General features: G+C 45.2%; 2 protein-coding genes across 5 annotated transcripts; one reads left to right on the top strand and one right to left on the bottom strand.

Moving 5' to 3' along the window:
- The first annotated feature begins 9,746 nt into the window (after positions 1–9,746).
- CTSH (cathepsin H) lies at positions 9,747–30,518 on the top strand. The gene is made up of 12 exons (XM_027522018.1): positions 9,747–9,928; positions 14,237–14,268; positions 14,910–15,015; positions 16,282–16,352; positions 16,989–17,093; positions 19,465–19,551; positions 20,337–20,392; positions 22,269–22,350; positions 23,779–23,847; positions 27,547–27,653; positions 29,254–29,379; positions 30,094–30,518. Exons 1-12 carry the CDS (start codon positions 9,838–9,840, stop codon positions 30,167–30,169), a joined length of 1,008 nt encoding a protein of 335 aa, XP_027377819.1. The 5' UTR covers positions 9,747–9,837; the 3' UTR covers positions 30,170–30,518.
- Positions 30,519–37,425: 6,907 nt separating this feature from the next.
- MORF4L1 (mortality factor 4 like 1) lies at positions 37,426–55,402 on the bottom strand. 4 transcript variants are annotated; one of them, XM_027522014.1, is made up of 13 exons: positions 55,156–55,398; positions 51,106–51,152; positions 49,213–49,280; positions 46,314–46,430; positions 44,940–45,026; positions 44,503–44,583; positions 42,940–42,965; positions 42,416–42,504; positions 41,384–41,485; positions 40,308–40,396; positions 39,658–39,830; positions 39,295–39,379; positions 37,426–38,172 (listed from the first exon to the last, which is right to left on the bottom strand). In XM_027522014.1, the coding sequence occupies exons 1-13, from the start codon at positions 55,193–55,195 to the stop codon at positions 38,088–38,090; spliced, it is 1,089 nt and encodes a 362-aa protein (XP_027377815.1). In that variant the 5' UTR covers positions 55,196–55,398; the 3' UTR covers positions 37,426–38,087. The 4 variants fall into 4 exon arrangements, with proteins under 4 accessions (XP_027377815.1, XP_027377817.1, XP_027377816.1 ...); XM_027522016.1 differs by lacking the exon at positions 46,314–46,430 and having other exon boundaries at positions 55,156–55,402; XM_027522015.1 differs by lacking the exon at positions 44,503–44,583.
- Between the last annotated feature and the right edge of the window lie 16,152 nt (positions 55,403–71,554).

Here is a 71,554-nt window from a genome sequence, read left to right as displayed (position 1 = left end):
CATTCCATACGTTGGATGAACCTTGAAAACATTATGCTACATTATAGAATCCAGACACAAATGATCACAAAGTGCATGATTTGTTTCATATAAAATGTTCAGAACAGGCAAATTCATAAAGACAGGAAGTGATTAATGGTTGCCAAGGGGTTGGGGATGGAGGGAAGGAGTGTGGTTGCTTAAAGGACATGGGCTGTTCTTTCACAGAGGGTTTTTTTAAAGTTTTGAAACTAGAGAGAGGTAGTACTTGCACAATGCTGTGACGGCACTAAATGCCATTGGATTCTATACTTTAAAATGGTTAACTCATGGGACTTTCCTGGCCATCTCGTGATTAAAACTCCATGCTTCCACTGCATGGAGCATGGGTTTGATCCCTGTTCATAGAACTAAGATCCCACATGCTGTGCAGTGCAACCAAAAAATAAAAATAAATAAAACAGTCAATTCATGTTATGTGAAATTTACCTCAAAAAGAGAGAGAGGAAGAACTGACTGTAGTTGTTCAGTTTCCCTGTTGTGTCCGACTCTGTGACTCCGTGGACTCCAGCACACCAGGCCTCCCTGCCCTTCACCATCTCCCAGAATTTGCCCAAGTTCAGTGCTCGCTAGAAAGTACTCCTGATGTGAAATCATATCAGTTATTGTATCAGAAATTATATCAGGTAATGGGAGAACTCTGAATTGTATGCTTTAAAATGGTGAATTATAGATACTACATAGATTTCACTTCATTTGAAAAAAAAAAAAAACAGTAAGAAATAAAACAGGGAACAGGGCTGGTCAGAGAGAGCTTCTCACTTCTCCCAAGTGTCCCAAACTGGGCCTTGAAGAACTAGAAACCTCAAGTTTTCTGGCTGAGAGAAGAGGGGGGCCTGAGTGTCTCTGATGAGGGACAGCCTGAGTGATGGCTGAACAGGTCTGGTGAGATGCCCAGGGAGAGGGCAGGGGGCAGGTGGGGTGCCTGCCAGGGTCCCTGAGCAACTGGCCGGGGAGTCATGCAGGGCCTGATGGTGAAGTGGCCCAGCCTGATTCTATTTTCAGTCCATCAGCCCCTTATCAGCACTTATCACACATATGCCGTAACGTATGTTTACTGTGCAATTATCGCCCACACTCAGATCAAGTGACTCCCAGCCTAGGAACAGCCAGGGTCCACTTCTCATTGCTGGGAGGGGAAGTAAATCCTGCTTGCACAGGTCAGGGTCCAGGCAAACCGGCTGCTCCTCTTCCACATCTAGAATCTCCCAGCAGCCCCTCCAAGCTTCGAGCCCACTGGTAAACTCCCTACACCCATTCTTGTTACTCCCCAGGGGTCTTACGAAACAATCCTAAAGGAAATCAACCCTGAATATTCATTGGAAGGACTGATATTGAAGCTGAAGCTCCAGTACTTTGGCCTCCTGATGCAAAGAGCCGATTCACTGGAAAAGACCCAATGCTGAGAAAGATTAAAGGCAGGAAGAGAAGGGGGCGACAGAGGATGAAATGGTTGGATGGCATTACCAACTCAATGGACATGAGTTTGAGCAAACTCCGGGAGATAGTGAAGGACTGGGAAGCCTGGCGTGCTGCAGTCCATGGGGTCACAGGGAGTCGGACACGACTGAGAGACTGAAAAACAAACAACGTGTCTCATGGCCGCTGGAAGCCTCATCAGGAGAGGAGCATAGAACCTCCAAGTCTCTCTCAGCCAGGACCCGAAGCCCCTCAAACACCACCGTTAATGCCACCAGCATTTTATCATCTGACTCAGAATAAATAACAATGACTACTGCCGCTACCACCTCTGTCCAGCCTGCAGCGTGTCCAGCTCTGTTTCTGAGCAAGAACTCCCGGGTGTTTTTAACCTCCATTTCACAGAGGAGGATAAGACACAGGAAACCTGATTTTCAAAATATTTAACTGCCATGAGTTATGGCATGAGTACTGACCACCAAGACTAACGGCCAAGAGGATGCAAACTGGCTGAAAATCAACCAGTTCTGCAGGGCACCCTCCAAAGTCGTACAGGCTAAATCATCACATTGTGGATACAGATGATGAATTCAGGAGTCGGGGAAGAGAAAGTTCATGCGGAGGAGGGAGGAAGGGGTTGGAGGTTGGGCTGAGCCAGGACAAGGAGCTCAGCTACGAACTGGTGTGAGGAGTGCAGTGGAGCTGGACACTACAAGCAGAATAGGGATATATCAAAGAAGGTCTTAAGGGAAAACAAAGGAGCGCAGACCGTGACAATGTGACATGCTCTGGGCTCCAGCCCCCAAGTGCCAGGGGCAGGAGTGAAGCCAACTGAACAAGGATGAGCATCCACCACATAGGAGTGGCTTACAGAAAAGTCCAGAAACTGGTACTCCCTCACAGGGCCAGGACAAGGGTGAAAGAAGTGAGACATACACCCCAGATGCAAAATTTAGGATGTGCATGCTCAGTCATTAAGTCTTGTCCAATTCTTACAATCCCATGGGCTGTGGCCTACCAGGCTCCTCTGTCCACGGGATTCTCCAGGCAAGAATACTGGAGTGGGTAGCCATTTCCTCCTCCAGGGGATCTTCCCGACCCAAGGATTGAACCTGCATCTCCTGCATTGGCAGGCAGATTCTTTTCCACTGAACAAGCAGGAAAACCCACAAATTTTAAGGGAATGTCAGAAAACTCAGTCATCAAGATACATAATATTTTAATACAATATTATAAAATAACAGAAATTAATGCAAAAATCTTAGATGAGTAACATCACATGTTAATAAAGAAAACAATGACAGGATCAAACCTTGTGCTTGTTCAGCATAGCCTTACTGTATTCTCCCAAATCCTGGCCATAATGACATACAGCTTCGGGACTTCTCTACCAGCCCTCACTCTTTCTTGGATGTGAATGCAGCATCTTTAGGACTTCACCAAGCCAGTGGTGGTTCCCATGTTCCCTGACTTCTTAGGGGACAAACAACGCCTTCTCAAGCAGCTGGAGGACATTTTCAGGCCCACTTCTCTGACTCAGGGCAAGGGAAATAACCAAGATGGTTAAACAGGGTGTCTCCTTGTCAACAATGGAACTTGGGATATATGTTTGTGTGAAAGTGAAAGTGCTCAGTCTTGTTCAGTCATGTCTGACTCTTTGTGACCCCATGGATGGTAGCTGGCCAGGCTCCTCTGTCCATGGGCTTCTCCAGAAAAGAATATTGGAATGGGTTGCCATGCCCTTCTCCAGAGATTGAACCCAGGTCTCCACCATTGCAGGCAGATTCTTTACCATCTGAGCTACCAGGGAAGCCCAGGGATATATAAATATAAATATATATATATATATATATGTATATACATACACACACACACATATATATGTGTGTATGTGTGTGTGTGTATAGCTAATTCTCTTTGCTATACAGTAGAAACTAACAACATTGTAAAACAACTATACTCCAATAAAGATTAATTTAAAAAATAAATAAAAATATAGAGGCAAACTATTATATGTAGGATGGATAAACAAGGTCCTACTCTAGAGGACAGGGAATCATATTCAATACCCTGTGATAAGCCATAATGGAAAAAAACATGAAAAAGGATGCATATGTGTGTAAGTGTGTGTAAGTGAATCACTCAGCCTTCCCTGATAGCTCAGTTGGTAAAGAATCTGCCTGCTAGTGCAGGAGACCCTAGTTCGATTCCCCAATAGGGAAGATCCACTTGAGAAGGGATAGGCTACCCACTCCAGTATTCTTGGGCTTCCCTTGTGGCTCAGCTGGTAAAGAATCTGCCTGCAATGCAGGAGACCTGGGTTTGATCCCTGGGTTCGTAAGACCCCCTAGAGAAGGGAAAGGCTACCCACTCTAGTATTCTGGCCTGGAGAATTCCATGGACTGTATAGTCCATGGGGTTGCAAAGAGTCAGACACGACTGAATGACTTTCACTTTCATTAAGTGAATCACTTTGCTGTACTGCAGAAATTAACACCATATTGTAAATCAACTATCTACATTCAATAAAAATTAAACTAAAAAAAACCAATGGAACTAGCAAGAGGTGCAAGTTCATATTACAATCCAATTGAAGTTGCTCTTTGATGCAGAGTTATACACTTCCTGCATTCATCACCTTTCTCACTCTACAAATTCTCTGGTCACTCATCTCTATGTCCACTGATCCATCCTTCCACTCCTCCATCCATCTACCCACCCATCTATCCATCCATTCATCCACCCATCCATCCATTCATCCTTGTTTCTAACCAAGCATCCATTTAGTCATTCAACCATAAAGCCATTTCCCTATATATCCAGCCATCTATCCTTTCATCCATTTATGCATCCCTACAGACTGAGCTACTTCACTTTCACGCATTGGAGAAGGAAATGGCAACCCACTCCAGTGTTCTTGCCTGGAGAATCCCAGGGACAGGGGAGCCTGGTGGGCTGCCGTCTATGGGGTCGCACAGAGTCGGACACGACTGAAGCGACTTAGCAGCAGCAGCAGCAACATAGACCATCATCCACCCAAACCACTTAATCAACCCTCTGCTTACCTACTATGCAAAATCAGCATGTGGGTGTGAAAAGAGCCTCATCACTTACCAGCACACCTACTTAACTCTTCAAATCTAATTTCTTCATCTAGAAAGTGGGTGTGTGTCTTCTCAAAGAACCTTCATAGTATTGTTATGAGCATGAAAGAACAAGATCCATGTACATGGTAGTTATTATATTATTATGGAAATTATTATTATTGTAAGATGCTAGAAACAGAAAGAAAGAAATCTGGTGAGGGGCCCAGTTTTCCAGCCAAGATGTTCACTCTGACAAGTGATCTGGAAAACCAGTTAAAGCCATAAGCAACAATTGCAGAAGGGATAAAATTCTGAGGGGATGAGAGGAGTGATCAGCAGATTTGGTTTAAAGAAAAAGGACAAATGAAGATGGGCTGAGCAGTGATCCCTAGAACAGTAAGCAGGAGGAAATCTTTTTTTTTTTTTTGGCTCCACCATGCAACATGTGGGATCTTAGTCCCCTGATTAGGGATTGAACCCATGTCCCCTGCCATGGCAGGCAGATTCTTTACCATTGAGCCACCTGGGAAGCCCCAGATGCCCACTTTGTGGAGAACTCTGGACTCAGCTGGCCAGGAGTTCAAACCCCAGGACTCTTAGGTATTAGCTGTGGGGCCATAGCTACTTAAGTGCCTCTGTCACCTCATCTCTATCTTGGGAGGGGAAACAGAGAGAATTAAGAAAGTTTATTCATGTAGAGTACACACACTGAGTCTAACACATCCCTACAGGAGGTTGTTGAAAAAAATTTACGTGACACGAGAGTTGGAAGTTAAGCTTTATTTGGGTAAAAATGAGGACTGCAGCCTGAGAGAGCCTCAGAACTCCGAGAAACTTCTCCAAGGAGGCAGGGAGGGAGCCAGGTTATACAGAAGTTTCGCAACAAAGGGCAGATAATCAGAAGTCAAAAGGAAAGAAAAACCAGATATCCCAAGTTAAGGAATTAAGCAGTTTTCCATGTATGGGGAGATGCAAGAGTCTGGGCTCACTGAAATCATCCTTTGATGTGCACTTCAGCTGTCTCGGGCCCGTACCCTGTGTTTGAACATCCTAAGTTTCCCAGGGCTGCAGTCTGTGGGCTTCAAGATGGCGCATGTTCTTTCCTTCCTGAGTTCCCTAAGGCTCACCAGCTTACACCAGACTATGATATCCTTTGTTTACTGCTAAGGCAGGAAACAGTTCATTTCCCAAGGTAATGACTCCTGGGTGTGGAGGATGAGACCTGCTGTCCCCTCTCAGCCTGCCCAGACTCCAGAAATGCAGCAAGTTGGCACCGGAGCCTGAGACCACACACGCCCAGCCCTCTGTCCCTAGAGACACCAGTCAGCCTGGGCATGTCACCTGCTCTACTAGTTTCCGGTTGCTGCGCACGAGATCACCACAAATGTAGGCACTTAACGCAAATTTATGACCTCACATGTAGAGAAGTCCACGTTGTCAACTACAAATTGGCACTTGCCATCCACCTCTACAAGGATTAAATCATGTGTTTCTGCAGCTGCTGACCTTCCACACCCCTGGAAAGGCACTCAGGGTGGAGAGCAGAAATGAGGTACACTGTACTTGGGGATGGAGGGTGGAAACTGGCAGGACAGGTCTTTAGATAGTTAAATACTTTCAGGAGCCATTTTGATAAGCTCAATTCACGTGTCTCCTCATATCTAGAAAAGCAGTAAATTCCTTCATGGTGATATCTGCTCCCCATGACTAGCAGAAACCTTCTGCAAAAAAATATATGCTTGATTGCACATACTCCCCCTTCCCCAAAATCATGTCTATACTGACCTTCCCCCCTCTGCCTCATTGGAGCAGTTTCTCAGAGCTATCTGAGGTGCTGACTCCCAGACCCCAATTAAACTTAACTCACAATTCTCATATTGTGCTTTTTTTTTTAAGTCAACCACGTGACTTTGGCCAGTTCCTCTCCAGGTCTCACACAGCCGAAAGCAACAGGTCAGTGAGGCTGCCTTCTTTTCCAGTGGAGGTGGTGGAGATGAATCTGCTTCCAAGTTTATTCAGGTCATTGGCAGAATTCAGGTCCTTGTGATTGCTGGACCAAGGTCTCCATTTCCTTACTGGTTGTGCATTGGGGTCATTCTCAGCTCCTAGAGGCCAATCACCTTCATTGGCTCATGGCCCCCATCAAAGTCAGCAATGGCAGGGACAGTCTTTCTTTCTTTCTTTTTTTTACAATTTAATTTAAATTTATTTATTTTTAATGCGAGGATAATTGCTTTACAATATTGTGTTGGCTTCTGCCATACATCGACATGAATTAGTCATAGGTATGCGTATGTCCCCTCCATCTTGAACCTCTCTCCCACCTCCCACCCCTTCCCACTCCTCTAGCTTGTCACAGTAGAGTCTTTTTCGTCGTTCGAAGTTCTCTGACCTCCCCCTGCCTCCTTCCTCTGACCCTTCTGCTTTCTTCTGCTGCTTGGAAGGGTCCCAGTGATTACATCAGGGCTGTTCAGCTAATCCAGGATAATCTTTCAAAGTTAGCTGATTGGAAGCCTTCATTCCACCTGCAAAGTCCCTTCCCAGCTCTGTGTAGATCATGTTTGATCAAATAACCAAAGCATGGAAACTAGAATTTTGCCTGCACCCCTGGTTCAGGGCTCTGTTGCCAGCACCAGTCCTCAGCCACCCTCTGAGGAGCACAGAGGACCAGGACTGCAGAGAAGCCCTCGCAGAAGTGATGCCCAGCTGGAGCCAGAGGAGCCGATGAACTCACCAGGCAAGCGGGTGCAGTCAGAGAAGGACAGAGACAGAACCCAAAACTGAGCCCACATCTGGGTGAATCACTATTACAGTGCCACACTTGGGGCCAGTGTTTCACCTATAACTAAAGTGTATGGATGTGACAGTTGGTCCATAAAAAGGCTGAGCGCTGAAGAATTGATGCTTTCGAACTGTGGTGCTAGAGAAGACCCTTGAGAATCCCTTGGACAGCAAGGCGATCAAACCAGTCAATCCTAAAGGAAATCAACCCTGATATTCACTGGAAGGACTGATGCTGAAGCTGAAACTCCAATACTTTGGCTACCTGATGCAAAGAGCCAACTCATTGGAAAAGACCCTGAAGTTGGGAAAGACTGAGGGCAGGAGGAGAAGGGGGCGACAGAGGATGAGATGGTTAGATGGCATCACCCACTCAATGGACAGGAGTTTCAGCAAACTCCAGGAGGAGTGAAGGACAGGGAAGCCTGGTATGCTGCAGTCCATGGGGTGCAAAGAATTAGACATGACTTAGTGACTTAACACACACACAAAGTGTAAACCTGTATTTAACCACTGTGGAAGGCAGTGCACCTACCCCCGTTTCACAGATGAGGAATCTGAAACCCCATGTGAGAGAACTACCAGCTTATGTCATACAGTGAATGTGTGACAGGACTAGAACCAAACATTACTCTAAAACTGATCAGGCCAGTGCCATTCGTGTTTTCGGGCCTTCCTGAATGATCCACCAAGAAGGGTCACTGGGGACCCAGCACAGAGAACAAGTTTGGGGTCTGAGGTCTAATGTTAAGGTTCTCAGTCCTGCCACTCTCTGGGTGGCTTGGATGGGCAGAAAGAGGAGCAGTTCCTGCACACCTGAAGGATAGAACATTGCAGAGCCTGGCCAGGTTTATCCCAAGGCCAGGGGCTTAAATTTCCAAGTAGCAGCAACCATATAGGGTCATTCCCCAGACATTTGCCTCAAAGCGAACCCAAGGGGCATCCAGACAAGGGCTGATTTATAAATTGATAAAGATCTGCTTTATCTGAAAAGACAGTGTCCTGCTGCTGCTGCTGCTGCTGCTAAGTCGCTTCAGTCGTGTCCTACTCTGTGCGACCCCATAGACGGCGACCCACCAGGCTCGCCCGTCCCTGGGATTCTCCAGGCAAGAACACTGGAGTGGGTTGCCATTTCCTTCTCCAATGCATGAAAGTGAAAAGTGAAAGTGAAGTCGCTCAGTCGTGTCCGACTCTTAGCGACCCCATGGACTGCAGCCTACCCGGCTCCTCCATCCATGGGATTTTTCAGGCAAGAGTACTGGAGTGGGGTGCCATTGCCTTCTCCAAGACAGTGTCCTATGGCACTGCTAATCTTCATGCAGGTTTACTGTCCACCCAGCAGCACTGAGCAACCACCGTTGCTCTTGAGTTGCCTGTAAGTGCAAATTCACAAGCTGTACCCATACAGGTCAAATCCAGGAATCTGCTCCCCCGGGGGCTCTGCACAGGCAGAGTCAGGCAGAAATGGAGGTTTCCTCCTGTCTGAGGGAGGGAGAGGGCTCAGGTCTGACGGGCCAGTGCCAACAGGCTCTGACACACCAAATGCCTAGGACTCCAGAAGAGCAGAGTGAGCAATCGTTGTACTGGGAAGCACACTTACTGGGAACGTTAGCATCAATGCTTGGAGCCTCAGTTTCCCCATCTGTAAAATGCAAAGGCAACAACCTGCCCCTTGGCAAGGTGATGATATAAGTGAACAACCCGGCCCCACTGGGTGCTTGACAGGTTGTTGCAGGCAGGTCTAACTGCCCTCTCCTCTCCCTTGAAGCAATCCCTGAGCACACTGCCCTAGTTGGAAATGTTCCCTGTTCTATTTATCTCACACCCGGACTCTTACACATCCTATTCTTTTTTTTCGGATTTGCAAAATAGAGAAAATGGCCCTACAGCTGCTAATATGACTTTCTCGACAGAAAGACTAAAACTCCTTGGGGGAGGGGCTTGCAGGGATGGAACATAGTCATAAAAACAGCGATCTAACTGCTCTAGTTTGAGTTCATCCCAAGTCGGAAGGGCCCATCAGGGTAAGGTGAATAATGAGGGTGGGAGATGGGAGCCCCGGGGTGAGGAGAGGTCGGGATATGGGGAATCTGGGCTGAGGACAGGCACCACCCTGGCCCATCCGGCCAGTTCTGGCAGATAAGCAGATGGGCAGGACCCCTGCAGACTGAGTGGTCCAACTTGCCTTTCCTCTTTGAGGAGAAGAGTGATGTCCCCGGAGGAGAGGTGAAAGATGAGAAGAGGGTAAGAAGGAGGCGACTGAGACCGAGGGAAGTCGAAGGCCACCATCTCTCAGGAGCAAGGGCTTCCCGGATTGTTTTGCACCCTCCACCTCTTCCCCCTCCTCCTCCCCCGCTTCCTCCCCTCCTCCCATCCCCCTCCCTCCTCCTCCTCCCGCCCCGCCCGCCGCCCGGCCCCGCCCCTCCCACTGTCCCGAGCACATTTTGGCCGCCTGCCCCGCAGCCCTCCAAGCCAGCCCTCGACCGCCGGCCGAGCAGTCACAGCCGCCGCGATGTGGGCCGTCCTGCCGCTGCTCTGCGCGGGAGCCTGGCTCCTGGGCGCCCCGGCTTGCGGCGCCGCCGAGCTGGCCGCGAACTCTTTAGGTACGGGGACTCCGGGGACGGGGACGAGGCGCCCCCGGAGAGGAGCCGGCAGGTCGGAGACTCTGGAGAACTTGGGCGGGTCCGGACTCTGCGCTTGGGAGGAGCCGGGCAGCGCACGTCGCAGGCCCGAGGCCCTGGGGCTCTGCGGGTCGGGACCGGAGTCATGGAAGGGTGGCCTGTGTGATGCGTGGGGAGTGTGGGCTAGAGAAGGGGGAGGTTTGGAGGGTGAGCGTCTTGCGGGACCCGAGGAGCGGATGGATAGGTGCCCGGGGCGCTCAGGGGCGCTGACAGGAAACGCCCCAGCCAGAGGCTAGCAGGGACTTCCCAGCCTTTTCTGGCAGCTCCCAGAGACTGGGCACAGGGGACGTCCCCAGGGGTGCCTTGAGAGCCTGTGAATGGGTTGGACCTGACCTTTCAAGGAGTGACTGTGCAGAGCCATAGCAGATTTAGCCCCTGAAAACTGAGGCTGTTTGTTCCAAGGACCCAGGGTGTAAGGTCAAGCCCCAGGGCTCCCCTGTAAGGCCCCAGGGCTTCCACTCAGGAAGCTGAGTGGTCCAGCTTCCGGCTGCTCTTACCCTAGTTCTGTTGCTGCAGATCCAACCACCTTCCCAAGCTAAAGGCTCTCCCGAAGGCCCTCCTGCCTTGCCCCCTGTCCACCACCCTCAGCCTCAACCCACCGCCCACAGGCTCTGACCTCCCAAGACCACCTGCCTCCTCACCCTGAGGACAAAGAATTGTAGCCAAAGAGCAGCCTGCTGCTGCTGCTAAGTCGCTTCAGTCGTGTCCAACTCTGTGCGACCCCAGAGACAGCAGCCCACCAGGCTCCCCCGTCCCTGGGATTCTCCAGGCAAAAACACTGGAGTGGGTTGCCATTTCCTTCTCCAACGTGTGAAAGTGAAAAGTGAAAGTGAAGTCGCTCAGTTATGTCCGACCCTCAGCGACCCTATGGACTGCAGCCCACCAGGCTCCTCTGTCCATGGGATTTTCCAGGCAAGAATACTGGAGTGAGATGCCATTGCCTTCTCCAAAGAGCAGCCTGGAAATAGGACAAAGATCCCTGAGGCTGAATCTTTTCCACTAGAATCTTGCCTCATTCCTCCCGTCCCAAAGATACAAGGAAGCCCCCCAGTCTTGCAGACCTAGGAGGACACCCAGCTCAGCTCAGTCCCAACCTAAAGAAACCCAGCTGCCCGCAAGCCAGAGCCGTGTGGCCTGCGTGGAGGAGGGGGGCTGGTGCTGGAAGCCGTTCTTCCAGAGTAGGGTTTGGCATGCTTCTCCTGTGAATAGCCAGATAGTAAATATTTAAGGCTTTTTGTGGACCACACAGTCTCTGTATCAGCTACTTAATTCTGTGCTGAAAGTAGCCAAAGGCGGTATGTAAATGAATGAGCCAGTTGTGCTCCGAGAAACTTTTATTTAGACACACTGAAGTTTGAATTCAGATGATTTTTAAGTGTTACACAATGTGGTTTTCAAAAAAAACGTTTTTAAACGTGAACATTCTTAGCTTGTGGGCCATACAAAAACAAGTGGCAGGTCAGAGTTTGCTAACCCCTGTTCTAGATAGTACCATGTGCTCCTCGAAACAGCACACAAAGAAAGGATGTGTGCTTTCTTCCAAAAGTCACAATGGACTGCAGTGGGTCTGAGATTAGTGTGCAGGGCTCACCAGATATCCTTCTGGCCCCACCCCAAGATCACCTCTGGCTTTTTCTCCCTCTGACCTCGAACGAATGAGAAGTAGTGCTGGATTTTCACGCCTGCTTGTAGCTTTTGAAACCTCTGCAGGCAAACATTGGTCAGTTGTCCTAAACTCTATCTGCCTCAAGCCCTGGTCTTCTAAAGCCATCAGGCTTCCCTGGTGGCTCAGATGGTAAAGTGTCTACTTGCCAATACAAGAGACCTGGATTTGATCCCTGGGTTGGGAAGATCCCCTGGAGAAGGGAATGGCAACCTACTCCAATATTCTTGCCTGGGAAATCCATGGACACAGGAGCCTGGCAGGGTGCTCTGCATGGGGTCGCAAAGAGTCAGACACAACTGAGCAACTTTCACTTCACTTTTTCTCTTCTGAAGCCATCAGCTATAATGGCTAACCAAGATTTGCAGTCCTCTAAACCCCACACAGGGCATATCCTGGAGAAATGTGCATTTCTTTCTCAGGAAAAATGGCTGTCACTTGGTTTCTGGAACAGATCTATGACCCACAAGGGGAGAGCTAAATTCCACACAACTGTGATCTTCCAGCTGCAGGGTGTGGATTGGTGGCACACATGTGTGTGCTCAGTTGTGTCCAATTCTTTGTGACCCCATGGATGATAGCCCACCTGGCTCCTCTGTCCATGGGATTCTCTAGGCAAGAATACTGGATGGGCTGCCATTTCCTCCTCCAAGGGATCTTTCTGACCCAGGGATCAGGCCTGTGTCTCCTGCATTGGCAGACGGATTCTTTACCACTGTACCACCTGGGAAGACCAGTGGAGGAACACAGAAAAGTACCAAGTGATACCAGTACAGACAGTAAATCCATTTCCACACCCTTTACTTCCAAGTGTCAGCTGCTGGGGTCCTAGAAATAATGTATAGTGATAGAGTGCCATGTGATGTGGGGGTGTAGAAAGGAGTACGAGGAATTGCGTGACTTTGCTCTAAAACTTGCCTTCTGTTCCCAGAAGCAATAAGCAATCCTGCTTATCTGAGCAGAATTTCTCAGCCCTTTGAAAGGGCTGAGACAAAGATCAGAATTAATGCTAACCCATTCAGAAAAACAGGTAATAATCACTCATGAATATATAAATCCATGAGGAGGGCATTAATTAAGTTTAATTTACCTCATTAAGAGATGCCTCTCCAATGCAAGTTTACTTTTTGTTTAACAGTTACTTTTCATTAGGTGTAATATATTTGACATGTTTTTAATCAGTTGGAGTCTTAATAATGATGATGACTTAATCCAGAATGAACTTTTATAATATCCAGAGGTATATGGGTCACCAGGAGTAACAGTAATTTAAATATATACTTTCCGTGCTTGTCATTGCATAAAAGGATACTAGAGCAATGAAATATAAACAGATACTCCCTGGGACTTCCATTGTGGTCTAGTGGTTAAGACTCTACACTTCCAATGCAGGGGGCATGGGTTTGATCCCTGGTCAAGGAACTAGGTCCTACATGCCCTGCAATGTAGCCCCCCCAAAATAAATTAAACAGATGCTCCCTTAGGATAAAATTCTGTGAGATATGGATGGAGATGGGGGTTCAAGGAGAAAAAGAAACTGTATGAACTATTAAGCTCTTATAGAAGGATTTGTTCATGTTATTGATGGTGAATATCACATCGTGATGTTATATGGAATTCTTTGGCTAGCATCCTTTGAATACGATGGAACAGTCATATTTTTAAACGTCATTAATTGCAATAAACTGGTGTACATCCTTTGCAGCTATTTAAATTTGAAATGCAATTTTACATTTAAAAATGTACAAGGGTGGATATAGTAAGAGTCTACAAACAACTAGGCAGCCCGTTTTTGTAAATAAAGTTTTATTGAAACAGTCATACCCCTTCATTTTCACACTCGAGAGTAGAGTTGAGTAGTTGTAACAGACTGTAGAGATTGCAAAGTCTAGGATATTTACCATCTGTCCCTTTTTAAAAAATTACTGACACCAGGTATATAAGGGCTTTTAAAGTATTTATTTGTGTTATCATGAATAACAAGCTCTCTGTTAAATTCAAAACTTTTTTTTATTTTATGTATTTATTTTTGGCCTCACCATGCAGCATGTGGGATTAGTTCCCCAATCAGGGATCAATTGGAATCAGGGATCAATCAGTTCCTGCACTGGAACTACAGTGTTAACCACTGGATCAATAGGGAAGTCCTGGCATATAGGTTTTTAAATTAACTTCTTAAAATATGACACAGAAGAGAACACAAATCATTAAGTATGCATTTCAGTGAATTCTCATCATCTAAACACACTCGTGAAACTGGCACCCAGATGAAGCCACAGAACATTACCAGCACCCCACAAGCCCCCTTTGACTCCTCACTAAGTATTACCATTATCCAGATTTTTAATACTATAGGTTAATGGCATGTACTTTTTCAAAATTAATTTGGAGCACAAAAGCAGTAAGAATTTAGTTCCTTTTCAAATTCTGCATTATATGCCACCATTTTTGGTGCTTTAAGTTTAACCCAGTTTATTAAAATGCAAATCAGTTCTCTTGTGCCCCACTTGGCTATAGACATGACCACAAGGCACCCAGACCTAATTTTTTTTTTCTCCTTTTTGCAGAGAAGTTTCACTTTCAATCATGGATGGTGCAGGTCAGTGTCCAACTTCTTCTTTCTGAAGTTTCTCATTTCACTGTTTCCTGTTATCAGAACAGACTGTCCTAGATTTGAGACGATGAAGGAGGAATTTCCAGCCCCCATCCCCTGGGTCTTTCCCACATGGGGATGAGTCAAACGCCACAAAAAGATTTCGTTAAGTGAGTTCCTTCCAAACAGTGGTCTGGTCCCCAGTAGTGAAGTTGGCTAGCAGCCTTGGAAACCTTCAGATTTATTTACATTTTTTGTATTCAAATCACATTGTGTAGCTGGCTGCAAAATCAATCGAAAAACACTGGTGTGCATATTTTTGAAAAATGGTGATTTCTGCCATGAACTTGACCTAGTGCCAGTTGTGGCATCCAGGGCTGAGCTAAACGTGACAGGTCATTCACCTGGCCTTCTCGATCTCCTAACTGACTCTACGGCAGCTGCATAGGCTTCATTCTGGCCACAGGCCCCTGGAGGCAGAGGGGTTCCTATATAAACCCAGGGCAGTGTCCCACCACTAATACAGTTTTGGCCTGAGAATCATGGCAGGAAGAAAACCTCCATTCCTCCTCTTAGAAGACAAAACCGTTACCCTCTGGTAAGCAGCGTCCTGTTTCCATGACGTATTGCTTGCTAATGTGTTTCAGCATCAAAAGAAATACAGCTCAGAGGAGTACTACCACAGGCTGCAGGCGTTTGCCAGCAACTTGAGGGAGATCAACGCCCACAACGCCAGGAACCACACATTTAAAAGTACGTGGGGACACCTTGCCTCCAGGCCGCTCATCCCTGGGAGGAGAGAGCAGTTCAGATCTGGAAAGAAACGAATGATTACAGGGTCCACTGGGCTGGGGAATGGGGCAGGGGGAGAGCAGCCACCCAGGCTCTGAAGCTGGGGCCGACCTCACATTCCAGCTCTGCTATTGTTCTCTGAGATTCAAGGGGTTGTAACTTTAGGGTGTCCCTCCAAAGGGTTGTGGTGTTTCTGCTTTCTGAGGGTCCAGCCCAGACGCTGAGCCCCTGGGCTGCCGAGGGGAGCAGCGCTTCTGGACTCACGAGCAGCTCCTTAGGACATCTGCCTTCAGTCTGGGTTCGTTTCACTAGAAACACGCTGCATGCGCTGAGGACTCAGAAGTGACGGCACTGTCAACTGAGTGAGTAACATGGGCAGAAGCGTGAAGTGGAAGGAAACCTCAGTTTGAACCTCATTTCTGCCCAGTATTGGCTGTGTCAACCCTGGGGGGCGTTGACAGCTCTGAAGTTTCACTGGACTGTCAAGTGGAGATCGTAAGGCTCCCCCCGCCAGGCTATGAAGACTGAAGGAGGTAACAGGTGGCAGGCACTTGGCACAGGTGTGGTGGTTCGGTACCTGGACGTCCACCAGACCTACTAACGGGGCATCCAAAAAATGGGTGCCCAGGCCCCACCCCAGGCCCACTACATCCGCATCTCTGGGGTGCAGCCCAGACACTGGTACTGTTGCAAAGTTCCCCAGGGAATTCCGAAGCACAGTCAGGCTGACCTTGGTGTAGTAAATTACAGTTGACCCTTGAACAGTGTGGGGTTAGAGGCACCGACTGTCTACACAGTTGAGAGTCTGAGTATAACTGATTGTCTGCCCTCCATATATGCATTTCCTCCATATGTGCACTTTCTCTGTATCCACGGTTCTGCATCCCATGATTACACCAACCCAGGATCATGTTGCACTGTAGTATTTACTATTGGAAAAAAAGCCACATATAAGTGGATCTGCCCAGTTCAAACCATGTTGTTCAAGGGTCAACTGTAAAATCAACTATACCTCAATAAAAAAATAAATTTAAAAATTTGTTTTAAAACAATTCAACTGTGTCCATTCCATTTAAAAATTTAAAGAAGCCAAGTTGAGGGCCTGTAAATAGGACACGAGGGAACGTGAGATTTCATTATTTTTTTGTTTCTTTATTAGTGATCTACTGAACACCTCTGTTTTGTTTTTTGTTTGATTGTTTACTGTTCTGCCTTCTCTTTTTTCAGTGGGACTGAATCAATTTTCAGACATGAGCTTTGATGAATTAAAACGCAAGTATCTTTGGTCAGAGCCTCAGGTGGGTATTACTCACTGGGACCAAATCTGAGTCTTTTCTGTTTGGCTTTTTTTTTTCCGCTGCGCTGGGTCTTCGTTTGCAGAGGACTTTCTTAAGTTGCAGTGAGTGGGTGCTACTCTCTGGTTGTGGTTCACAGCCTTCTCCTTGCAGTGGCTTCTCTTGTTGCAGACTCTAAGGTGTGTGGGCTTCAGTAGTTGTGGCGCTTCGGCTTAGTTGCTCCGGAGCATGTGGGATCTTCCTGGAAGAGGGATCAAACCCGGGTCCCCTACATTGGCAGGCAGATTCTTGACCGCTGGACCACCAGAGAAGTCCCAACTAATAATATTTTAGCATAAGTAATATCCAAAGTATTGCATGGGATGTACACTACAACTTTTTCATCATTGATCTAAAATTCAGCTTTAACTGGGTGAACTGTATGTTTATTTGCTAAATCTGCCTTCCCTGTCCTAACTGCCCCAACGTGAGTCCCCCAAAGGACCTGTCATTTAGCATTTGGAACTAATAGGGTGCGATAGGATGGTCCTGACAACCATAATCTTTCTCATTCTTTTGTGGTGACTATTTTAATTACATACTTTTCCATCAGAAATGGGTTTTTTCCCCCCTGAAAAAAATTGTAATTTGTCATTTCAGAATTGCTCAGCCACCAAAAGTAACTACCTTCGAGGTACTGGTCCCTACCCACCCTCCATGGACTGGCGAAAAAAAGGAAATTTTGTCACACCAGTGAAAAATCAGGTATGCATGATGGTCCCCAGTTTTTCCTCCAAAACAGCCACATTTTCAGACAGTATGCCAGGAAGAGAAACTCAAGAGAATCCCAAAACACAAAGAGTAATATCCCCAACTCCACTATTTTTTCATTATCTCTCTAGCTACCTTCCTCCAAAAGGCCAGGAGGTCGTTGTTTTTATGGATGTAGTTCCTGTCTGGGCTGAAGTGTACCCCTTCCCTCCCGCTCCACTGCCTGGTCTAAAGCTCCCCGCTGGCCCTAAACATCTGTGCCCTTCTGTAACTGGATACGGGACCCCATTCCTACACGTCTTTTCTTCCTGTCCTCCATCCACTCCACAAGGCACCAGGTCCAGCCCCTCCCTGGCCCTCTGCCTCCCTCAAGGGAGCTGCAGGTGGTCAACGAACAGCATGGAACCCCGCATTGCAGACATGCTCTGAAGAGCGCCTCCTGCACGACACAGTGTGCCCGGCGAGGCAAGTGGTGGCACGTTCCTGCCCTGAGGGCTGAGGGTCCCACACACTGCTGGGTCCTGGAGAGTCTGGGCCTGCTGTCCCCAGAAGCAACAGTGCAGTGGCCATCTTCAGAAGCATTCCCACCTCTTGCTCCCAGGAAACAGGGTGAAGGTTGCCTTCCTGGTAGCACTTGGCTTTCCACTGAAACTCGCCATGAGAAACATTTTCTCCTTTTCCTGAAATCCACGTGACGCAGCCATGATGCCCCCAGGCTCACTGAATTCCCAGAGCCTGCCTAGTGAGCTAGACGGTTCAACGAGAACCCAGAAGCCAAAACGAGCCTCCACTTCAGCAGAGGGGTAGGATGAAGTCAGTCCCCTCCCCCAAGACCCCAAGGTGGCTTTTAACCATCTGAGAATCCCGGGACAGTTCAAAGCCCAACAGGTATTCAATGTGGAAGCCTGAACCCCCTCACCCTCTTGGCAAGGAAGAAGCAGAGGTCTGCCAAGGATGTTCTGGGTCCTCTCGTTAGCTAGCTATCAGGCAGGAGAGAGACCCCTGAGCAGAGGGGCCCGAACAAGGTGGTCACCCCTGTGGGTGTGTATGGGCTCTCACTGTAGCCACAGTTTGGTTACAGGTGTGAAGACAGGATCTGACATTAGCTCAGCAGCCTCAAGGGAGGCTGAAGGTGCAAAGCAAGTGGGTCTCCGCTCAAGGCCTGCTCTGTCTCTTTCCTCAGTGGCCAAGCCCACCTCCTTGACCAGAGATACTCTTATCAGGCCCTCCCCTCCCGCTGCCAAGGGAAGGATTTGAGAGGAAGAGACTGGGGATGGGGGGAGGGTGAAGGCTCTTTCCAGGAGACAAGCGAGGAGGAGTGGACAAGAACAGTGAGGAAAGGATCTTAGGAGATGTTTCAGAAGTAGTCTATGGACGGTTGAGCCAGTGAAGGGCGGAAAAGAGACAAAGATGGGGATAAGAGAAAGATGCTGACAGCAGCTGGTGTTACTGAACCCGTGGGGTAACTGCATGACTGGCAGGATCTTATCTGCGCTTCTGACAGTTCTGTGGGGCAAGCACGGTGGTTCCCATTTTACAAGTGATGAAACTGGGGGATGGGGAGACACCCCTTGCCCAGCTCACATAGTGGGTGGGGGCAGGACTGTGATCTGAAGTAGGCAGGCAGGCTCCAGCACCCGACACCTGGCCCCAATGAGGTGTCAGGAGACTGGTCAGTGGCCGTAATCATGGTAGAGGACGGGGAGATGGATGGCTGGGGCAGGACACACAGGGTCTATGGTGTCTGGGGTGTATACTGGTGGGGTCCTCTGGGAGACAGGTGGTCTGGGTCTGGGCAGAGGTCAGAGCTGAAGTGGGGTCTGGGAAGTTGTTAGTTTAAAAGGACTGTGGGTGAGATTGGAGGGGGAAAGGTGAGAGAGAAAATTCTGGAAACAGGACTCTGGTGAGTCCTTCTGTTGGGAGCAGTGGGAAGAAGAGAATCCAGCAGGAGATTCAGAAGCAGAGAGACTTCCCAGGCAGTCCAGTGGTTAAGACTCTGAACTTCCACTGCAGAGGGTGTGGGTCGATGCTGGTTGGGGAATTAAGATCCCTTGTGCCTCGTGGTGCAGCAAGGAAAGAAAAAAAGTAGAAGGACATGTAGAACAGCACAGAATGGAGTCGGGAGGAACTCTGGCCCTTGCAGGACATTGGGGGTTGGTCAGCGAGGGGCCGGATGGGGAGGCAGCTGCTGCTGCCCTTTTACAAGCCTCAGTCTTCTCATCTGTAACATGCGGAGAAGGATGCCGGCCACTTGGGGCTTGTGAGGATCAGCACGGATAGATGTGAGTTGGGGCTTGGTCCACTGAGGTTCTCGGGAGCCTGAGGGGCCCAGGTTCTGACTCCCTTTCTCCACTCTGGCCTCCAGGGCAGCTGCGGCAGTTGCTGGACCTTCTCCACCACCGGGGCCCTGGAGTCTGCTGTCGCCATAGCAACAGGGAAGTTGCCCTTCCTGGTGAGTGACCAGCTGCGGGGCGGGGTGGGATGTGGGGAGTGTGGGATCAGGGTCTCCTGCAGGGGTCACAGCTTGGCTCTGAGCCCTGACTTGGTGGGGCAGGCCAGGCCTTCAGGCTTCTTCAGGGCATTAGATGAGAGTGGCCATGTCAGCTGGACTTTGTGTCCCAGTCTCATGGATATTTGGCATACAAACCTCCCCTGACAGTTTGGAAGGACTGAGGCTCATTCCTGAGTGGGTATGGGTGTTCCTCGGTCTGGGAACCCAGGGCCTTCAGGGAGCAGAGCCTGCCTGGGAGGCAGCCCTGTAGGAGCTGCACCCCCTCCCAGGCTGGTCGTCTTCCTGCAGGGGAGAGCTAGGACCCGTGTATTCACCTCTGGAGCCCCCAGAGCAAGGGGTGACTGTCAGACCACGGCGTCCTGCATAGGGAAGCAGGGGAAGAGAGGGCTAGACTGGCGAGGGCCACCAGGGCCCAGGAGTAGGGAAGGCCTGTCCCCTCCCTCCCACATGCCACCATGGGGGCCCACCTATGTGCACCCTTCAGGCCCCTCCTCACCCTCTCACATGCCGGCTTGGCTGCCAGGTCATCACTGAGCTCTTCCCCAAAAGGCGCTGGCTCTGGGCTGGCCCCCTGGACACAGAGATGGACCTCGCCCTGGGGGAGTATAACCTGATCCTCCTGACCCAGAGCTGGCGGGGCCACGGGTGTGGTCGGCTCAGGGGGCCCTGAGCTGGGGGCTCTCCCGGTGAACACCTAGCTCACTGGGTATGTGTTCCTTCTCCAGGCTGAGCAGCAGCTGGTGGACTGCGCCCAGAACTTCAACAACCACGGCTGCCAAGGGTACGTCCCAGACCAGGGTGGGGAGGCCTGGAGCCCCTTCTCATTTCCCGGGGTTACTTCTGTTGGGTCTAGGATGGGCCGAGACTCTGTCCTGGGTGGAAGCAAAATTGGCCCCACTTAAAGAGGAGGATGGTCACCCCACATACCCGAGGTCCATCAGCTGGAGTGGGCAGAGCTATAAGCCAGGCCCGGGCCTGTCTGCTCCCAGAATCTGTCCTCTTTCCCTGTTGTCACCTGGCTGTCACCCCTCAGCACATTTGGCCTCATCCACCACCCGGGCCTCTGTGTGAGTGGCCAAAAGAATTCACAGAATGAGAAGCACGTTGTCCTGCAGAAGCAAGATCCACACACCGGTGTCTGGTCGGCTGTCTGCGAATTCTCTAGGGCAGCAGTCCCCAACCTTTTTGGCACCAGGGGCTGGTTTCATGGAAGACGATTTTCCCATGGACTTGGGGTATGGGGAGGGAGATGGAGTGGGGATGGTTTCAGGATGATTCAAGTACAGTACATTTATTGTGCTTTTATTCTAATCTAATGTTGATGATGACAGGAGGTACCGGTCTGTGGCCGGGAGACCGGGGTCCCCTACTCTAAAGCTCTGGCTGCCCCAGCTCTGCAGGCTGTGTGAAGGAGCTTTTCTATAGATGAGGTGCCATGTTCAGGCAGAAACACTGTATTTTGCCAGGCCTGCTCTCTTGGCCCCTTTATTTATTGAGGTCTAGTTTAACTACAGTGTTGTGTTAATTACTGCCATACAGCAAAGTGACTCAATTATACACATCATTGTTGTTCAGTCGGTAAGTCGTGTCTGACTCTTTGCAACCGCATAGTAATACACATATTAAAAAGCAGAGACATCACTTTGCTGACAAAGGTCCGTATAGCCAAAGCTATGGTTTTTCCAGTAGTCATGTACCAATGTGAGAGTTGGACCATAAAGAAGGCTTAGCACCAAGAATTGATGCCTTTGAACTGTGGTGCTGGGGAAGCCTCTTGAGAGTCCCTTGGACAGGAAGGAGATCAAAGCAGTCAATCCTAAAGGAAATCAACCTGAAATACTCATTGGAAGGACTGATGCTAAAGCTGAAACTCCAGTACTCTGGCCACCTGATGCGAAGAGCTGATTCATTGGAAAAAACACTGATGCTGGAAAAAACGGAAGGCAGGAGGAGAAGAGGGCAGCAGAGGATGAGATGGTTAGATAGCATCGACTCGATGGACGTGACTTTGAACAAACTCCGAGAAACAGTGAAGGACAGGGAAGCCTAGCGTGCTGCCGTCCATGGGGTCACAGAGAGTCAAATATGACTTAGCGACTGAACAGCAACAGTTATATACACATACATACATTCTTTTCCATATTCTTTTCCATTATGGTTTTATCACAGGATATTGAATATACAGTAGGACCTTGTTGTTTATCCATTCTAGATAGACCAGTTTGCATCTGCTAACCCCAAACTCCCAGTCTGTCTACTTACCTCCTGGCCTGTTCTTCAAACGGGTTGTTAGGGATTGACTCACAGTTCCCAGTGTCTCCAGCCCTCATCTCCTCCTCACATGCAGTGCTCTAAGACCTTTCCTGAGCACACAGGTATAAAGCCAGGCCTCTCGTGTCCCCCCAGAGCAGGCTCCCAGCCTTGCCTCCCGCCCCCTCCCAGCGGCCCAGCCCTCTCCCAGGCAAGTCCTGCTTCAGCAGCAGCCAGCACAGGAGTCTCCTGCAGGGAACCACGCTCAGGCTCATCCTGGGACTCAGGGCTGAAGTCACGGCCCCCCAGCCCCGCCAGGGCAGACGTCTGGCACGCCCCAGCCTCGGCAGGCCCTGCCTCTATTGGGGCCAGTCCCAGGTGGGCACAGCTGTGTGTGCTTCTTGCAGGGGTCTCCCCAGCCAGGCCTTCGAGTACATCCGGTACAACAAGGGCATCATGGGTGAAGACACCTACCCCTACAGGGGCCAGGTAACTCGGGCAGCCTGGGCTCCGTCTTCTTGGTCTGCAGGGCGCTCCATCTCTATTCTCCCAGCCTGGGCTCTGTCTTCCTGGTCTGCAGGGTGCCACATCTCTGTTCTCCCCGCCTGGGCTCCATCTTCTTGGTCTGCAGGGCCTCCTGGGCTTCCCCCATCTTTGTTCTCCTAACCTGGGCTCCATCTTCTTAGTCTGCAGGGCCCCCATTTCTCTTCTTCTCCCAGCCTCAGGACACACCCTTCCCCTGCACCCTCTTGAGGACTCCTACTCCCTCCTGAATTCTGTGTTGTCTCTTCATGTTCACTCCTTCGCCTCCTCTGTTTGTCTGAGCCCTGGTGCTCAGCTGTCCTGGGGCCTCTTCGCCCTGTCCATGGCAGCACCGTCTCTGCTCGTGGCCTGGCCCGCACCTCCTGCCGAGGGTGCACAAGAATGCCATCTATGGGCTTCTACACTCCGTGTCCATGCAGACAGTGCTCCTGGGCCCAGGGCCTCCCCTCTCACCTCAGCCCCGCCTGTGCATGGCTGGGCACCTTGACTTTCCCCCAAACCCAGGACTCTCTTCCAGTGTTGCCCCTCCTAGAAATGGGAGGCACCACCTTTCCCGAAAACCTCTTGGCTACCTGTGTCCCTTTCTCAGGGCAGTCCCCCTGCCCAGACCCTCCCCCGCCAGAGACCTTCTTCCTTCTGCTCCTTGGTCTGTCCTATGTCCCTTCCCCCATTCAGCCCTTGGTCCCCCTTCATCCTGGATCCCTGAGGGTGGTCTGTCCTGGGGCCACTCTCCCCCAGGGGCTGCCAGAGAGGCCTCTCAGACCAAGCTCTGGGTACACTCAGTTCAGAACTCTTCAAAGGCTTCCCAGGGCCTGCAAGATAAACTCCAGACTCTCCGGCCTGCCTTCCAAGTCCCTCTGCCCGAATCTGTCTGCCCAGTCTTGTCTTTGACTTCACTCTCTCCTTGGAAACCTTCGGCTCCTGCCCAGCCGCTTGCTGCTTCCTAAACTTCAGGTCCTGCATTGTCATCTTGCCTGTCTCTCCGTCTCAGAGGGGCTTGCTCTTCCCTGCACGTGTCCTGCCTCTTGTTGGTCATCTTCCCTGGACTGAGACTGGGCCTCCCTCCCCTGCCGTGCAGGCTCTTACTGGGTTCCTTTTCTCGGCAAGCCTCCTTGGACTGGGTCAGGCCCCTTCCTCGTGCTCCCACCAGGGGCTACTCGAGCCCACCTCTGCCAAAGCCAGCATGGTCTCCTCCCACTGGACTGTAACGTCCTCAGGGACAAGGATGCCTCTGATTCTCTCCTAAGTGATCCCCCTCACCCAAATCCTGGTACCTGTAGCTTTTGCTTTGTCAATGTTATCAAATTGCACAGGGTGGCGAGGGCAGGGTAAGCATCCCCAACCTGTATCCCATGACCTTTGCCCCCTGAACAGGATGGTGACTGCAAGTACCAGCCCAGTAAGGCCATTGCTTTTGTCAAGGACGTAGCCAACATCACACTGGTGAGTACCAACCCTTCCTTGCGATGGGGAACACATTCTGATCAGGAGGCAGCCTCCACTACCGTCGGATGGCCAAGGGGCATAGCACGGCAGCCTTTCTGGGCAGCACATCCCTTTGATTGAAAAGTTTTTGACTATCAGTGAATGTTAGTCACCGTGATGGCAGCAGGGTGTAGGACGGAAGGGATAGAGCAGGAGTCGGCAGTCAGATGCTCTGGTCCTGGCCCAAGTCTGCACAAGTCTTCATTCTTTCTTATCTTTAATTTTTGGCTGCACTGGGTCTTCATTGCTGCACTGGCTTTCTCCAGTTGCAGTGTGTGGGATTCTCATTGCAGTGGCTTCTCTTATTGCAGAGCATGGGCTTCAGTAGTTGCAGCATGTGGGCTCAGCAGTTGTGGTGCTCGGGCTTAGTTTTCGTTGCTCCATGGCACGTGGGACCATGGATTGGACTTGTATCCCCTGTGTTATTAGGCAGATTCTTAACTACTGGATGACCAAGGAAGTCCCAATATTAAACACTTTAAATTACAGTCACTCAAAGATTACTTGTACTTAACAGTGAAATGATATACATGGATCTGTGGCTATGAGTTTGGTTCACTTTTTTTTCAAATTCACTTGTTTGGCTGCGCTGCGTCTTCATTGCTGTGTGCGGGCTTTCTCCAGTTTGAGCGACCGGGGGCTACTCTTTGTTGTGGTGCACGGGCTTCTCATTGCAGTGGCTTCTCTTGTTATGCAGCACAGGCTCTAGGTGCACGAGCTTCAGCAGTTGCAGAACACAAACTCAGTAGTTGTGGTGCATTGGGCTTAATTGCTCCATCACATGTGGTATCTTCCTGAACCAGGGATTGAACCCATGTCCCCTGCATTGGCAGGTGGATTAACCACTGGGCCACTAGGGAGTCCCACAGTAGCTTCCATCTAATCGAAGTACGTGCATGCACTCGGCACTAGTGGCAAGAGCTTATGGAGTGTTCACTTCAGTTCAGTCACTCAGTCGTGTCCAACTCTGCGACCCCATGGACTACAGCGTGCCAGGCTTCCCTGTCCATCACCAACTCCTGGAGCTTGCTTAAACTCATTTCCTTCGAACCAGTGATGCCATCCAGCCATCTCATCCTCTGTTGTTCCCTTCTCCTCCTGCCCTCAATCTTTCCAAGCATCAGGGTCTTTGCCAATGAGTCAATTCTTCACATCAGGTGGCCAAAGTATTGGAGTTTCAGCCTCAGCATCAGTCCTTCCAATGGATATTCAGAGTTGATTTCCTTTAGGATTGACTGGTTTGATCTTGCAGTCCAAGGGACTCTCAAGAGTCTTCTCCAACACCACAGTTCAAAAGCATCAATTCTTCAGCAATCAGCTTTCTTTATAGTCCAACTCTCACATGCCTACATGACTACTGGAAAAACCATAGCTTTGACTAGATGGACCTTTGTTGACAAATTATGTCTCTGGTTTTCAATATGCTGTCCAAATTGGTCATAGCTTTTTTCCAAGGAGCAAGTGTCTTTTAATTTCATGGTTGTAGTCACCATCTGCAGTGACTTTGGAGTCCAAGAAAATAAAGCCTGTCACTGTTTCCGTTGTTTCCCCATCTATTTGCCATGAAGTGATGGGATCAGATGCCATGATCTTCATTTTTTGAATGTTGAGTTTTAAGCCAGCTTTTTCAGTCTCCTCTTTCACTTTCATCAAGATGCTCTTTAGTTCCTCTTTGCTTTCTGCCATAAGGAGTGTACTAACCACTTAACTTGTGTTATCTCCTTTAGACTCAAGACAACCTTAGGAGATAAGGGTCATTATTGCCTTCATTTTATAGATGAAGAAAGGTTCAGAGTGGTTAAGTAACTTGACCAGGGCTGCAGAACTAGAAGTGTAAGCTGGACTGAAACAGAGATCATGGCATTCCAGAACCTTTAATTGGGATGTTTCTGACTATGATACATTTATCTTGAGAAAACAGCTGGTTTCTCTTAGACACACTCACCAGGGGCTGACCCACTCTGGCCCATTTGAAGCCCATTAAGAGGTGGATTGGGGGTCAATCCAATCCCTTTTGCCTGGTGCCCAAGAGAAACTTGTCTGTGACACATGCAGGCCCTGAGGAGCAGGCCAGCATGGGCATCCAGCCCTCCTTGGCCATGAGAATGGCCAGCCCCATGACACCCACCACCTCTTGGTGGGCAGGCTACTCCAGGTGAGCAGGACCCCAGCATCCTCAGGGGAGGAGGGGCATGTGGTCTCACCAGCCCTGACAAGGCCTTTGCTGAGCACAAGGAAGGAAGCAGCTTGCTTTCCAGGCAGTCATTTGCCCTTTGCAGCCAGGTCTCTGCCCCTTCTCCAGGGAGAGAGGACTGAGGAAGGCTGGTGCCCTGACCTCTTCAGCCTGCCCCTCCTTCAGCAGAGCCCTGGCCTCAGCTCTTCCTTATTTCAACTCCCCAAGGTCTCTAGCCAGGGGAATGGCCTCCTCAGCTCATGGTAACCCAGTGGTTCCCAGCACAGATGCTTTAAGAAATCCTGCCTTGGACCCACCCCAGAGATGCTAACATTATTGTCTGGGGTGCAGCTTGGGCATTGGGATTTTTTTTAAAGCCCCCCAGGTAATTCTAGGGGCTTCCCAGGTGGTGCAGTGGTAAAGAATTCGCCTGCCAGTGCAGGAGACTCTGTTTCGATCCCTGGGTCAGGAAGATCCCCTGGAGGAGGAAATGGTTACCCACACCAGCATGGGTTACAGTCCATGGGGTCGCAAAGAGTCCGATGCGACTGAGACTGAGCACAAGCACAGCTGGTTCCAACTGCTGCTGTCTGCCCCTAGGAAGCCCCGGACTTCCTCCCACTGCCCCACCCCGACCCCAAGCTGGCGGGGCTGAGTCTTTCTTAGGCACACAGTCCTTTGCCGGGTCTTCTTGTTTCTACCGCCATCTGAGCCTTGTCTGCTCACGGACTTCTAACCCTGGTGTTCTACCAAAAACAGCAATGAAAGCTCCTTAGACTAGATTTGTGGGTGCAGGGGTCCTGGGGATGGGAACAGGGGAGTCCCACTCACCTCTGCACCCCTGGGAGCTCACGGGAGGGCTGTGCCATGTGGTTGTGAGTGAGAGAGTGAATGAGTCCCCACTGCACCCTGTGCTCAAACCCAAAGGGTGCAGGATTCTCTTGGAGCGAAGCAGGGAGGCCCAGCAAGGTCCAGGGAGGTCATAAAGGGAGGCAGGGTTTCAGGGGAGGGGCCGTAAGCAAATAGAAAACACAAAGGATCCTGGCCATTCACTCACAAGAGGGCTGTGCTGTGCTTAATCATTGTCGTGTCTGACTCTGCAACCATATGGACTATAGCCCACCAGGCTCCTCTGTCCATGGGATTTTCCAGACAAGAGTACTGGTGTGGGTTGCCAATTCCTCCACAGGGAATCTTCCCAACTCAGATCAAACCCATGTTTCTTTCATCTCCTGCATTGGCAGGCAGGTTTTCTACCACTGCACCACCTGGCAGGGGACCCACACCAGCTCCCAGTGTCCAGGGCAGGCTCTGCTTATAAGGAAGGGCAGTTCCCCTTTGGTGGCAGCTTTTTGGTCTAAAACACCCTTCTCTTCCCTCCTCTGTGCCTGTTACCTACTTTGGAGCAAAGGACCACATTTCTCCCGTGGGGTGGGGAAGTGGCAGGGGCCAGTGTGTCCACCTGTCTGCCCCTCTGTCCACAGAACGATGAGGAGGCGATGGTAGAGGCCGTGGCCCTACACAACCCCGTGAGCTTCGCCTTCGAGGTGACTGCTGACTTTATGATGTACAGAAAGGGCATCTACTCCAGGTGAGCAGGACCCCAGCATCCTCAGGGGAGAAGGGGCATGTGGGTTCCCCATGGCCGGGCCCGGGACTCAGTCCGGGTCTGACCGTTTCTCCACCCATGCCACGTTTGCTGACCTATCACATCGCCCTGCAGCCCTGAGGGTCAGGATCCCCAGTCCCCGAGTTGAGGAGGAGGAGAGGAGTCACACAGTGGGTCCGGGGCCCCTGTTTGAGCCCAGAGCTCCCCCTTGCTCAGCCAAAGAGCCGCCTCTGGTGATAAACACCCATGGTCAAAGCTGTGAAGATATGAAACAGGGAAGGGAAACCAGCTGCTCCCAGATGCAGAATCCTGTGCTGAAGGGTCATCGAGGAGTTCTCTAGGGTGGGCTTCCTCTCATCCATTCCTCTTGCCTGTTTTACAATGAAAGTCAGTGCAGCCACTTCCGGTCGCTGCCCGCCATCTCCTCAATGGCCTCGATTGCAGTCTGGCCAGTCCTAAATGCGAGCGTGTTCCAGGACTTGCTCCTCTGCCCTCTTCTCACATATGCCTTGAACTCCACGGCCAACTGTTTGCTGAGTCTCCAAGCCCCCTTCCGCCAGCGGGCCTCTTGAGCATTAGACCGAGAGGCAAGGGCCTCCCTACCACATGAAGCTGGACGGCCCACAGGGACCTCAGATCCTGCCTGTCTCCTCCCCCTTATCAGATGCTGCCCCATGATCGCTGCTCAGAAACATGTTGTCCTCTCTCCCACTGCATCTCTCCTCACCATCGCCTCCTTACTGCTTTGTTCTTGTGCCCCCGCTAATGGTCCATCCTCCACCCACAGCCAGTCAGCTTCTGAACACCCTTCTCACCGCACCACTTCTGCACACACACACCCACTGTCCCATGTCTTAGCTTGGCTCGGGGAGCCTCTATCATCTGTCCTTCTTTCTCCAAGTTCAAATCCCATCAAAGACACCCACGTCCTCCCTGTTCCACCCTGCTCCTCTGCCCATGGAATTTCCCAGGGAAGAATACCAGAGCAGGGTGTCATTTTCTACTCCACTGAGCACCCACCTTCCCAGGGAAGCCTTCCTTGTCCCCACACCCTGCCCATTCTGTTCCCACTTGGTCGGGTCCGCTTCCCTTGGGCTCTTGTCAGCCCCCTAGTTGTCACTGTATAGAACCAGCCTCTTTGCCTGCCTGCTCCCTGCCAAAGGGAGCTTCCTAGATCCAGGAGCACAGTTGGGCATGCTGATGGTGTCCCACACCTTGCCTTCCCCAGGCCTGACACGTATCAACAGCTCAGTTACACACTGGTTGAATGACTGCATGGCCACTGTAGCTCGTCTGCTTGAACACTTCTCTTGCCCTGTGACTAAACCAACGTTAATTCACCACCTTCAGTGCCTCCCAGTCCCCACTCTGGAAAACAATGCTGTAAATCACTTGCTGGGTGTGACTGAATCATATTTTATCCTTTCATCCTTTTTTTGGCCATGTGGCATGTGGGATCTTAGGTTCCCGATCAGGGATCAAACCCACACCCCTTGCACTGGAAGCACAGCATCTCAACCACTGGACTACCAGAGAAATCCCACCCTTTCCGTATTTTCAAGCCTTTATTTTCCTTTTCCAGTACTTCCTGTCATAAGACTCCAGATAAAGTAAACCACGCAGTGCTGGCTGTTGGGTACGGAGAAGAGAAAGGGATACCTTACTGGATCGTGAAGAATTCTTGGGGCCCTAACTGGGGAATGAAGGGGTAAGCAGCTTCTAGGTCCCATGTACTGAGAGGGAGGCGTGAGTGCCTAGGTCTGGGGGGCCCTCGGTGGGAGGGAGTGTGTGTGTCTCTTCCGCCTCAGTGTGGCTTCCGAGAAGGGGCTGCTCAACAGCCTTAGCCCAGGCCAAAAAGAGGGGAATTTGAGGATATAACCTTCACACCCTCAAGAACCCTCCAGCAGACCCTCTCCCATCCCAGACCCCAGATTATAATGACTGTCTATCCAGGCACAGGAGGCCGTTTGGTTCAGTGGGTTCTGTGACCACCGCTAGGAGACAGTCCACAACACAGGGCCCAGCTGGGACTCAGCCATGTCTGGGAGGCCCTGAGGGAGAGAAACGAAAGGAACAAGTTTACCGATGGTGGACAGCCCCTCCTTCTAGAAGGGGCTTCAGTCAGGTGGCCTGGGGACATATCTCAATGTGACTTTGTGTCTCTCTAAGTCTCAGACTTGATGTCCTCATCTGAGGAGGGGTCCCCAACATGAGGCCAACTAGGTGAGGCTGAGAAGGGGGCCCTCAGGAGATTCTGGAGAGAAGTAAAGCAGGGATAGAATAATGGGACAGAGTTCATGTGGTGGCCAAGTCAGGTTTCCTGGAGACCAGAAAACCCAGCGCTACTCTTTTGTGAATAAATGGGAGGGCCTAGCCCCTGGAGTCAGATCTTGGCCAGGCCTCAGCCCCTCCCTCTGCCCAGGTACTTCCTCATTGAGCGCGGGAAGAACATGTGCGGCCTTGCGGCCTGTGCCTCCTTCCCTATCCCCCTGGTGTGAGCCCCGGCGGCAATGACGGGTCAGTGGAGAAAGCGAGGACCAGGCAGTCGGGGGCCGAAGATCCTGCCCTGGAGGACGTGTTGGGAGACCACCCCTAACCCGTGGCCCTGCACTCTGCCTGGAAACCCAGAGAAAACTGGGAGGTGAATCCCACGGAGCAACAAGCCTGCCCACGTCTTCTGCTGCAGAGGTCACCACCAGCCACGTGCCTTACATGTGGTTTCTCATTGATCAACCCCTTGTGGACAAGGAATATTCTTTCTTCCCAGAAGGGCTGCATTTCACATTGGGGAGAAGCTCCACTGTCTCTTCTGTGGTCTTTAATAAACCTGCAGTGGGCACCTCCTGAGCCAGGTCTGTGCTGTGGGCTGGGGTCTGGGTCTGTCTCCAGGCCGTCTCCTAAGACACAGGCACCCGGGGGTGGCTGGCTCTCTGGCTGGAAGGATGGCATGCAAGCGTGCTGGTGCAGCTATCTCCCAGGTGGGGGGCCCTGGATGAAAGAGCAGGTTTGCTTGATGTTTTGAGCATGTGGGGAGGGAGGAGGAAATACACCAGGCTCTGGCAGAGAGTGACCTCAACCCACATCGGTTAGGAAGCCTTACTCTCCTTGTGGCTTTCCCATGCTCAGCTTCCTGCTCCCGGCTCACCTGCCCCACCCCTTGGGATGGCCCCTATGTCTCCCTTACCAGCCCCTTCCTTCCCCTGATCCTCCTGCCACATCCACCATCCCAACGTGTGTCTGTGGAGCCTCTGGCCCCTGGGGAGCAGGGTCTGCAGCATGAGTTGGTGCTGTTTGTCCTATAGGACACACTTTCCTAACAAGAAAAGCTTTCCAGACTTCCCTGGCAGTTCAGTGATTAAGACTGCACTCCCAATGCAGAGTCGTGAGTTCAAGCCCTGGTGGGGGAACAAAGATCCCCCATGCTGCCTGGAGAGCGGAAAAAAAAAAAAAGCTTTCATGTCATTTACAGCAGCTGTATTCATAATTACCCAAATGTGGAAATAACCACGTTCATCATATGACAGAAATGAAGAAAATGTGGTCTATGCATATGACGGAATGTTGTTCAGACATAAAAGGGAAGGAAGTTCTGATATAGGCTATCACACGGATAAACTCCAGAAACACTACAGTGTGTCAGTGAGAGAACACAGGTTGTGTAATTCCATCCACCTACGATGTCCAAAGCTGGTAAACCCACAGAATCAGAAGGCAGACTGGTGATTGCCAACAGCTGAGGAGGAGGATGGAGACACTGCTTATGGGTCTGGGCTTGCTTTTGGGGGCCTTGAAAATATTCTGCAGTTATCGACGGTGGTGGCTTGCACAACCCAATGAATATACTTAAATGCACTGAGTTTTATACTTTCACAGGGTGAATTTTTTTTTTTTTTGGCTGCACCAAGTGGAATGTGGGATCTTAGTTCCCCAACCAGGGATTAAACCAGTGCCCCCTGCAGTGGAAGTGCAGAGTTCTAACCACTGGACCACCAAGGAAGTCCCTGAATTGTTTCTTCTTAAGAAAAGCCTGTCTAGGGTTGTGTGTTGTGTGGTATTTCCAAGGGAGGCGACCCATGTAGCTAGGTACTGGCTCTGCACCCAAGAAACCAGGCCCTTCAGAGATGAGAGTTCTGCACTGAGCTGAATGGGCTTATTTAATGAGGAACAGTGAAGGCATTCCACGTAAAGGGCAGAAGATGTCAAGAGCTCAGGAGAGGCAGAGAGCATGGCGGGGCAGCTCTGTGTGGAGGCCGTATGTGGCAGGGAGTGGAGTCTGGGAAGTAAGAGGAGGGAAACACCACACCAGTGAATCTGGAAAACCTAGAGAGTGACAGGCTCCTGTACGCCCTCCTGTACCCCTATGAGTCCCTGAGGTTTTACTGGAAGGATACTTATGTTCACCCACGCCCCCTCCCCAGGACCATGTGACCTAGGCCTGTGGATGACACGCTTCACCCTCCCAGCCATGGTGACTGATCCAGGGATCAGCACAGGGCTCAAGATGGGTCAGTCAGAAGCAGTGAACGTGGGATTTTGTGGGAAGCATCAGAAAGGCTCTTCTGGGTGATCACTTTGTAACATATAAAAATATTACAGCAGCCTGCTGTACATCTGGAACTAACACAGTGTTAGTCTAATACAGGTCAGTTATACTTTAAGTTAAAAACCAAGAGGGTTTAGAAATGGATTCTTCCCTAGAGCCGCCAGAATGAATGCAGCCTGCTGAAGACTGATTTTAGTTTCAGTGAGAGTGACCTCCCAAACTGTCAATAATGAATGTGTGTGTGGCGCCTTAAGCCAAAAAAGGGGGCAGGGCAGAGTGGGGCATCTTCCCTGGGTGACCAAGTTACTAAGACATAGCTTACAGCCTCCTGTTTGGCCACTCTGCTGAAATGTGAAAATGCCAAAATTGAAAATGAAGCCAAAATAGAGGAAAGCAGGGTCAAGAGATGAAATATTCCAGAGAACACAGTTTAAGCATCTGGATCAATGCCTAAAGCCTTTCCACAGAGTTCTGTTACATAAGCCAATGAACTCTGAGCTACTTCTGAGTTACAACTATCATTTCCAACTAAAACCACCCTGATGAATGCAGTAGGCTATGTTCAGACAAATATAGCTGTGTGTACTCAAGACCTAGAAACGGCAAGACACGTGAACTGTGGAACACCAGGGCCCACGCTTGCCACCATCAACATTAAGTAAACAAGGCCTCTCCCTCCAAGAACAGGCCTGTTGATGAGTGAGATAACTCAGGTGGCATTTGTAGGAGCCAGTGTCACATCTGGCTCTTAGTGCTCAGAAGAGGGTTATCTCCGCTCATATCCCCAAGCGTGCAAGTCAGGTCTAGGAGCTACATTCACAAGCCCACAGGCTTTCAACCAAGTCATCTTTTCGCCTCTCTGAAGACAGCCAAGAACCACCCCACCAGTTCTCACGTGCAACTGTTGTGAAGGTTCCACCTGTGCAGATCACCTCGTGATTATTAAGCACCCGCTGCAGGCCAGGCTCCGTGCTGGGGCTTCAGTCACCCAACTCCACTCAGTTCCTCCCTCCTTGGCAGACAAGCCTTTCGTAAACTCTCCTCCAACTACCCCACGGAGTGGCCCTTTTCTCATGCAGGGATGCTGGCTGGTATTAATACAAGGGGGTATCTGAAGGGTAGCACCATCTACTTTCTATGATTCTTGGTATATATATTTTTAACATATTAAAGTAACTATTCTAACATCAAGTGATAGAGAATTTGAGTCTAAGCTAGAGACAGAGAACGGATGTTCACTATTACAGGACAAACCCTTGGCTATGACTATGTGAGATTAAGAGCAGCAAGCTATTCCAGGTGGGGAAAGGGGTTTACTGTGTGAGCTTTAGCAGAGACTGTGAGGTTCAGCAAAGACTGCCTCTCTCTGGATTCCAGGGGGCAGGGTGGACCAGTCTGCACAAGAAACCAGAGGATGAAATTGGGGACAGCCATGGGGGTAGTCTGGGATGGCCCTGAAGCAGGCACATGGCAGGAAAGACCCTGAAGGGGACACCACCCCGCCCCCTGCAGAAAGGCAGAGAGACCCTGGTGGCTGGCCCAGATTAGAATCAAAAGGTTCAAGGGAACAGCTGACAGAAGCCTGCAAGGATCCTGGCAGATGTCCTGCTCCAGGGAAGGCAGGCTGAACAAGGGACAGCCAAGGGGAGCAGTTCCAGGGCCGAGTGGGGTGGCCCCACAGCCCTATGCATGTGTCCCCAGAGCGCAGGCAGGCCAACGGACTTGCGTCAGCAACACTGTGATCACCACAATTAGTGTGGTGTCCCAGTCCAGCTTGGGAAAAACTGACCTTTGGAATTCTCTTGACATTTAGGGGATGGGTGATCAAAGAGGAAGGCATTGATGTAAGATTCATCACTTATGGACATAAAGGCCTGAGCATCACTGGAAAAGTAAAGATGAAAGAGCATGTCCCAAGCTAGTGACACAGGTCCTACCAGGAACTTCTGGGGTCCCAGACCAACACGCCCATAGGGGCATCTTTGTGTCTCCAGCTCTGGCACCAGGAAAGGTAGGATGATCTGGTCCCTGAATAAGAGCACAGCGCAGTCTCCTACCCATGCACATGGTGGAAAGCATGTGGTCTTTCCTGTGTATGCTTACAAAAGGGGTGGGACGGGGTGGGGACATCAATGCCACCCTAATGCCACCATTGCCAGACCCACAGGACAAGCTCAGATCAGAGCTACGGTTCTGCCCATGGTTAACTACACGCTAGAGAACATCAGATAAAGGACACACCAAGCCCTCAGGTTTGTCTAACCTCCATCACTCCCAGACCCAACACCCTGAGGCCCACCTCCACCCCAACCCCTCCCAGAGGCAGGAGACATCCCCCCAGGCTCAGCTGCCCTCCAGTCTCCCCCAAGACTGCATGACAAAGCACATCCATCTCTTCTTCTGAGACCATCCACCCATCTTTCATTTCTTCTTCCTCATTTTCAATTCCTACTTTTCTATTTATTCTCAACATTTAAGTGTTGCAACATGAATAAAGCAATACTTAAGACTATTTCAGTTTGGTTTTTTTGCACCTTTCCCAAACCAGATTCTCCTGAGGGTGCTGGGACCAGCCCAGCCATCTGACAACTGGCTTATCGAGACCACAGGACGGCAGGGCCCCTCGGGGCTCATCTGTCCCCTCGGCCCTGGCCCCAGTGAAACAAGTCGTGTCTGTCTGTACACAAGAAAAGATACAGGAGGACCTGCACCACATGGCTAACAGCATTTAACTTGGAATGGTTGTGAAGAAGAATCAAAACTGTCAATCTGGGTCGACTTTCTTTCAGCAAGGCACATACATCTTTGTAACTAAAGTCCTGGGGCTGTTAATTGCATCCCTCTCCAATTCCGGTGTTGAGCTAAGAAATAAGCAAAGGCATTGTAGGGACTAAGATACAGTATCTGCTTTATTGCCAGACCTCACAGCCAAGGGGGCACTTTACCCACCTGCCTTCCCCCCAGGCTGCACTACAAACGCAGGGGTGCGGGAGGTCAGGGCGCACAGTGGACTTCCGAGCTACCTGAGCATGATGGAGGGGTTTAAGAGAGGGCCAGAGCCAGCTGGAATAATGACCTTCTTGCCACTTTGGACAAATCAAGACAAACATGAAAGACATGATCATGTGTCACAGGAGACTGAGGGGTGAGGGAGGCACAGCTCTTCTGCCCAAAACTGCCCAAGTGGGTCATACCAGTTGGCAACACCTCTTACGTTCTATGGATAAAGAAGCTTCCCCTTAGAATTGAATTTAAGGAGTTGTGTTTTTTCCCCAAAGCTGTTTAGGAAGTCTACATGACCTGTGTATCTGTCGCCCTCCTGTGAGCCCCCTGAAGAGGTCCTGCTCCCCTCTCCTTATTCTGAGGGTTTGCCAGAGAAAGAGAGAAGGGAGGCTCCCCAATACTCTTCACTGCACATGAGCCATTTAAAACCCTCTTGAGTTCAACCAATTAGCTTAATATTTGGCTCCTAGATCAGTGTGAACTTGACCTGGCCTACCTTTTTCAAAACAGTGCCCTATTTCTGGACAGAGAATACTGTTAACCCTCTCCATCTGCTGCCCCCTCCAATAAATTAGTGTATAATGAAATCTCTAGTCCAGCTTTTCTCACACAGGATCTTGCACTGAGACTTAAAAATGCAATTATTTTTACTTTCAAATGATTCAGAGAAATAAAAGTGATTTTCTGTGGAGAGTGCATGTGTGCACAAAAATGTGACAAAGACACAAGAGGTAAATCTGAGAGGTGAAGAGCACACAAGGAAGTACTCATCTACTACTCTGGGACCTTTCTTGTGGGATTGAATTTGAAGAAGTTGCTAAAACTTTGAAGACGGATGTGTGAACCCCACGCTGAGCCTGCTGGCAGAGAACCTCACCAATCCCCTGGACAATGAAGTCTCCGACGAGTAAAAGAACACGTGAGGTTACTGTGCAAGTGACAGTTGAAAGCTCCCATGCAGAGGCATTCTGGACACCCACACACACCTCTAACCTGCATAGGTGACAGGAAAACCTCAAACCAGCAAAGGTGCAAACCTTCTAAGGTTTCCTGACTCACCAGGGGACGCTGAGGGTGAGCGCCGAGAGGTTCCATGCAGATGGGGCGGCGCAGGGAACCTCGAGGTGTCTGTGCTGACAGTGGTGCTTCCAGGCTGACGAGGTGGCCTTGTCAGCAGTGGGGGAACCTCTGCAATTCAGCCTCCAGTCTCAGCCTGTTCTTCCTTTGAGCAAAGTCACATCTGCTGAGCCATCTTTTTGCCAAGCCACAAAGAGGGAAAAAGATCCCAGAGCTGACTGATTCTGTCCCAGGACAACCAGGGTAAAATGAGAGCTATTCTTCATCAAGGAGAGCATGGCAGCCCTCTCCAGTGTTTCTGTATGGAGAATCCATGGACAGAGGAGTTTGGCAGGCTACAGTCCATGAGGTCACAGAGTCAAACATGCCTGATCAACTTAGTACAGCATGCTCCTTCATCACAATGACAACTCACCTGTCAACAGTACATAACCACTATCTGGTATTGTTGTGTTAACCTCATTTCTCAGACAAAAACAGACTAAGCCTCAGACAGTGAGTGACGGTCACACAGCTGGGGAAGAACAAAAACAGCTCTGAGCCTAGCTCTCTGCTTAAGCCCAGCTTCTGGCCAGTAGATTCTATGGTTTGTAACCATTCCCAAGAATACCTGGGCACTGGGGCAGGTTGGACTGTACAGGGGAACAGAAAGGAAATCATGGGATGCTCCTAGAAGCAGAGATGAGACTTCAAGAACTTCCACAGAACAAAGGTGAGGGAGGTCAAGGAAACACACGTCAAACCCTCTCAAGGAGGTCTGTATTTAAGTTGGGGGAAGGAGCTCAAATTTTAGGCACTGTGAATAATGTTGGTAAACACCTCAAACAATTAGCAAAAGGCTACCTGTCACACAGCTAAAAACTCCCTCAACGCTCAAAATTTACATTCCATGAAAAGTAGAGAAATAGTCATACAAACTTCTGACTTTTCAGCCAGAATTCAAGACAGCAGACAACCAAAGCTGCTCTGGCGGATGAAGGTAGATACTGAAGACAGATCAGGAAGCCAAACTTCGCATCCCACAGAAAACAAGACAATCACTCACCTCAAAGAAAAATCACTGTCTGAACACAAGAAGACACACACAATACACAAAGGTTCTGTAATGCATCCACACAAGTACACTGCTCCTTGAAATTTAAAGAAAAATTTATTGAAGATCTGAAAAACAATTTCTAAAAGATTAACTTTTCCAGAAAACTGTAGCTACACAATGCATTGCGTCTATCATGTTAAAACGTGCATTAGACACAAATACAAAAACCATGAAACAAGCCACCGTTCTTCAACAATCTGAGCAAAGATAAAATGCCTAAGGAACAACATGGATGGATGACTCGCAAAGGATGGGCTCTTTACTTTAAGCACCATAAAAAAAAGGGGGGGAGCACAAATGTATGAGTGTTCAGTTATATACACTGAATTGAACCTTTGGCACTAGTAATCAGAGCATTCTGTCATATAGCATTAACACATATTATAAAAGTGCGTAGTGTCAAAGGAATAGAAACCACCAGCGTTCAAAAGCAGCTTTGTCAACTAAGCAATAAAACACTCTACAGTATGTCTCTCTGTTGTCCATCACTGAATACACTGGTAGCAACTTTGAAATGAAAAAAAGGAAAGAAAAAAGGAGCTGTAACTCCTTTTATTTTCTCTGTTTAAAATCAAACAGAAAACAAACATCAATTTTGTTATACACGAACATTTCCAAAGTACATTGTTTGTACAAGAGAAGGACTAAGAAACAAAAAGGTGTTTACAGAGATCAAACATGGGTGGGTACACGCGCCTCACACAGCTTTCCGATGGTACTCAGGGGGAGCCACTTCATAATCACTGGCACTAAACAAAGTTGCAGAGTTCTTTGCCAGGTACCTAAAAATGAAATGTTATTCATTACAAGTATGAAGAAGAATTGTATTTTGATCCTAATCTCTTATCAATTACATACAGAAGCCACACAAAGCACTTTAAAATACATATCACAACCATTTAATTAACTCAAATAGGGTTACATACCAGACAACAATGCATAAAAAAGATGGAAGTCTAGAGTTACTCCCCTTATTTCAAAGAAGCAAAAAACAGGAGTCACTAGAATACCAACCTGAGTGCTTGGACCACCCTTAACAGGTGCCATTACCCTGAAAGAGTTAACAGCTAGGGTGTCTTCTTTAGCTCTTTGAAATCCATCATATTACAGATTCAGAAGTTGACAAGTAAATCTCAACTTGAAAGTAACACCATAAAAATCAAAGGGCCCTAAAATGTCAAGTAGTAGAGCACTTTTATTTCATAAAGAAATTGGAGGGAGAGAATATTCATCACTGGTAGAAGACTATAAAAGCTAGTTAATTTCCAAGTTCACACTGATTTTAAAATTAATATACAATACATGGCGCCATTTTAAGAAAATTAAAATACAGAACTATATATAAAGTAAAAACAGAAAACTCTTCTCCCAATCCTATGTCCAAGAAATAACTCCCTGTTAAGTATGATACATATTTTTCCAAATCTTTTCCAAAGACTGAAAATGTTTCTCTACAAAAAAGAGTACTCATACCAACCTCTATTGCAATCTAATTTTTTTAAATTGACACACCTTGGACATCTTTCTTGATCAGTATATGTAAACCTACCTTATCCATGAATAGCAATTTAATAAACATGCTTGGAGATCTTTGTGCATATAAAGTATTTCTATAGGACAAGTTCCCAGAAGCCTAACTGCCGATCATTTAAAATGTTTATATATATTACCAAAGTGCCCTCCAGCAAACTGTAAAAATCAGGATTGCACTTTCCATTTTCCCAAAAATATAAGCCATCCCTAGTTCATCCCCAAAATAACGAGACATTTTAAATACGCTAAACATATATTCTGTTTTACTTTAGTTCTATTATAGTATCTACAGTGCTAATCTATCAAGAGTAATTTGCAGTACACTAAATAAATTCATGTTTTTAATTTCAAGCATTAATTTTTAGACTTACTTTAGGAAATCGTGAAGATAATTCAGTAATAAAGCAAGACTCTTCTCATCCAGAGGTGTATAGGCCAACATTGCTCCAATTCGTACTATTTAAAAAGAATGAAGTCAAAGTTACATCCAAGGTAGCATTATGAGAATATACTTTAATTATGTAAGCAAATGCAACCATCACTAATTTCCTTAAGGCATATGATTTTAGAAACTGACTTTAGATTTTAATATATATGAAATAGAAGTTCAAATTCGAATTAAACAGTCTTTTAGAATGTTATTTTGCGTTACCTCTTAATATAAATCAGGAAAGACAAAAATATCAAAGGCCCCAGGCGAAAAAGTAAAACTATTTTCTAAAAGGGATCATTACCAAACAGTCTCAGGAGATGTGGCGCCCCGTACACCTGGGACATGGGTGCATCAGGGTGGTCCGCAAGGATCTCAGCGTACTGCGGCCTCTCAAATTTGTAGAGCAGTTGAGTGCCCAGCATCACATTGAAGTACTCCTTTATCCCAGCCACAACCTCATTGACTGCATACTCCCTGACAAGGGAACAAAAGTATCTACCTTCAGAGCAGGTCACTGAATGAATTAAGAGATGAAAATTCAGTCAACCAACATGAGGGTAAGAAATTAAATGCTAAACCAATGACAATGAACCTCTGCTAAACAGAGAGATTTAATAAGAGGTAAGAAATCAATTCAAAAAAACAAACTACTGGTGAGCACACTACAACACACAGGTAGGGATGGATTTTAGTTTTCACATTTACAAACAGTTGTATTTTAAATGGTTATACACATAGTTATATAGATTAGCTTTTTCAATGTCACCTGGAACATTTACTGACTTGGCCCTTTAATAAATGTTTACCAGCTAAACCTTATCTGTAACCAATGAAATTCTATTTTGCTAGTTTCTGATGGTATTGTTTTAAAGTACATATTTCAGATAATTTATTCAGAAATAATGTTTAAAATGTCTTTGGTATACTTCAAAGATGTATGTATTTTCTTACTTATTATCTGTGTTTCCTCGAGATTTCTTGTAATTTGCATAATCCTCTAGAATAGAATCCACGTTCTTCTTGGCAGGAAGATAGAAGAGCTTTGAAAACAAAAATACACTTGAATACTAACCTTCTTTTTCAAAGAAAAAGTACACTGGAAAAGTTTTAATGCAATGAAAGATCACCTAATAGTATTACCAAAAAGAAAAGGGCACTGTTCAGCACTTAAAACATGGATCATGTGGCTGAGGAACTAAAAATTTAATTCAACAGCCAAATGTAGCTAGTGGCTGCCACAATGGACAGATAAACTCTCACTACATGTGGAGTACACCTGCACATAAATTCACCTCTGACGTGTTATCAAGTCACTACGCATCATTCTGCCTGTAACACTTAGCTTAATACACTCTTTATCTTCACATCAAGGTTGGGACCCAGTGTTCCATTAAACATAAAAACTAAAACACAAAAAGCTGCCAAACACAGTAAGTGGGAGAAGGGAGCTAAACCTAGCCATTTAGCTTCAGAGACAGATCAAGACTCAAAGTCCACATATTGCACAGCCTATGACTGATGCCCATCCCACACAGTCCCCATTTCTCCCCTACCCCTGTTTTTCTATTTTAAGAAATTGATTCTTCTGTCCTAGGAGCTTGATCAGCTTCAGGTTCCTTTGGAAATCACAAATACCTGCAGGAAGTACTGTGTGCTTCCTATTTCTACTTTCCATTAGCAGCACTGTATGTAATGATGTCCCACTTTCAATGATATTAAACAAGAAATAATATGGTTCTTTTTTTTAATCAATTTTCAGAATGATGTATTCGTGTCCTAGCCACTGCCAACAGTTATCTAAACCTTTGTAAAACTAACTGTAAATGCATGGTCTTTTGTACAGGTACCTTGCTTATTCCTCTCCCAGTCCTTTCTGATAATAAAAGTGCTCAGTCTAGTCCCTGAATTAAAATTCCCATCAGTCATACCTTCGATGTCCAAGTCTACAGCCTTTTCCTTTAGAAAAAAAATTTTACACTAGCAAGACCATTATCATATAGATTACAATCTATGTAACACCAAGTTACCTGTTTTTGCCGGGTAATTAAGTCCCAGTCATCCACAAGCCATGGCTTCAGTTCTTCGGGAATCTTGACTTTTACTTCAACCCTGCTCATGAATGTCTCTTCCTAAACAAAAAGGAATAGTTTCTAAAAGCTTTTCTGAACTTTTACATGCCCTTGGGATAAATTCTTACTCAAACAGACAGATGGAACTGTGACTTGGAAATAGTGAAATGAATTAAGATCATACAGCTAACTCCTGGGAGAAAAAAATCTTGATAGTCTACTTCATGTGAAGGCTTTTTATTTTAAAGCAAATTTCCCTTCTTCTATAAATGACCTCTCCAACTTGATGCATTTTAACTTAGTATTTTCAAAACTTATTAATTTCAAATAACCACATCTTCAATGATGAAGCCCAAACACGACTATCTTAAAGTTACATCTTTAATGTTTAAGATTAAACGTATCTTCTAATCTATCAGTAACTGCCTAAAAGTGTCTAATTTTCAGAACATACTGGTGTTTTAATCTCAGCTTCAGAAATGTAAACGGTCAGTTACACTTTTAAAACCTCTTTTCAAATTCATAACTCTGGAGATTATAAATATAATAAATTATAGACATTTAATTCACTTATGTAAAAATCCTAAACTATTATACCCACACACATACACGTGTAACTGATAGGCTTTCTTGGCATTTTTCTGTGGATTTATTAAATCAGTAAATCAATTTAATGTGACCTAGTAAGTCAATTCAATCTTAATACCAAAGAACTATTTAGTCTTGTACAAGAACACAGGGCTTAAAACAAACATGTGATGAGTTAGGGATAAAACCTGAAGGAATACATCTAGTGCAACACGTGAAATAAAGATGTATACAAATATATCCTTTATCTAAAAAAGAATATTTTCACTTCAGTAATTAAAGCATGCTATAGCAATGCTTCTGAGAGAGTCAATAGTTCTATGATTATTTTATCCGTACTGTAACAGGACAGACTAAAAATTCTAACATGCTATTATTAACATAAATTTAAGAAAGACTCACATTTTCAACAGTAGGATCTACTCGAGCCCTTTTCTTGCGAGGAGGCTGAGGTGTCTCGCTGGTGCTGCCACCATCTCCATTTCCAGGTGCTGTAAAAATTTGGGGGTAAGGAAGGGAGATTGTTAGCTTAATGAGTAACTCTTTACTCCTTGACCCGTCCATTATATAGATTACTTAAATCTACATTGAAGAATCATATTCCTACCAAAAATATACCTCTCATGAACAGCTCAACCAAACATCTAGTACAAAGCAATATTTAATATTACCATCTATTTCTAAAATATAGTTATCTCAGGGTCAGTCATTAAAGAAAACAAAAACAATAAATGCTTATGTTTCTCTACAGTAGAAAGGATGTCAGTTCTCTATGGCTATGTACCTAATTCTGTAACACTGCTGTGACTCATGAGACCATCAACATATGCTTACTCTAAAACTTCGTAACTTAAAATTTAACAATGAATTCAAAATGCAAATGTTATAAACACAAATTAATTAATTCAAACAGTTAATATACTTACTCTTCTGTTTGTTCTTTTTTGTCTTCCTGAAAGGAAAAAAGAAAAAAGCTAATTATCACTATCGTCTCTGGTTTAAATTCCCTTCTACTAGACTGAGTCCACAGAGAAATACTGCCTTGATGGTAAGATCAGGGATCTTTGCCTGATCTTATTTCCTGCATATTCTTATTTACTACTCAAGACTCAAGGACTTTTTTACTGATAGTTGGCTCAATCCACATCTCCCTCTAGACAGCAGAAAAATCAAAACCATATCATGAGATCTTCTCCCAGGGTTTTATTATTTATGTCTATTAATAAGTTTATAGCATGTAAATTATATTAAAAAGAACCTGCTTCATAAAACTATTAGATCAACAAACACAAAAAAGCTCCAAAGATTAAAATATTTTCCCCAATTACTTTGGAACCAGCATAATTTGACATTAGACTTATGTTTCACACTCTCACTGGTCAAATTGTTTCACTTTATTTCTTCTCGAAACTACATTCCTTTCTTTACAACACTAAACACTCTGCTCATCCACAGAACAAAGCCTGTGTCTAGACTATTATGTCTAACAGTAATTTATCTCATGGCTATTTATATATGCACCGACAGTAAATTACTAATCCTGACATAATATCTAATTATTTCTGGAGCAAAGGAAAAAAGTTTATAAAGCCATGATTATAGATTATGCCTGGAGGGACCATCATATTACATCTGAATGTGTTTGCTTTTCTACTTTTAGTATTTATAAATGTTAATTACCTGTGTTTACTCTAAGTTTTTCAAAGATCCAGATCATGGAAATATGTTACCACTTATTAACAAATAAAGCTATGAATCAATCTCAAATAGTAATCCTGGCCAAACCGATCAATTATCTTAACCAAATCAAATATCTTACCAAATCCATTAATCCTTGCCTAATTATCTTCTTACCTCCAAAAATAAAACTGCAAACATTTCAAAATGCATAGTTATCTTCAATACTATCTTTAATTTTTAGGTAGTAAAGTCACACTAGTTAAGGTCTAAAAGCAATAGAATCTAATCTCAAGGAAAAAGATACTTAAAAAGCAAATCTACCCCTCAAATCTCAAAACTTGTACCTTGAGAATCCAATGCTAATGCTTGTAAAAGAAAAACACATTATGTGCACACATGTTTGTTCTAACTTGAATGATTGTAAGGGACTTCCCTGGTGGTTCAGTTGTTAAGACTCAGCACTTCAACTGTACAGGGCAAGAGTTTGATACCTGGTCAGGGAACTAAGATCCCACATGCCACCCAGTACGGCCAAAAAAGTAAAGATTAAACAAAGGAGGGGTTGTGTATGTACTTAACGCCACCCAACTGTACACTTAAAAATGAGTTAAGTGGCAAAAAAAAAATTGCTAAGGAAAATTAAGGAATCAATATGTAATCAGTATGTAGTTTCAATTACCCAACGCCAATGAAGTTCTCATTGGCATTTTTCAAATCACAACAATGTTCCAGTTTCCACTTTCAACAAATTCTAAGTGTATCAAGCTTGAATTTCACAGTGTATAAAATTAAAACAAAGAGCTTCTTACACGTCAAGATTTTTCTGCTGCAGCCCAGCAGTTTTCTTTCCAGGGGCAGCCCCTCGCATCTTCCCCTCTGCATACTGCTCCCTTCAAAAATAATTTCAATGATATATCATCATAAAATATTTATATAGAATTGATAGCTTGATTCCATTTTGAAATTTATATTCAAATTGAAGTTCCAAGGCTATACATATTCTGGTACAAAATTTTTATTAAGTTGGACAAAGAGATAACACATTTACAAAAATCAATTCAAGAAAGTTAGAGTAAAAAGGCTACAAAAGGCCTCTCTGATCACTTGAGATCAAAATCGTAACAGCAGCTGACAGATATCAAGAATCATTTTAAAAGCAGGCAGCCAACATGATTTCTGCTGTGGATTCCATTTCCATAAATTAACTTACAGGCATTTCTCCTATTCATGTTGCAAACAAACTTACTGATTGGCTTTCTGAAGTTCCCTCTGTTTCTGTAAGTTGGTATCCACATACTTGAGTACTCTGCTTTCTGGAACCCACTCATCCCAACTGAAAAAGAGAAAAGTTAAAATATCATTCAAAAATATTTCATTAGTATTCAGACTCTGTTCTACAATTTTTTCTTTTAAATCCAAGAGGCAAGAGTTTGGACTTCTCTAAACTAAGGTGATGAACTGGCATTACAAATCCATTCTCAACTAGACTGAAAGTCTAGAGAAAATCTGTACTATAAAATGGTAATATAAACATTCTCAGAAGCAATACCCCAAATCCAAAGTGCCAGAGTCTAAAAGATTATCCAAATCGTTTGTTTAAAATGGCATAAGAGTACAGCATATAACAGCACATAACCTAAGAGCCCCTAAGTAATTATCCTTGCAGAATAAAGGCACCTGAAAAACTTAAAAAAAAAAAAAAGGACAGGAATCCATAATGACTTCTTAAAGAACTAAAACCAGCTGGTTATCTCCGATACAAAATTTCAGAACTCACTGTGCCGTAGTTTCACCTGTATAATGGGATAAACATTATCTATCTCACAGGACTGTTAAGAGAATTAAATAATAGATATAAAAAAAACACTTGAGAGTTTTGATGCATAGAAGATAAACACTCAAGCTCCGTGAGAAACATAATAGGAGGTCTACAAAACTCAATACCACCTACATCAACTCACTTAAGACTAAAGTGTTACAATGGTTATCACTCATTCACAAATGAATTTACCAATTTCCAAGGCAAAATATTCTTGGCTTCCTAAACATCAAAAGGTAGAACCAACCACTCTCTTAAAAATATCTAGTTGGCACTCAGAAAAGCTTCAAAACAAGATTTCAAAAAAAAACTATTCTGCTAAATAAAGCATTCTGGCACTCAGAAAAGTTTCAAAACAAGATTTCAAAAAAAAATTATTTTGATATGAAACTGACTTATATTGTGTTAATTACTATACAGCAAACTGATTCTATAATAGATTACACACACACACACTCCTTTCATAATCTTTTCCATTATGGTTTATCATGAGATATTGAATATAGTTAGTTCCCTGTGCTATACAGTAGGATCTTGTTCAAAACAAGACTTCTGATGTGGCTTTTTTCCCCAAAGAGAAAAAGAATATTTCCTAGGCAGTGCTGAACTTTTTGTGCAAAGTTTTTTTTCCTCCTGCTGATGGAGCTCCTTTAGTGACACAATTAGACTGTATCCTCAAAGTCTTTTATTTAATGACTTCCCACCTTTGACCTCTTATATAAGGTAGCCAAAAGAATAATAAATAATAAAAAGCAACCCTCAACATGATTTCCTAGAGAAAACTTTAAAACATGCATTTACCTAGAGGTCAGGAAGGGGTGGTGTACTGAGGGAGCTCCTTCAGGAACAGGAAAAAGGGCTACAATATCCTCACGTGTCTTCAAAGTTTTTTCAGAGCGCCTGGGCCTCACAGCACTTCTGATACAGACAGCATAGTACAAAGTAATCTCAGTAACTAGGTGTAGAATTCTGCTTACGCTTTATTAAGATTTATTTACAAATGGAATATTTAAATGTCTGTGTCAACAAATAGAGTATCTACTGTGCTTTTGAAGAAGTATATATTTACTGAAGTTTAAGAAAGTTCCAATTTGGAGATTGGGCTTCCAGTGTAGTCTTTTCTAAAAGTATGGTATCTTATAAACCATTTGCAAAATGAGGATCTTATTCCTACTGCTACTTATATCTGTTCCAATTCTCTCTAAAGGGAATTAGCAAACTTTTATTTACTAGAAAGTTCCACATGAGAACCTTGAAAATTCCTTTCCTCTCATAAAAAATGCATCTAAATAAGGACATTGATCTAAAAACAAAGTTTCTTTTAAATGCCAGGCGCTGAAAACAGTTGCTAACCCACAGGAAAATGAAATGATGTCTTTTGCTCTGAGGAACATCACTATTGGGGTAGTATCTGAAGGCCAAACATCCAGAAATTTTTCCATGCAGCTCAAACAAAAGAATTTCAGAACTTTCTAAAGGTAGCTTGTCATTAATTCCCAAAGTCACAATGATCTACGGCTTTCACTTACACAGCACTAAATAAAAAACATTCTGTACAAATTTAAAGGCCCCTCTAAATAATTATTAACGATCAATATTACAAATTACATATATTTATCTACATAACAAGACAACTACAAAAAACACATCCTCTACAAAGATACAAAAAACTATGCAGCCTATCATTTATTTGTGTTACTAGATACTGTAACAAAGGAAAAAACATTTTCAGGCAATACTATCAAAAAATACAAACTTTTTATGTATTTCTACAATTTAAGTTGGAAATGTCACTTAAAACCCAGTCTTGAAGTTATACACATCTACATGGAATTTAACAGAAAATACTATACATGAAAGCACAAAAGTTGTGTTCACAGCTATTAAGATGTAATCCTAAATTATTTTAAAGTGTACCTGGAGATGGGGCACAGACCTAGTCCATGAATCTGCTATCTGTTTTTCTTTTATTTCCTTTAAAGTTCCCATTCATGATATGCATAAATATTTGCTTTCCTATACAGAATTAAGATTTTCATGATACCTAATACACTCTCAACTTTACCAGAGTATTTTTATATAAAACCTAAGTGTAATGAAAGACACTGCTGCTAAGTCACTTCAGTCGTGTACGACTCTGTGCGACCCCATAGACGGCAGCCCACCAGGCTCCCCCGTCCCTGGGATTCTCCAGGCAAGAACACTGGAGTGGATTGCCATTTCCTTCTCCAATGCATGAGAGTGAAAAGTGAAAGTGAAGTCGCTCAGTCGTGTCTGACTCCTAGTGACCCCATGGACTGCAGCCTACCAGGCTCCTCCGTCCATAGGATTTTCCAGGCAAAGAGTACTGGAGTGGGGTGCCACTGCCTTCTCCGAATGAAAGACACAGTTTCAACATTTTTTTTTAAAGGGGAAGGGAAAGCTGTAAAATGGAGTTCCAGAAGATAAATGTTCCTGGATATTTCAATTTAGTATTAATCCTGAAATCCCATTTAAAATCAGAGACAAGTTTACTTCTGTTAAGACCAAAGGGATTCAAAGCTCACAGGGTCACTTTGAGTTACTATATTACTGTCATTACTAGGAATATTTTAATTATTAACTGGAAGAAAAAGCAACTTATTGAATGTGCTTCTACACATTTCAGATTTCCACTTTTCTACAATTATACTAATGGAAGAAACTGATACTATTTCTTAGCTAGAACTATCTTGTGAAAAAATCTTCTAATAAAACTAACTCACTGGCTAAGGGACTGTGTGAAAGACCACAGAAACAGATCAGTAAATGTCAAAAAAAAAAAAAAAAAAAACCCTTCCAAAACAAAAGTATACATCAAATCGGATGGCATGGCTGAGCTGACATAAAGCTTAAAAAAAAAAAAAAAAAACCCTCAAGAACTACTTTTTTTGGTAAGTGCTATCTTTGAAGGACAAAACACCATTAGTAAAATTAAAAACCTCTCAGAGTAAATATTACAAGCTATTCAATTACAAGCACCAAAAATGAGTCAATTGTCAGATGTGGTATTTGTGAGATCCAAGAAAGACCCATCACTGACAGAGCTCCACAAGCTGAATATTCTAGAATGTGTTCAGTCTACAACCACTGTCCATTCCCAGCAACATCAATACATCACTGTTTTTTTTTTTTTTAATAGCTCTTCAGAGTGGAAAACTAGGTTCTGTAATTCTATTTCTGTACCTGTGTTATAAACCATATGCTAAAAGTGAACCACATGAATTCACTGTTATTAATTATGCTTTCAAAGTTCAAAACATGATTTGGTCAATACATCCAACCAAATAAAGCAATTTTTAAATCTTTTCCCCCTTCCTTAGTAGAAAAACCCAACTAGTTTTGAGTGTAACTGCTTGAAATATCATTTGTAGTCGCTAAGTCTGTTAATAAGAAAAAAAACTCAAGCTGCCCTAAAATGTACCAAAACTAGAAAATAATCTGGTTAATGACTATTAGACGTTATACCAGAACACAAGAAATAGGCCACAGAATGTAAAACAAAATGGCAGTAAACCCTAATTTCTATATTTCAACATACTACAAAGTTCACCTCTGCCCCAGTATGTACTTACAGTAAAACTGCACAAAAATTAAAAAGCACAGGCTTCTATCCGTTTATGACACAAAGCCAACTTGTTAATTATAAATAAAAATTGCTTTAAAAAAATCTAATACTCACTTTTTATTCCAACCACTGTAATGGATGAAGTATTTGACTTGTTTATCCTTTATGGCAACTTTTACACACTGAAATAAAAAAGAAAAAAATTTATTCAGAAATAATGGAGGAAAAAAAAAAAAGACTACCTGGTTAATTTTGAACTATCCAACACTGTAACTCTTTGGTGGCCAAAATAAACCTAATGAGACTCTTGAAAAGAACACTATTTAAGCCTTTAGACTAGTATTCAAAGTTATACTGCCAAACAGTCATAGTGTCATTTGTTGGGAGTTAGTCCAACAAATCTAAAGAACAGTAAGCACTGGAGGTTACCCTAAACCTTAAATCAGTGGGCTACACAGGCTATCTAAGAACAGCTAATGAAAGCTGTAGTTGTGCTTTCTCAAAGTCCAGCTAGTCAAAAGCTACATTTGGAAAAACAAATTCAGCTCAAGAAAAATATTTACACCACATTATTTTAAAAGCTCACTAGTTTACACAAGGCAATAAGCTATTCTGATTATCAGCAACAAAGTGACTGATGAAAAACATCTTGTCATCTTGTGTGCTAAGCTGCTTCAGTCGTGTCCAACTCTTCGCAACCCTGGGGATCACAGCCCCCCAGGCTTCTCTGTCTATGGGATTCTCCATGGAGGAATACTGGAGTGGGTCGTCATGCCCTTCTCCAGGGGGTCTTCTCAACCCAGGGATCAAACGTTATCTGTCCTGTATTGGCAGGCAGCTTCTTTACTACTAGTGGTACCTGGGAAGCCCCGTGTTCTTCTTAAAAGCAGCCAAACAAATTAAAACTGATTAGTGGAAGTCATTAACCATGAAAAAGCGATGACTATCTGGTTTTGGATTTTAAAAATTTTTATCAGAGGCAAACCAAGAGAACCACAATAGTTGAAGTTACTCCAATTGCCATTTAAAATTGTTCCCTGGTGTGTTTCTGCTGCCAGAGCAGAAAAAGCTGCCAGTTTAGAAGAGCCTGCTAGAAGCTAGTTAACAACAGAAACAACATTCAATGACAGAAATGATCACTGGGACTTAAAACGCATTTATAACTGTATTGGTATTATACCATTAAGATCTATGTACACATACATGAAGTTCTTGACCATCCCATAAATCCAATTTCAGTCATTTTAGAGCTTTAAAAACATACACCTATTATGTATTCAAAATAAGTAAAATGGTTAGTAACACTGACACTTTACAACTGTTACGACTTTTTCACAGACAAAAACTATTCACCAAGAACATACACAGAAATTGGCTTTACCGTTTATTTTCTTAAAAACAATTATCAAAAATAGTTGACACGGCTTAAATATTTGTGCTAAAAGTTAACAGAAACAAAACACTAAAAACATTAATGCATCATCCAATTTATCTTTGGTTAAATGTAAAATCAGTTTTTATAACCTCTGCGCAACACTGATACACAGAAAAGGAATGCCCCAGGATTCAAACTTTGCCAATCTAACAAATAAAAGTTAAATGTACTCATTTGAAATGTTAGCTTTACCCTCGACGTAATTTTACTCAGTGCTTACTCAGCATATTATATTTGCCAATAAAATTGACTTTGGCAGTATTTTCTCATAAGTCATTAACTAATAATGCTATTTTGCTTCCATAGTCAAACCTCTACCTTTCCGTTCAAACATTTTCCAACTACTTGCCTTTAGCAGATGGGAAACACGAATGGCAGGATGCTTTATGTGAACCACTGAGCAAGCAGTAAGACAACAATAAAAGAGATGAGGAACTATGAACCTGAAAATCTACGAAAAAGGTAGCTCTCACTAAAGCTACCCATCATTGAAATCTAATTATCAAACCAGTAGTTTCAACTATCAAACCAGTAGTTTCAACTAACTTCTTAAAAGAAAACGGGTTTTGTACCTTTGCTTCATAAAGAAGAGGCCCATGAAAGCACAGCACTCTCTCACCTGTAAAAGGAAAAAACGGGGGAAAAGCACTGTTAGTTGTGATTTCTCTTCATATATAAGAATATTCACATCTAGGAGAGCCATCACCTTTGTACTATGGTGTTCCTCAAAAAACTAATAAGCGAGTGGATAAGGGAATGTATACATCAACACTTCAGATCAAATTTCAAGACAAAAAAACACCTCAGCATTTGATGGAAACAAAAACAATTAAGATATCAATCTATTTAAATCATCAAATCATCTATCACCTGCTAAGCAAATAAAATCTACTATAGCTATCTACTGACAGGGTTGATTTATTTTTCAAGGGCCCAAGCTGAGGAAAACAATACAAAAGCACAGATGAAACACATAAATTCTTGTGCAGTGGTCCACTGTGAGGAACCACTGCCTGACGCTAAGTCTATGCCGAGCTTAAGTGAAGACAAGCAACAGGGAAACCAGTGACTCCGCTCAAAGTCAGGAATAATAACAGAAATAGGTATGAAACAAAGGCAGTGAGAAGGACAACTAAGCCAAAGTAGAAACAGTTTAAACTTGACTTCCAGCATGGTGGAAGTATTATCCAGAAAAGGAAATGAAGAGGGGGTTTCAGATCAATTCTGGAGTAAGTTACAGTAGCTACAGGACACCCAAAATGGAGCCATCTAGTAAGCAGTTGAGTACACATATCAAGAGAAAGCTGGGCTGGAGCCACTGCTGAATACCGTGGACAAGAATGAGACCACAAGGACAGAGGAAGGTATACAGCCTACTCCGAAGCACCAAAGATGGGAGACCTGTGTGCCTAATTTTAGTCTTTCTTTAAAAGGCACCCTGAAAATAGCCTTACCAGTGTCTCCCTCCTTTTGGTTGCTGCCACCAAAGACAACCACACTGAGGCTACAGCCCTTTGACATCCATTCTAGCCATCTATCCCTAATATCCCGCTGAAAAAAATATACAGTAAGTTGAGGAATATGACCCAACAAAACAAGTGCTTAATTTCTCCTGGAAGTGGAAAGACTGTTAATTGGGGAAGGAGCAAACCACTGTCTCACTTTTTTTGAACTTTTCCATCCTTAATAGTATTCAAAATGCAAAGCTAATTTTGCCCAATGCTCTCAAATTCAACGGTGATGAGATTCCAATTCCTCATCCTCTCATTGGTTTTCTTACTAGAAATACTACTCAAATTCCAGCATCAGCCACCCTCCTGACAAGCCCAAAGGTCTTCCCTTCCCCTCCCCTGCCCCCATTATTAGGTGCCCGATAGTTTTCTTTACTTTTTGCTTTAACATTTCAAGTGGAAGACCAAGTGCTGTGCAGAACAGCCACTGTGCTGAAAAAATGCTTGTAACATATGTTGCACCATTATTTAACAAGAGAAATTTTCCAGTTTAAAAGAGAATCAGGAAAAAAAACTTTCCCATCATTCGTATTTTTACCATTACAGAAGCTCAATTCTTCTGCAGTGTTTTAATATAATTCTGCTAGTGCCAACAGAATATTCCTTTCTCCTTACAAGATATTCTCTTCTAAATAACTCAGTCCTGTCCAACTCTTTGCAATCCCATGGACTGTAGCCCACCAGATTCCTCTGTCCATGGAGATTTTCCACAGACAAGAACACTGGAGTGGAGCCTTTCCTTCTCCAGGGGAGCGTCTCTACCCACGCAGAGAACCCTCAGCTCTCCCGTCTCCTGCACTGGCAGATGGATTCTCTATCACTAGGGTCACCTGGGAAGCCCCAAAATAATAATAATGTCTTAAAAGATGGTTATACAACCCAACTTTGACACAAGAGTAGAAAACATGTCTGCAAAGTGCAAAGACTCTTAGGTAGCTTTCAAAACCATAGAGCTACATTGGCTCCTTTTGTTGTTCAGTCGCTAGGTCGTGTCCGACTCTGCGACCCCATCGACTGCAGCACCGTCAGGCTTCCCTGTTCTTCACCATCTCCCACAGTTTGCGCAAATTCATGTCCACTTAAGTCTGTGATGCTAACTAACCAACTCATCCTCGGCCGCCCTCTTCTCCAATTCACTGCTACAGCAGCATATGGATTGTCCCTCACTCTACCATCCCATCCAGTTTAGAACTAAAGCACTTCCTCCAGAAAGCCATCCTTAACTGTTCCAAGTCTGTGTCATTTTCCTTTGATGTCCTACAGTGAGGATTAATTTTTTTGTGCAATGGACCCTTCAGTCTGGTTAAGTCTTTGGGCCTTTTCTCAGAATGTTTCTACAAACATGTAAAACCGTACTACAAAAGAAACGAACTATACTGAGACAGTTATAAAAACATTTAAAACATCATGTGTTATGGTATTATACGAGCTCCTTAATTGATACAATCAACATTTAGCTGCTGATCCAGGGAACTACCACAATTCTGAAACAACGAAAAGCGTACATTACATCTGAATGTATCTTCTACAACTTTAATGCTGGGATGTGAAAACATACAGCTAATACTACTGTGGGAGGGTCTTGTTTTGCTTTTCTGTGGGGGAGGAAATCTGTAATCATAACTGTAGATTTAATTTTAGTTAGAAAATAGAAGAACCTTTTTCCTGTCCAAGTACAAGGGGTGATCTGAATTATAAACACCCCAGATCAAGAATCCTTGCTCTAAAACATCTAGTTTAAAAAAAAGCAATCCACAGTAGTCGTCACGTAGCTTCTCAGAGTGAGAGAAAGCAGGTATTAAGGGCCAGTTACAGGGAAAACTTCCGCGGCAATCTTTTAAATATTCCATACTGTTACAATACGCTTGGGTTTTGTATGACTCAAAGTAATTCTAACGCACATCAAAGTTTGAACATCCCTACAATTTTTTGCAGACGTCTCGACATCCGTGGTATCACGTACAACCACAATAATGTGAATGAGGATTTTAAAGTGTTCTTGCTTGCCTTACATAATTTTATGTCCACTCTAGTTTACTGTTAAACCTCCACTATATAAATTAATAGATGCAGTAATTGTGAAAATTACAGAGCTGTCTTCCTCTGGAAATCAAGCTCTCTACAGTCAGCCTTCACGTTGATCAGAGACAATAAAAACTCAACTTTCAAATCACTGTTAATCAATTATTGCAATTAAACCACTGCCGTACTTAAAAGGCTGACATCAAGGCAACGGGTCTTCACATAAATGAGGACGTAACACCGCATTAAGGCAGTTTTTAATTATCGCTTTACAAGCCATCGCACAGCCAAAGCGCGTTCACGTTCCCATAGGACACCGACACTCCGCTTTTCCGAGATCAAAGGGATGCCTTCGGGCGACACAAAGCCGACCAGGACGCTAGCGCTTTTTCCTCTTGTCCCCACCCACCTCCCCGGGGCCAGCGCCGAAAAACCGGTTCCCGATCAGCGGCGGGGGAAGAAGGGGGCGCTCCTCTGCCCTAAAGCGGCGTCTGCGGCCGCGAGCCGGGAATCCGGGCGCCGGCGGCCATGATGCGCCCGCCATCTTGCAGCGGCCATCTTACAACGCAGTTCTCCCGCCCCGAGACACGAAGCCAACCCCCTCCTGCCGCGGCTCCGCGGCTCCACCGCGAGCTACCCGCTCGCGGCTCGAGGTCGCCCCGGAGCGCCAACCCTCGGACGCCCACGCGGACGGGGGAGCCGGAACGGCCGCCGCCGCCTCCCCTCCCCCACGCCACATCACTTCCCCTAACGGCCGCCATGGCGCGCCCGCCGCCTCCCTACAATAGGCTACTTTCTCAGCGCCCTCTTCCTCTCAACGACAACAAACACAGCGCCAAGGCTGTGCCACGAGGCAACGGCTCCCTCTCGCACTCTAACGCCTGCCTAACGATTTCGTCTCCCAAAGGGTTTTTATCCTCACGAAGCACAGAAAAACCTCGCCGCAATGCGCTTTCTCCGCACAAAGTCCTGCCCGCCGCCGCCTCGAGGCACGGCCCTCGCCATCCCCGGTCCCCAAATCTCAACCGTCCCGAGACCGCCTCCCTCTCCGGGCCGTTACATGCTTTGTCCCCAGGGGATCAAACTCACCCTCCTGGAATTTAGGCTTCGGGTCCTGCTTCGGCGCCATTTATAAAAGATTTACCACCGCCGCCGCCGCCTCCTCCTTCTCCCACCACCCCTGACTACCGCCCCCTACTCTCTACCCCACCCAGCTCCGCGTCAGACGCGCCGTCAGGCACCGCCAACTCTACATCCTGGGCCCGATTTGCCAGCGCCCACAGACCGCCCAGCACCGCGACCGGCGCAACTGCCACTCCAGCCAACGGCTGCCCGCCGCGCACGCGCCCCTGCGCCCGCGCCGCCCCGGGGCACGCCGGGATTGGTAGTTCCGAGGCGTTGGAGGCGCCGAGGGGCGGGGGCGGGGGCGGGGCGGTGGCCTCCTCCCCTCCCCCACCCTTAACGCCCTGCCCCACCCCCATCCCAGGGGCGGCGGCGTTTTTTTTTCTCCTAGATTTGATTTTAAGTTCTTGTCTTAGCGAGGGACAGCAAGGCTTTGCCTAACCCACACAAAAGAAGTTGGGAAAGGCTCAGTTGCGGAGGTCCATGGGCAATATAGGGCCGCAACGATATGGGCTTGGGAATGGCCAGAGAGAAATGGCGGCCTCTGAAACCCCTTTCCAGTAGCATCTTGAGCAGTTTCTGCACAGGGAAGCTTCAGGTCCAGCAATCTTGGCCAGAAACGGGGTAGGTCATGGAGTCTGCGTCTGGATGTTTCCTCGTTCAGCAAGCTCACTAACAGTTTGTTTGATGGTGCTGACGGCCATCTGTGGGGTCCTGGGCCTCCCCTTCCCCACCCGAGACCTGCGGAAATGGGACGAAGCGGGCGACACTGGGCAGGCTGAGGGGTCGACCTCTGGCTTTTAGAGATGCTGGAGCTCGGCTTGCCGCCGAAAGAGGCGACCGTGAATAACACTACACGTACACCGTACCGACGTCGGGGTTCTGCACCTACCCTACTTGTGCAATTTTTTGTCATCTAGTTGTTATTAGGGCACAGTTAGTTGCTGTTACTGAATATACACGAGTCCGCCTGCAATGCAGGAGATGCGGAGGGCGCAGATTCGATCCCTGAGTCGGGAAGATCCCATGGAGAAGGAAATAGCAACCCACCCCAGTATTCTTGCCTGGAAAATACCACGGACAGAGGAGCCTGGTGGGCTCCAGACCATGGGGTCCCAAAGACAGAGAGACTGAGCACTAACTATTGAATATACACAGGATTTAAAGGAATTTTCTCCCGTGGTTCACCTACTCAAAAAGTCTGTCGTGTGCTTAGCTGCAAAATGGGGAGAATAAGACCACCTTCCCATGGGTTCCCTGTGAGAATTGCACAGGCTGAATGGTGAACTGGTGCTCAACACACAGTTAAGGAGGATACATACCAAAGTTCTTACCTTGGCATTTGAAGTCCTTGCACAAATAGCCCCCAACCGTCCCTCCAGACTTTATACTTGTCCCCATGCCTTTCTAAATTCTGCCCACCCCCCCCCCCCCGTGAACAGACGGTGTACCCAATGAGTTCCAGACCCCTCTCCATTTATCTGACTCCAGTTTCTCCTTCAACCTTCCCTTAACACAGCCCCTTCTCTAACCACAGAAACCCACAAAGAACCCTCACTCCATTTGTCTGTATAGCATCTGCTCTGCACTACTCCTGAAAATATCGAAGAAAGGGGTAGGAGCCTCCTGCCGACGCCACCACCACACCAAAACTCTGAAGTACACGACTTGTTTTAACGTTTTGAATACAAAATATTTTTAAATTATTCAATAATTCAAAACACGTTTAATATAAAAATGAGGACAGTGAGACTTGCCCTGGGTCTGTGCTTCCAGGGCAAGGGACCCAGGCTGAATCTCTAGTCAAGGAAATAAGATCCTGCAGGCCACCCTAGGTAACCAAAAAACAAGCAAACAAAAAGCAGAAAAACAAAACAAGGCTATGGACTAGTCAGCTATTGCTCTAGGCTCTAGGCTCTTCTGTTCATGGAATTCTCCAGGTAGGAATACTGGAGTGGGTTGCCCTTCCATGCTCCACGGGATCTGCCTCTTGGAGGGATTGAACTGAAGTCTCCTGTACTACAGGTAGATTCTTTACCATCTGAGCCACCAGGGAAGCCCTATGTTCTCCCCCCCCCCCCCCCCCCCCCGCCCCTTATGTTCTTTACTTATCTGCAAAATATACCTCGTTGGCTTAAAAATCAGGTACTATGCTTGAAGCTTTAAAAACAATAAAGTGAAGATAGAAAAAAGACCCTTTCCCACCTCAGTCCCTTATCTGTTCCTACCTCCAACAAAGGTAAAGCTATTAAAAGTTGTTTAGTATCCTAGCAGCCTCATTGCCTTCTTTCTCCAAATTTTTTAAAGTTAATCTTTTTGCCTTTATGTTTTAATTATAAAAATAATATTTACTATTTGAGTCTCCCACAGTGCAACAATTTAGAGACATAAAATATAGGGCAAAATTTGAGGAACCTTTTATTTTTCCTCATTTTCCTCCCCATCATTTTGCAGGGACATTTTTCTCTCTAATTGTTTTTTTCTCTTTACCATAAATGGACTGTATATACTGTTCTCTGTCTTCTTTTTTAACTTCATAATATGGCTAGGGAGTTACTGAAATTACATGTGTCCGTCTCACATTTTTGATTGTGATGTAGTATAAGTAGACTATATTTACCCAACCTTGGTTCTGTTGCCTGTAGCTTTTTCACTGTTAGAAATGTATGCCTTTCAACCTAAATCTTTGTGCCTGTTGTTTTTACACTTTCAGGACCCTAGATGTAGGGTCCTAAACTTAAATTTAATGAATACATAATAAAAAATAAATTTAAATTTGTCAAAGTCTTCATCAACTTACATTTCAAACAACAATTTAAAAGAGGACCTGATCCCCACATCCTTGCCAAACATGGTATTATCTGTCTCTCAAAACGTGTTTTAATAAAAGAGGAAGTCATGTGCACAGGAAGCCAGACATCAAAGACAATATACTTCAACGATGGCATTAGAAGTCTGGATATTGGTTAGCTGGGTTGGAAGGGGGAACTGACTAGAAAGGAGCATTAGGGAACTTCAGGGTGCTAGAAATGTTCTATGACCTTAATCTGGTGTGGTTCCATGGGTGTTTACACATGAAAAAATTTTTCAAGTTGTACACTCACTAGTAATGCGCTTTAATACAACACCTATCGGTTCACTTCAGTCGCTCAGTCGTGTCAGACTCTTTGTGACCACATGAACCACAGTACGCCAGGCCTCCCTGTCCATCACCAACTCCCGGAGTTCACCCAAACCCATGTCCATTGAGTCGGTGATGCCATCCAACCATCTCATCCTCTGTCATCCCCTTCTCCTTCTGCCCTCAATCTTTCCCAGCATCAGGGTCTTTTCCAATGAGTCAGCTCTTCACATCAGGTGGCCAAAGTATTGGAGCTTCAGCTTCAACATCAGTCCTTCCAATGAATACCCAGGACTGATCTCCTTTAGGATGGACTGGTTGGATCTCCTTGCAGTCCAAGGACTCTCAAGAGTCTTTTCCAACACCACAGTTCAAAAGCATCAATTCTTCAATGCTCAGCTTTCTTTATGGTCCAACTCTCACATCCATACATGACCACTGGAAAAACCATAGCCTTGAAAAGACGGACCTTTTTTGACAAAGTAATGTCTCTGCTTTTTAATATGCTGTCTAGGTTGGTCATAACTTTCCTTCCAAGGAGTAAGCATCTTTTAATTTCATGGCTGCAATCACCATCCGCAGTGATTTTGGAGCCCCCCAAAATAAAGCCAGCCACTGTTTCCACTGTTTCCACATCTATTTGCCATGAAGTGATAGGACCGGATGCCATGATCTTAGTTTTCTGAATGTTGAACTTTAAGCCAACTGTTTTACTCTCCTCTTTCACTTTCTTTTTTTCTTTTTTCTCTTTCACATTCATCAAGAGGCTTTTTAGTTCTTCTTCACTTTCTGCCATAAGGATGGTGTCATCTGCATATCTGAGGTTATTGATATTTCTCCCAGCAATCTTGATTCCAGCTTGTGCTTCCTCCAGCCCAGCGTTTCTCATGATGTACTCTGCATAGAAGTTAAATAAGCAGGGTGACAATATACAGCCTTGACGTACTCCTTTTCCTATTTGTAACCAGTCTGTTGTTCCATGTCCAGTTCTAACAGGTGCTTCCTGACCTGTATACAGGTTTCTCAAGAGGCAGGTCAAGTGGTCTGGTACTCCCATCTCTTTCAGAATTTTTCAGTTTCTTGTGATCCACACAGTCAAAGGCTTTGGCATAGTCAATACAGCAGAAATAGATGTTTTTCTGGAACTCTCTTGCTTTTTCGATGATCCAGTGGATGTTGGCAATTTGATCTCGGGTTCCTCTGCCTTTTCTAAAACCAGCTTGAACATCAGGAAGTTCACGGTTCACATATTGCTGAAGCCTGGCTTGGAGAATTTTGAGCATTACTTTACTAGCATGTGAGATGAGTGCAATTGTGCGGTAGTTTGAGCATTCTTTGGCATTGCCTTTCTTTGGGATTGGAATGAAAACTGACCTTTTCCAGTCCTGTGGCCACTGCTGAGTTTTCCAAATGTGCTGGCATATTGAGTGTAGCACTTTCACAGCATCATCTTTCAGGATTTGAAGTAGCTCAACTGGAATTCCATCACCTCCACTAGCTTTGTTTGTAGTGATGCTTTCTAAGGCCCACTTGACTTCACATTCCGGGATGTCTGGCTCTAGGTCAGTGATCACACCATCATGATTATCTGGGTTGTGAAGATCTTTTTTGTACAGTTCTTCTGTGTATTCTTGCCACCTCTTCTTAATATCTTCTGCTTCTGTTAGGTCCATACCATTTCTGTCCTTTATCGAGCCCATTTTTGCATGAAATGTTCCCTTGGTATGTGACATAATGTTGTCCACTGGATAAGGGAATGGCAAACCACTTCAGTATTCTTGCCTTGAGAACCCCATGAACCGTATGAGAAGGCAAAAAGATAGGACACTGAAAGATGAACTCCCCAGGTCGGTAGGTGCCCAGTATGCTACTGGAGATCAGTGGAGAAATAACTCCAGAAAGAATGAAGGGATGGGGCCAAAGCCAGTTGTGGATGGGACTGGTGATAGAAGCAAGGTTCAATGTTGTAAAGAGCAATATTGCCTTGCATAGGAACCTGGAATGTTAGGTCCATGAATCAAGGTAAATTGGAAGGAGTCAAACAGGAGATGGCAAGAGTGATCGTCGACATTCTAGGAATCAGTGAACTAAAATGGACTGGAATGGGTGAATTTAACTCAGATGACCATTATACCTACTTCTGCGGGCAGGAATCCCTTAGAAGAAATGGAGTAGCCATTGTAGTCAACAAAAGAGTCTGAAATGCAGTACTTGGATGCAATATCAAAAACGACAGATGATCTCTGTTCATTTTCAAGGCAAACTATTCAATATCACAGTCTAATCTAAGTCTATGCCCCAACCAGTAATGCTGAAGAAGCTGAAGTTGAATGGTTCTATGAAGACCTACAAGACCTTCTAGAATTAACACCCAAAAAAGATGTCCTTTTCATTATAAGGGACTGGAATGCAAAAGTAGGAAGTCAAGAAACACCTGGAGTAACAGGCAAATTTGGCCTTGGAGTACAGAATGAAGCAGGGCAAAGGCTCATAGAGTTCTGCCAAGAGAAAGTACTGGTCATAGCAAACACCCTCTTCCAACAACACAAGAGAAGACTCTACACATGGACATCACCTGATGGTCAACACCAAAATCAGATTGATTATATTCTTTGCAGCCAAAGATGGAGAAGCTCTACACAGTCAGCAAAAACAAGATGGGGAGCTGACTGTGGCTCAGATCATGAACTCCTTATTGCCAAATTCAGACTTAAATTGAAGAAACCACTAGACCATTCAGGTATGACCTAAATCAAATAGCTTATGACTATACAGTGGAAGTGAGAAATAGATTTAAGGGACTAGATCTGATAGACAGAGTGCCTGATGAACTATGGATGGAGGTTTGTGACATTGTACAGGAGACAGGAATCAAGAGCATCCCCAAGAAAAAGAAATGCAAAAAAGCAAAATGGCTGTCTGAGGAGGCCTTACAAATAGCTGTGAAAAGAAGACAAGTGAAAAGCAAATGAGAAAAGGAAAGATATAAGCATCTGAATGCAGAGTTACAAAGAATAGCAAGGAGAGATAAGAAAGCCTTCCACAGCGATCAATGCAAAGAAATAGAGGAAAACCACACCTATATCATACCATAAAAATACCTTAAAAAATCACCTTTAGATTTTATTATGAAAATGTCAAATGTACAAAAAAATAGAACAAGATATTACATATCATTTTAATTCAACAACTGTGCGTATTTTCCCATATTTGCTTTATATATGTGTGTGTGTGTTGTGTGTGTGTATAAAGACATCAGGGCCTATTATGCCGGATTTCTTTGGTGTGTACTTCTGAAATAGAAAGGCATTCTCCTGCATACCACAATACCATTATCACACCCAACCCAATTAACCATAATTCCCTAAAATTAGGTAATTCCTGTTTCACATTTCCTCACCTGTTCCTAAAATTTTTTATGTTTCTTTGCTTGTTGCTTTTTTTTTCCAAAACAGGATCTATTAAATGACAGTGTATTGCATTTGGCTGTTAAATTTCTTAAATCTTTTAATCTAGACAGAAAGTTCTTAATGTAGGAGTCCATGGATACCATCAAAAGGTCCATGAACTTGGATGGGAAAAAAAATTACATTTTATTGTCATCAAATTCAAGGTGAAATTTAGCATTTCTTTTCATTATAAATAAAGGTAACAAACCATGATAAAATCAGCAGCACCTGTGTTTTTATCACAATAAAAATAGGTTTTTTTCATTATCACTTTAGTTCTTGCATATATCTCAGAGATATTATTTACAGTTATCATTGTTTTGAAATTACTAAAGTTACTAGATCTTGCCTGTGCATGCTGAGTTCTGTTCAACTCTTTTCAACCCCTATAGCCCTCCAGGTTCCTCTATCCATGCAATTTCGCAGGCAAGAATACTGGAGTGGGTTGCCATTTCCTCTTCTAGGGGATCTTCCCGACCCAGGGATGGAACCAGAGTCTCCTGCTTGGCAGGCAAATTCTTTATCACTGAGCCACCTGGGAAGCTGAAATTAATGACAACTACTTAATGCAAGGTATCCTAAAATAAATTTAAAATAAAAATCACCTCCCCAGTAGAACACTGACTGCATTTGCTTCCTGGGGCTACCATAACAGAATACCACGCTGGATGGCTTAAACAACACATGTATTGTCTCACAGTTCTGGAGGATAGAAGTTCAAGAGCCAGGTGTTGGTAGGGTTGCTTCTTTCAGGAGGCCCTGAGGGAGAATCTGTCCCAGCATTTTCCCTCAGCTTTTTTATTTTTAAAAAATATTTATTTAGTTATTTTTGTTGTGCTGGATCTTAGTTGTGGAATGAAGAATCCTTAGTTGCAGCATTTGGCATTTAGTTCCCCAGCCAGGAATGGAATCCCGGGCCCCTTGCATTGGGAACTCGGAGTCTTAGCTACTGAGCCACCAGGGAAGTTCCAGCTTTTGTGTTTTTTTTTTTTTTCAGCTTTTGTGTTTTTTTGCTAGCAATCATTATCATGTCTTGGTTTATAAACTCATCACCCTGATCTCTGCCTTCATTTCATATGGCACTCTCCTATGTGTCCAAACGTGCATTTCTAGGGGCATGCCTGTGTCATTTCCCTCTTTTATAAAGACACTAGTCATATTGGATTAAGTGTACATTCTATTCTGATATGCCTTCTTCTTATTACATCTGCAACAACTCTATTGCCAAATGAGGTCACATTCTGAAATATTAGGGGTTAGGACTTCAATGAATGAATATCAGGAGAACACAAATTCAACCCATATCACTGATCTTCAATTTAAAATAGATGTATACTTAAAAGTAATATATTATCTTCATTGACTTCTCATCAGTTTACCAGCTTGGTTTTTCTCTGACAGAGTTTGCCTTTTGAAAAATTGTACCTTACTTCGCATCACCTAGAGACGGAGGGTTCTTTTGTAATAATAGAAGTACTTAGGGATCTTCATTTTCAATTGCAAATTTTTCCATGTGTTACTTTCAAAGTCTGAAATTGTATCTTGAACTGCTGATAATAACATGATAATTTTGGAGAATGTTTGATAATTACTGGGAATGACAGAAAATATTTCAGATAAGAAAAGAATTTATCGTTCTGAACATAAAAGCAGGAGTAATACCCAAGTCTCTCGGGTCTCTTGCATTGGCAGACAGATTCTTTACCACTGAGACACCGTGGAAGCATGTTTTGAGATATGTTTTTTTTTTTTAGTTGAAGTCTTAGTTCAGTTCAGTTCAGTTCAGTTGCTCAGTTGTGTCTGACTCTTTGCAACCCCATGAATTGCAGCAGGCCAGGCTGGAGAAGGCGATGGCACCCCACTGCAGGATTCTTGCCTGGAAAATCCCATGGACAGAGGATCCTGGTCGGCTGCAGTCCATGGGGTGGCTAAGAGTCAGACACGGCTGAGCAACTTCACTTTCACTTTCATGCATTGGAGAAGGAAATAGCAACCCACTCCAGTGTTCTTGCCTGGAGAATCCCACGGTCGGGGGAGCCTGGTGGGCTGCCGTCTGTGGGGTCGTATGGAGTCGGACATGACTGAAGCGACTTAGCAGCAGCAGGCCTCCCTGTCCAACACCAACTCCCGGAGTCCACCCAAACTCATGTCCATTGAGTCGGTGATGCCATCCAACCATCTCATCCTCTGTCATCCCCTTCTCCTTCTGCCCTCAATCTTTCCCAGCGTCAGGGTCTTTTCCAATGAGTCAGCTCTTCATATAAGGTAGCCAAAGTATTGGAGTTTCAGCTTCAGCATCAGTCCTTCCAATGAACACCTAGGACTGATCTCCTTTAGATTGGACTGGTTGGATCTCCTTGCAGTCAAAGGGACTCTCAAGAGTCTTCTCCAACACCACAGTTCAAAAGCATCAATTCTTCAATGCTCAGCTTTCTTTACGGTCCAACTCTCACATCCATACATGACCACTGGAAAAACCATAGCCTTGACAAGATGGACCTTTGTTGACAAAGTAATGTCTCTGCTTTTTAATATGCTGTCTAGGTTGGTCATAACTTTCCTTCCAAGGAGTAAGCGTCTTTTAATTTCATGGCTGCAGTCACCATCTGCGGTGATTTTGGAGCCCCCAAAAATAAAGTCTCTCACTGTTTCCCCATCTATTTGCCTAGTTGATTTATAACGTATTAATTTCTGTTCTACAGCAATTCAGTTATACATATATATATATATATATATATTCTTTCTTATGCTCTTTTCCATTATGGTTCATCACAGGATATTGAATGAGATATGCTTTGAGACTCCAGTACTGCTGCTGGAAATATGTTCAGTTTGGGTTAAAAACTTAGGGAAAAAAAAAAAGAATTAAGAATGCCCTGTGTCTGTTCTTAATAGCTCCCTGATTAATCACTGAAACACTGAAATAATCTCACAGTGATTTAAACAGCCTATAATAGTCACTATCCCTTCCCAAAGGCATAAAGTAAATTGATTTACTTAGAGGAATTCAAGGATATGAAGTAAATATGCACAGTATAAACCCTGTGAATTAGAGTTGATCTCTGAACTAATTTTCAGTATTGAGAGCATAAAGTTAAAATTATGCGTTTCAAACATTTTGACAAAAATCACTTCAGAAATATTTATGAACCCTTTCAATTTCATTACTCTTTCATGTCTTCTGTCTCCTAATCTTTGGCATTCCGCTGCCCTTGGAATAGGCCACTCCATAACAAATATTTTCCTACACAGATAATCTTTAACTGTGTATATATCATATGAAATTGTTTACTAGCTTCATTGTTCCCTGTTTTAACTTGTTCAGTTGTAGTAGTTTTTAATGCACTGAATTGTGTGAAAATAAAAAACTCTGAACTGAAATCAGTTATATGTTGAGTTGTTTGAAAATAAGATCCTCTGGATTGAGATCAATTATTATGAAGGATGAGAATTGATAGTGAATTTGAAAAGTTTGGGAGAACAACCACCCAAAGTGGGACTCAAACCCTCAACCCTGGGATTAAGAGTTCAACACTCTACTGACTGAGCTAGCCAAGGAGCTAAAAATGGTCCTTTTCCTATGTCTTCTCCAAGTAATAAGGTCAGTTTAACTTGTTCCAAGACTTATATTTTCCATTTAACTTTTTTTCTCATAATTTTTTGGGTACAGTTTTTACTACTCTCAGAATTGTGTTTCATTTCTGATTCTGTGCACATAAACTTTTATTGTTTAATAAAGTATGTAAGCAGGCCTCTAGTGGTCAGTGGTGAAGCCGGCTGATGCAGGCAATTCTGAACTACTGCCAGGAGAACCGATCTTTTCCACTTTCTAGAAAAGATCAGAATACAAAACACAGCTGCAGAGCGGGCTGGCCTCTCTAGGCCCTGAGTGGCTTTGTGATTTCTGGAATTTTTCTGTCGCAGGAGGTGGTTTCATGAAGCTATGCCTCATTGTTCACATATAAGAAGATTATTAAAAATGATAAACTGAGAGACTGTGATTGACATGTATACACTACTATATATAAAATACACAACTAATGAAGACCTACTGCACAGCACAGACAGCTCTATTCAATGTTCTGTGGTTACTTAAATGGGAGAGAGGAGAACTCTAAAAAAGAGAAGATACATGTATGCATATGGGGGCTTGTTTGGTGGCTCAGTGGTAAGGAACCTGTCTGCCAATGCAGGAAATGTGGGTTCCTGGGTTGGAAGATCTCCTGGAAGAGGAAATGGCAGCCCATTCCAGTATTCTTGCCTGGGAAATCCCATGGACAGAGGAGCCTGACAGCTACAGTCCAAGGGGTCGCAAAGAGTTGGACAGGACTTAGTGACTAAAACCACCTCGTATATACATATAGCTGATTCACTCTGCTGTACAGCAGAAACTAACACAACATTGTATAGCAACTATACTCCAATAAAAATTAATTTTTAAAAAAGGCATTGCTATAATCCAGTATTTAGGGGAAAACAAACAGAAGTACCAAACATTAAAAAAAAAAAAAGCTAATGAAATCTCAGAAATAAATTGAATTAATTATGATGGTTGCTCACACATAGAGCTAATAATAAAAGGTAAAGACATTTATCCTATAGTGTGTGGGAAGGGACCATTATTCCAAACCTCTCTCCACTAAAATGAAAAAAAATTAGACATTTATTCTGCTTTTTCAGTAGGAACTGCAGTTTCCAGTAATCAAACAGACCCAGTTGATGAGGGAGTGCTCTACTTTTTAGGGTAGGGGGAATGTAGGATTAGAAAAAGCATAAATTGGCAAATCCCAGGATTATCCATTGAGGTTAAACCCTCAATTAGTCGATAAGGTTCAGGCAGGGTCAAAGCAACACTACACAGGTTACTTCCTAGACCAGGGTCCCCAACCTCTGGGATCTCATGCCGGATAATCTGAGCTGAGTTGATGCGATGAGGATAGAAATAAAGTGCATAGTAAACATTAATGCACTTGAATCATCCCAAAACCATCCCCTTGACCCCTGACCATGGAAAAATTGTCTTCCACAAAACCAGTCCCTGGTGCCAAAAAGGTTTTGCCAATGGTTTGCTAATCTTCAATGAGATTGTGTGTCTTTAGTGGTGATATAACAAAGTACACAAGCCCAATGGTAATTATTTATGCTAGCCAAAAAATGTTTTATGTGGATCCATCAACCATTAGATATTAATTCCAGTTATAGGAAATAAAGAGAGATGAGAAACCAAATGAACAACAGCACAAGGAAGCAAGAGCAAAAAAATCAGAAAGTGGGAAATTCTGCAGGACAACCAACCAGGTGTCTTCAACAAGTAAGTACTGTATTTTCTAAAACTATCTTCTAAGTTAAAAGAGAGTGGCCATAATAATCAGATGCAATAGGTGATCTTGGGTCAGATACCATTCTGTATTGTCTATGTGTTCCTTTGTTTACATTATGGTAAAATAAATAAAACAAAATTTACCATTTTAACCATTTTTAAGTGCATAGTTCAGGGGCATTAGTATATTCACATTGTTGTGCAACCATCACCACCTTCCAGCTCAACTCCAGAACTATTTCATCTTCCCAAATTGGAACTCTGTACCCATTAAACAGGGCTCCCTTGGTGGCTCAGTAGTAAAGAATCTGCCTGCAATGTAGGAGACCCAGGTTCCATCCCTGAGTCAGGAAGATCCCCTGGAGAAGGAAATGGCAACTCACTCCAGGATTCTTGCCTGGCGAATCCCATGGACAGAGGAGTCCGGGAGGCTACAGTCCATGGGGTCAAAAATAGTTGGACAGGACTGAGCGACTAAAACCACCACCACCATCACCCATTAAATAACTCCTTATTCCCCCTCTGCCCCTGGCCACCACCATTCTATTTTTTTAATATTTATTTATTTGGCTGCACCAGGGGCTTCCCTGGTGGCTCAGCGGTAAAGAATCTGCCTGCAATGTGGGAAACCTGGATTTGATCCCTGGATCAGGAAGATCCTCTGGAGAAGGAAATGGCAATCTACTCCGGTATTCTTGCTTGGAGAATCTCATGGATAGAGAAGTTTGGTGAGCTACATTCCACGGGATCCCAATGAGTCGGGCACAACTGAGCAAGTAAAACCACCACCACCTATCTGGCTGTTCCAGGTCTTAGTCAAGAAACGCAGGATCTTCCATCTTTGTTTCTGGCATGTTTCTGACCAGGGGTCAAACCCTGGCTCCCTGTGTTGGCAGTACGTAGTCTTAGCCGCTGGACACCAGGGAAGTTCCCTGCTTCCACCTTTGACTTCTGTGAATCCTGTTGCTCTGAAAGTGGTGTACGGATATCCAGTCGATTCCCTGCTTTCAGTTCCTTTGGGTGTCTGTCCAGAAACGGAATTACTGGATCACATGGTAATTCTACGTGTAATCTTTGGAGGAAGTTCCTTTGGAACTTTACCCTCTATTGTAAGTCACCTCCATGGTGCTGGTCTATGTTTCTTCTTCTACAAAATATGAGGTGGGGGGGAAAGACGAGATGAGAGTGAGAGAGGGGAGGCTAAGGCTGAGATGGGATGGGTGGAAAAATGGATAAGCAGAATGTGTGGTCCGTGCTCACAGTGGAATATGACACAGCCATGAAAAGGAGTGAAACTCTGACACAGGCTACAACGTGGATGCTCTTTGAACACACAATGCTTAGTGAGAGAAGCAGACACAAAAGGACACACTGTCTTAGCCTGATTGGGCAGCCTTAGCGAAATAGAAGGCTGGGGCTTCAGCAACAGAAATGAGTTTCCTACAGCTCTGGAGGTCTGAGATGAGAGTGTCTGGATGGTCAGGTTCTGGTGAAGTTCTGTTCTTGGTGGGGGCCGGGGTCTTCACTGCATCCTCACATGGAGGAAGGGCTGAGGGGGCTCCTTGGAAGTCTCTTTTATAAGAGCATTAATCACATTCATGGGGTCTGTACTCATATGACCTCATCACCTCCTCAAGCCACCCCCCCTCCTCCCACCATCACCTTGGAGGTTAGGTTTCACCATGTGAATTTTGGAGGGACACCAACATTCAGCCCAGAATAACCACAAACTATATGATTCCATTTACAAGAAACATCCAGAACAGGCAAACCCAAAGAGGTGGGTGAGTGGTGCTAGGCACTGGGGGAGGGGAAGGGCGATGGGAGGGCCTCGATAAACCCTGCATTTTAGGATGTTCAGGAATAAGCCAGTTCTGATTCCATGTTGGAACTGTTTCTTTGACTTGCTCTCTGTTAATTTTGTTACTATAATCTCACATAATGGCTCGCCTCAGAGAATCCTGCCCCTCTGCTTGACTATTAAAATAAAGTGCCTTTGTTCAGGAGAAATTAACACATCCTCTGCCTGAGGCTTGCTGTTGTTCTATAAGATATGATTAACGGCCTTTTTAGTTTGTTTCCTCACCTCCTCCATCTTTAATTCATGAAAGAACCTGGCATCCAGACCCTGACAAAATGGTTATTTGGAGACATTAATTGGCCATCTTCTTTGTCAGCCAGCCCTCAGAATGCAGTCCTATTCCTTGCCTCCACACCTTGTGTCATGCAGGGAGCAAAGCAAGCTTGGACTTCTGCGTGTCCACACCGGAGGGACCCCGACCTTGCTCTTGACCTCTGCCCTCAGCTGATTTTAATCTGCATCCTAAGCAGCTCTATGCCAGAAGGTAAAAAGTAAAGTAAAAAGTTTATTGAAAAGAAAGCTACGGACAGAAAGGTGCACGAGTGAGCTCAGAGAAAGAGGCATGCCTTTAAAAGTTTAAATCCTTTCTAAGGGGGTAGTTCTCACGGTCTTTGCCTTCCCTCAGGCCAGTCATCTTGCTGTGTTCCCCCCACCCATTTGTCTGTACGGCATCTGACTCTACACCAAATACATCCCCTATCTGGTGTTTACTCTTACAACACCCTTCCCCTTGTAGTTACACATCAGAAAGGCCACCGAACTGCCAGACTCAATCAGTGAGTTACTGACACCAGTTTATGACTGTCTTTGAAACGATGCAAGAGGAGGAAATCAAGATCCTGTCACCTTTGTTCCTCATCACTGACTGTGAGACCTCCTCTTACAAACTCCTCATGGGGGGCACAGTTCTTGAGGCACGAGCCTACTGTGTTCCCCGCTTCACCAGCTGAGAATTAAAGCCACTTTCTATTTCCTCCAAACTCTGTCTCCATATTTTTTATTTGGCTTCACCTGGCAGAGAAACTCAAGATTTTGGCCAGCAGCAATTCTCGTTCTTGGCCATTGTCAACCGTGCTGCCTGAAAAGAAGGGTGCGCGGGTCATTGTGAATTCTGATCTTCTCTGGGTCTAAGCCCAGACGTGGGATTGTCAGACCATATGGTTTCTGGATGTTTAGTTTATAAGGAACCTCCTTGCTGGTTTTTATCGTTCCTGCACCCGTTTACATCCACACCAAGAGTGTAGGAGTATTCCCTTTTGCCCAAGCTCTGCCAGTCGGATTCTCTCTAGATGTTTTAGATGGTGGCCATTCTGACCTATTGAGGGGACTTCTCATGGTAGTTTTAATTTGCCTGGGCTTAGTAGTTAGTGAGCAGAGTACCTTTCCTGGTGTTTTTTGATCTTGTACAGCATGAGTACAGTTTGCCTCTTGAAATTCTCTTCTTGAAAGTTGGCCCTGTTTGAATTCCTTTACGATGATTTATCCCAAGACATAACTGAAGGGCAGGTGTCATTTACAGACCTCCAGGCCTTGTGAATATTAACAGCCTAAAAGCACCAATTTTAAAGTTGTCCGAAAAGTGGTCCTGAGGAAACAGCATTACTTCCTGCACAACTCTGGTCCTCAGGCAATGAGTCTTATGGAAAACTCTGCTACTGGATCATCCACTAAGGAGAATGTGCCAGAAGAAATACCCAAGGCTTGGGTTTCTTTTCTCTTCCCCCTTACCCTTTATCCCCAGAACACACCAATTTTTGGAACACCACTCTGCAGAGGGTGCTATCATCTGTCAGTGGGGCAGCCCTAAGGACGGAGGCTGGAGTTGGGAAATAGGGGACACACGGTGCCCAGGGGACCATGCGAAGCTTTTCCAGCCCAGAGGCTCCACCATTTTTGGGGTGAAGTAGGTGTGGTTTCTCTGCAGCTGAGCCCACCTGGATCTGTAGATTGGGCGCTCATGCAGATAGCAAGACGCCCTCCAGGTCCATCATAGGGAGCACGTTTCCTGCCACATGCTCCCAGCTCTGTCTGCCCCGAGACCCTCCAGTTTTGAAACCAAAGCCTGCTCAAGCTCCAGGAATGTGACACCAGGCCAGGTCATATGGTGTGAGGGCAAGAGTCAGCATTCTTTATTTCTTTTCTTTTTTGTGTTTTTCTTCTCTAATTTGAAATGGAATATATAGCTGAATGACAAGGTTGTGGGGTTTTTTTTTTCTTCCATTTTGGATCTACAGCAACTAGATTCACTTACACATAGATGTACATATGTTCTTTTCTGTGTTCTTGTCCGGTACAGGATATTACAGAGTGTTGAATAGGATTCCTGTGTTACACAGTGGTTCCTGGTGGCTTCATTTTATAATATTAGCCTCCCTATGTTAGACTAAAACAGCTCTTTTCTCCCTGATCCACACCTTTATTTTCTGGGGACCATAGTTTCTTTTCTAAGTCTGTGAGACTGATTCTCATTGGTAAAGAAGTTCATTTGTATCCATTTTTAGATTTCAGTAATATATGCTAATATGTCTCCCTGTATCCCTCACTTCAGTTAGTATGGTCATCTCTACTTTCTTCTCTGAGGCTGGACATAGCATTACGCTCTGCTTCTTCATGGC

The sequence above is a fragment of the Bos indicus x Bos taurus genome, chromosome 21, assembly GCF_003369695.1.
Source record: "Bos indicus x Bos taurus breed Angus x Brahman F1 hybrid chromosome 21, Bos_hybrid_MaternalHap_v2.0, whole genome shotgun sequence".
Lineage (NCBI taxonomy): Eukaryota > Metazoa > Chordata > Mammalia > Artiodactyla > Bovidae > Bos > Bos indicus x Bos taurus.
This window is presented reverse-complemented; position numbering and strand designations above follow the sequence as displayed.

Coding starts and splice junctions, on each gene's coding strand:
- CTSH (XM_027522018.1), top strand. CDS start 9,838: ATGTGGGCCGTCCTGCCGCTGCTCTGCGCGGGAGCCTGGCTCCTGGGC. Junction 15,016..16,281: donor CAGGAACCACACATTTAAAA/GTACGTGGGGAC, acceptor CTCTTTTTTCAG/TGGGACTGAATCAATTTTCA. Junction 29,380..30,093: donor CCTAACTGGGGAATGAAGGG/GTAAGCAGCTTC, acceptor CCCTCTGCCCAG/GTACTTCCTCATTGAGCGCG.
- MORF4L1 (XM_027522014.1), bottom strand. CDS start 55,195: ATGGCGCCGAAGCAGGACCCGAAGCCTAAATTCCAGGAGG. Junction 51,153..55,155: donor GAAGCCTAAATTCCAGGAGG/GTGAGTTTGATC, acceptor TTCCTTTTACAG/GTGAGAGAGTGCTGTGCTTT. Junction 42,966..44,502: donor CAGCAGAAAAATCTTGACGT/GTAAGAAGCTCT, acceptor TTTTCCTTTCAG/GAAGACAAAAAAGAACAAAC.